The following is a 66051-nucleotide window of genomic DNA, read 5'->3' on the forward strand; positions in this document are numbered from 1 at the left end:
CACCGCTTTTAAATGAAGACTAAAACACATTTGTGTCAAAATTATTGTTATAAGCAGAAAAGTTATTTTTTAAAACTAGTTACTGTTTAATACACAGGGCGTCTGCAGAGGGGCGGCCTTCTGCCTCCCCCACCTCTGGGAGGGACAGAGGCTGCTGGATCCCAAGGCGCCCTGGCTGGAGGGGCCCTGTGTTGCAGATGCAGCATTGCGTGAGGAGGAAGCGCTGAGCCGGCCTTACAGCACCTGCACAATGCTGCCGATCCGTTTGGCTGGCGTCCTGTCCGGCCCTGCGCCTCCAGCCCTGGAGTCTAGGACCTGCCAGCCCTGCGCCTCCCATGCCTCTCCCCACAGCTCAGGCTGGGCAGGCAGCTGGCTCTACCCCCTGCCGAAGCAGTTGCCGGGGGGAGGGAGGGGGTTCCCCGCTCCATTCAGCGCTAGGTCAGCTCTGCCCTCCCCCCAGGGACCTGCTTTCCCTCTCGTTTCTGCACCCCCTCCCCACAAGCAGGGTCTGTCGGGCCCCCTGGCAGCAGGCAGGGGCCATTGGCAGGTCTCCCAAGGGCAGCCCCACAGGGGCCAATGGCCCGGGGCCATTTACAACCATTAAGAGCAAATGAAAGAAATTCCAAGGCAAAGAACTTGGGTCCAGCTCCTCAAAGGGACAGTGGAGTTTGATTTCAGTGGATGTTGGGAGCTGAAAGACCTTTGAGGAGCTGGGCACTTAGTCCTGGGGGGGCCAGGGGATTGGGGCCTTGGGGGGGAAGCAGAAACAGGACCCCATCCACACTGAAAAGGCAGAGGACTCAGGTTAAACTCAATCAACAACCAGTGGGAAAGGCTAGGAATGACCAGGCCAGGGTGCCTTAAGTGGACCCCCAGATTGGGCATGTAGTGTGCATCCTGGCCCACAGCAGGCTGCAGGAGATGTGCTGGGCAATTCACACAGCCACGGACCCTGCAGAGCCCCCCACCTTTGCGGGCAGGGCTGGCAGCCTTGCCTTAGTGATGGCAGGGGGAGGATTCATAGGCAGCACAGTCTCCCCATGCAGAACACTGAGGTGGAGCAAGGCAAGGCCAACTGGGCCTCACCCCTGTGCGGGGCCTGGAGCTCTCTTTCCCTGACATTAGCTCCTGGAGGTGACTTTGGCCTGGCTGTTTCCTGTCTTGGTGCCTCAGTTTCCCTTCTGTACCTGGGGCACTACTGCCACTACCCCTTGCTTACAGGAACGGTAATTAGCAGGGCAAGGAGCCGGCCGGCATGCGGATCCCTGCGGGAGGTGAGTTACTGCCGGGTATGCCAGTGGCAGGGGCAGATGTGCTGGCACAGGGGCCCAGCTGTGTCACCTCCCACACATGATTCTGTGGGATTATTAGGGTGTGGGGTTTTCAGAATCAGATCATGACTAATCCCAGCCAAGCTGATGGGTGGGAATCTGCCTGAGCCCCGGAGAGTCAACCTCTGGGGCAGGGTCCCATGGGGGACAGTGTGGGGGAGGAGAGTTCCTGGGGGGGCAGTGTGAGGGGAGGGGGGTTCCCAGGGCAGGGTCCGGGGGGTCAGTGTGAGGGGAGGGGGGTTCACAGGGGGGCAGTGTGAGGGAAGGGGGGTTCCTGGGGCAGGGTCCGGGGGGTCAGTATAAGGGGAGGGGGGTTCCCGGGGCAGGGTCCCAGGGGGGCAGTGTGAATGGAAGGGGGTTCCCAGGGGATGGTGGTGTGAGGGGAGGGGGGCTCCCAGGGCAGGGTCCCAGGGGGGCAGTGTGAAGGGCAGGGGGTTCCCAGGGCAGGGTCCAGGGGGGCAGTTTGAGGGGAGGGGGGTTTGCAGGGTCCCAGGGCAGTGGTGTGAGCGTGGTTCCCAGGGCAAGGTCCAGGGGGTCAGTGTGAGGGGAGGGAGGTTTCCAGGGGGGCAGCGTGAGGGAAGGGGAGGACCCAGGGCAGGGTCCAGGGGGGCATTGTGAGTGGAGGGGGTTCCTAGGACAGGGTCCTGGGGGTGGGCAGTGTGAGGGGAGTGGGGTTCACAGGGTCCCAGGGGTGGTGGTGTGAGGGTGGTTCCCAGGGAGCACTGGTCCCCAGGTTCCTGCGTGGCTGTGGCTGGTGTCAGTGAGGCGGCGTGGTGCAGCTGTGCCCAGCTCTCTGGGGTGCTCACAGTGCCCCCTGGCAATCACCCCCATCTCCGAGGCACTGCCCTGCTGTACACTTTGCACTCCGCTTTGTGTTTCCACAGAGGTGGGGAGCCGTCCCGCCCTCTCTGCTGTGCCCCAATTGGCTGCCACCCACCCACGAGCATTGCTGGAGTGAAGCACTGAGCAAACAACACTGCCAAGAGGGCTGAGTCGGAGGAAATCCCTGCGAGAAGCCAGCAAGATGCTGAGCTCCCACCTCAACAGCACCCAACCCCGGAGTGCATGGGCAGTGCCTCAGGTACACGTCCCTCGCTGAGCCACTCCAATGGGGTGTCCAGCCTGGAACAGGGCCTTTCCCTTCTAGGGGGTGCCTGCTCCAATCCAGTCCTAGAGAGGGCGGGCTTGCTCAGGTGTGTGTGGTGGGGATGGGACATGGGGTCTTTCCCCTCTAGGAGGTGCCAGCTCCTATTTGGTCCCAGGGTTGAGGGCAGGCTGGCTCAGGGGGTCAGAGAATAGGCAGGGGGCCTGAGAATAGGCAGGGGGCCTTTCCCCCCTAGGGAGTGCTGGCTCTGATCCAGGCCCAGGGCAGGAATGAGTTGGAGTCAGTGCTGTCCGATATCTCCTGGTGGCCCCATGTGGACAGCGTTGGGGTCTGTAGGCTGGGTCCAGCTCACTAGGTGGCTAATGCAGTAAGTGCAAATAGCACCTTGTGGGGAAGTGTCAGCATGGCTGGGCCCTGGGCGGCTTCCTGCCCCCTTGCCCCAGGAGGTTCCAGCCCTTCTGCTGTCTGGTGAGTGAGAGGAGCCTGGAGAGGCTTGTGGTAAGGCACTGGGCGCTGTGCCCAGCCCTGGGCTGGCGGCCTGAGGACCAGCTAAAGCCCTGTACCTGGGCTGGGCTGTGCCTCTTCACACATGTGGGCCAGGGCTATTATCCCTGATGTACTGATGGGAAGCAGTGCCCTGAGAGATCCAGGGCTGGCAGGGATCCCAGAAGGGAGCCCAGTTCTCCTGAGTCCCACCCCGTGCCTGAACAACAGGGCCAGCCCCTTCCTGGCTCTGTGCCTCAGCTTTCTCCATGGAAGGGGACAAAACTGCACTGCTCCTCCCACCAGGGTGGCAGAAAGGCTGGATCCACCAGGGATGCAAGGGCCAGAGCCCAGTGCAGGGATGCCCAAGGCACGGGGGGCAGAAATGGGCTCTGGGTGGGCCCTGTACAGACCCCTGGGGGACACCACTATTTACCTCTGTCCATTCTGAAAACTGACCATTTATTCCTACCCTTTGTTTCCAATCTTTTAACCAGTTACCAATCCATGAGAGGACCTTCCCTCTTAGCCCATGACTGCTTGTTTTGCTTAAGAGCCTTTGATGAGGGACCTTGTCAAAGGCTTTCTGAAAGTCCAAGTACACTATATCCACTGGATCCCCCTTGTCCACCTGCTTGTTGACCCCCTCAGAGAATTCTAGTAGATTGGTGAGGCATGATTTCCCTTTACTAAAACCATGTTGACTCTTCCCCAACACATCATGTTCATCCAGGAGTCTGATGATTCTGTTCTTCACTACAGTTTCAACCAATTTGCCTGGTACTGAAGTCAGGCTTACCTGCCTGTAATTGCCAGGATCACCTCTGAATCCCTTTTTAAAAATTGGCATCACATTAGCTATCCTCTGATCATCTGGTACAGCAGCTAATTTAAACGATAGGTTACATACTGCAATTCGGTTACATACTGCAGGGTGGGGGAAGCTTACCCCACTGCAAATCCCCTCAGACTCAGGACTGGGTCCCATGAGGACCAGCCCTGGGACAGGGGAGAGGAGCTGGCAGTCAGATGGCTGAGTTCCATGGGTCCCAGCTGCTCTCCTTGGGCCTGTTCTTCCTGCTGCCCGAGCTGTATGCAGAGATCTGAGCCAGTTGCCCAGGGGCTCCTAGACCCACACGTCTCCTCTCACTGCTCAGACCTGCCTGGGGTGGGTCGCACCCATTCCTTGGAGAAGCTGTTGGGCTCATCCCTTCCCTGGGCTGCCCCCAGGCAGAGAGGCTGCCTGGTGGCTCCGACAGGTTTGGCCAGTTACAAGTGCCTGGGAACGTGAGTGGGCGTGGGGCTGGGTGACAGACTCCTGCTCCCAGCCCTGGCATGTACCCAGGAAGGGGCTGGCGTTCACTGTGCATCCCAGACTAAGCTTTGGGGTCTCCGCTCCCCTCTGCTGGCCACACCGAGTCACAGGCTTAGGGCTCTGCTCCTGCGCCCTCCAGCCAGGGGCGTCGGCCCTGGCACTTGGGTAGTGGTGCCTCCCGCTTTCAGAGCCAGGGGCCATGGGTTCAAGCCTCTATTTACAATAGTTCCAATATGCTAATCCTGAGACCGAATCCTATCTCCCCGGGCTGCCACTGCTCTGTACCCCATAGGTACCCCTAAACACCCTACTGAACCTGGTGAGGGCCACAGGCCGAGTGGTGCTCTGTGCTCCTCCGTGCCCACCCCTGCCCTCCGCTGGGATAGGCTGCATCCCCCTTGGAGCTGGGCACTACTGAGTGCTGTGCCAGTGACCTCCTTCCTCACTGGCTGCAGGACTCCCAAGGCCCCGTACACCGCGCCCCTGAAGCCTAAATAACCCCATACTCCTGATCGATGTTGGAGCGACTGACAGAATCACTGCAGAAGCCAGGCGTCTGAAGGCAGCTGTTCTCCTGCTGGATGGCAAACACAGGAGAGAAGTTGTGGGGTACAGGGGGTGCCGGGTGGGGTGTGGCCTATCTTGGCTGCAGCCTGGGGCACCCTTCTCCCTGGGGTGGGATAGGAAGTGACCCCTTGAACAGCAGTTGGGGAAATCAGGATAGGCCTGACTCCCTGCAAAGCTTCTCGTAACCCAGTAGTTGCTCCTGGCTCCCAGGAGCCGGTGAGGCAGGGAAGCAGGGTTCCCAGCATTGGTAGGCCCACTCCAGGGCTGCGTCGTCACCCCTGAGCTGTGTACATGCAAGGAACCCATTTCTCCTCCTGGAGATAACCCCATTGCTCCAGCCCCTGGGACAGAGAGAGTCCCCACCTGTCCAGGTGGGTTGCATCAGGGTCTCTTGGTTAAGGGAACTCACAGCACGCATGGCCACCCTTAGCTCTGCCTGGTTGCTGTACCCATCGCGGGGGCTTTCCTCAGTCCATCCACAGTAAATCCTTCACATCCTCAGCTCCAGCAGGGCACCCACCCCGCCCCACCCCACACACACACGCCAGGTGCAGCATTTGTGGGGCATTTCCCTTTGCAGCTGAAAACATTATCGTCCCTTTGGCCCCAGCTAGGGTAACCAGATAGCAACTGTGAAAAACTGCGACTGGGGTGGGGGGTAATAGGCACCTATATAAAAAAAAAGGTCTCTAGAATGGGACTGTCCCTTTAAAAACGGGACATCTGGTCACCCTAGCCCCAGTGGTTCATTCAGGCCTTGCCAGGCTGTTTCCATTAGAAGCAGAAATGGGGGCTACGTGTCAGGGCTGTTCTTTGGTGCAATCCCATTTCTGCCCAAAGAACGCAGCCAGAGTCCGGTCCCCTGTGCCCAGCAAAGAAACAGGAGGCAGGTCCCTTGCTCAGAAATCCAAGGCTGCCCCTCCAGAGAGCTCCCTGCCTGAAGGCAGCCCAGTCTCTGCTTCCTCCAGGGCCCCACTCTCTGCTGCATCTCTTGCAGCCTGGCTGCTTTTTCACACACAACAAATCAGTATCCCCCCTTTGCCCACCCCCCACATTTGCAATCAATCCCAGGAAAGCTCCTTGGCTTGTGATTAGCTTTGCCATGAGGTTCATTGCCTTGGACAGTGGCTTCCTGGTGTTTCCAGCTACCACTACACAAAGGGACATTTAATGGCTCCATTCCTTTGGCCTGAATGACACGTGCTTAGCACAGCCATTGAGTTTAACCAGTTCTTTGACTTTCTATAGATCAAAGACACGTTTGTTGAAAGCCACCAACACCTTCCAGGCTAACAACATAGACACAAACAGAGACACCCCAGGGAAGGCGCCCACGGGTAGCGACACAGGCAAGACGGACTCCAAAGCTGCTGGGTGAGGGGCCGAGTGCCGAGAGACACCAAGCTCTGTGGGTCACCTCAGCTGTGGGGTGCAGAGCCGAGTGGGTGGGCTAGCAGGTTTACGACTTGGGGCAGCCAGACCCCCCCACCACCACACAAAGGGGGCCCAGGCCAAGCCCTGCTGACTGAAGCAGGGTTAGGGCCTAGGAGGGCAGTGGCAGCGCTGGGCTCTTGCGCTAATCCACCAGTCCCTGCCCCTCCGAGCATCTTACTGGGGAGAGCACCCAATAGCAGAGTCTCCTCCCAACCAAACCAACACCCAGCACAGGCCAGGCAGGCCCATCCTCACACTGACAGCAGGGAGCCACGGGCCACAGGCCAGTAGGGTCACACCTGTGCGGGACACTGATGGGAGGATAAATCCATGCTCTGAACAACTGCAGGACAGAGCTGGGATAGAACCCAGGAGTCCTGGCTCTCAGCTGCCCCCAGCCTCTAACCACGAGACCCCACTGCCCTCCCCAAGCCAGGAAAGGACACCAGAGCCCTAGCCCCCTGTCCTTGCCACCACTCTAACCACTAGACCCCACTCCCCAAGTGAGGCTACAACCCAGGAGTCCTGCCTCCCAGCCCCCAGCTCTAACCCAGCAGACCTGCCTGTCCCCTGCTCTTACCCCCACTCCCCTCCCAGAGCAGGGATAGAACCCAGGAGTCCTGGCTCCCAGCCCCCGCCAGCGCCGCTGGGCGCTGACGGCTCTAGGTCTCTGCCCTGCCCTGGGAGGCGGGGGATGGAGCCGTGGCCGCGTCACCCGGCAGGAAATCACAGCGAGTGAAGGGCCACAAGATCCCACCCCTGGTTCAGCCCCGCCCCAGCCCAGCCAATCACCTTCCTCCGCCGGAGGGCCGGTGCCCAATCGTCATCAGCATGGCGGGAAGGGGGCGGGGCTGTGCCAATCCCAACAGCCGCGATAGGTACGTGGTACGGGGGGGGTCCCGGAACCGGGGGCGGGGCCTGTTGCAGGGGCAGGGTGAACAGGTGCTGGGGGCGGGGCCTGCTGCGGGGGCGGGGTGAACAGGTGCTGGGGGCGGGGCCTGCTGCGGGGGCGAGGTGAACAGGTGCTGGGGGCGGGGTGAACAGGTGCTGTGGGCGGGGCCTGCTGCGGGGGCGAGGTGAACAGGTGCTGGGGGCGGGGCCTGCTGCGGGGGCAGGGTGATCAGGCGGTGAGGCCAGGGCTTGCTTCATGGGGCGGTAGGGGGCAGAAGAGGGTTGTGGGATTGTGTCCAAGTTGTGGCTGCCCCCCCCCCCCCCGCGTCCCTGATTTCACTGAAATTCCCAACCTTTGGGCCCCTCTGGGGTTGGACCACTCCACTCCCCATTTGCACCCCCCCCAGGGGGCAGACCCCCCCACTGCCTGTGCCCCCCCCGACAGGGGTCAGGGTTGGGGACTGTGGGGATGGGCATGGTCAGAGGCTCAGAGGCTGTGGGAATGGGCAGGGACTGCAGGGGGGAGCGGGTCTAGGGGCTCAGAGGCTGTGGGGATGGACAGGGGATGCAGAGGGAGGGGGTTAGGGGATCAGAGGCCTTGGGGATGGACAGGGAGTGGGGATTAGGGGATCAGAGAGTATGGGGATATGTAGCGGATGCAGAGAAAGGGGAGTTAGAGGCTCAGATGCCGTGGGAATGGGCAGGGGGAAGGATCAGTGGCCGTGAAGGTGGGTGGGGGTCAGCGGCTGTGTGGATGGAGAGTTGGGGATGGGGGGGGGACTCTGGGTCCTCCTAGGACAGGCTGACCTACCCCCTCCCAACCAGCATGAACCCCTATGTGGGTTTTGTGAGCAGCCTGCGTGCTGTGTGGCTCACGGGGAAGACACGCACCGCTGAGCACCGGGTCTCCCAGCTGGAGGCGCTGGGCCGCTTCCTGGATGACAAGAAGCAGCCTATCCTGGATGCCATGGCCTCGGACATGCGCAAGGTGAGCCGGGCGGGGCTGAGCCCAGCGCAGGGCAAGTGGGGGGCAGGTCTCCCTGTAGGGAAGGGTTGGAGGGGGAATGGGGGTCTCCCTGGGGATCCCCCACAGCGCAGTTAGCAGAGGGTGCACTGGGGACTCATCTGCCCAGGTTTCTGGCCCACCCTCCTACCCGCAGGAGCCGAGGGCTCTGGGTTGTGCATTACGCGAGGTGACTGCAGCATGTGGTCCCCTCTCTTCTCCCCTGGGGGCGGGACTGTGTGTGTGCAGGTGGGGGTGTTTTGGTAGGGTCTAGTTAAATGTCCTTGCTGCTCTGGGTTCTGTCAGTGAAGGCCACTGGGAGCAGCACCTGGCCCTTGGAGGGGAAGGCTGGGATGAACCGTAGTTCCCAGGACAGTTCATTCCCTGGGCTGTGACCGGCCCCGGAGGAGGCTCTGTCTCCTACACAAACCAGCTTTGCCTGGTGGCAGAGTCCCCCGGCCCAAGGAGTGGAACTGTCAACCCCGGTCCCCCTCCCTGGGCTTTAGGCTCTGTTAGATACGCCGGGCCCAGGCCATGGAGCGCTGAGACGCGCCTGACCCAGCCCTGGTCTCTCTTGTCCATGGGGTGCCAGTGCAGGGTGAGATTATGGGGTGAGGGCTCCTGTGGTGCTGAGGAGATGTGCTACGGTGACTTGCCCCAGCTGGCATTTCCTGCAGGTGGGACGGCTCTGTGCCCAGGCCTGTCGCGTTGCTTGGGGCCAGCTGGGAGGTGACAAAGGCAAGAAGATCTGAGGCCAGGGATCGCCTACCGGCATGGGTCAGCATCTCCTGGCTGCCCGGAGCTGGCAGAAGGCCTCATGCGCCCAGGTGGCTGTGTGAGAGTCTGGTGTTGGCGCAGAGTCCAGGCACCACTGGCCCGGGGACCGCACTGACCCATGAGGGGTCCTTTTGCCAGGGGAGATGGCACTGCATCTGCCCCCACCCCCGTGAGCTTCCCCCAGCTGGTCCTATCCCTGCCCCACACCGCCCCCAGGGTCTGTAGTGGTGGATGGGCAGAGCTGTGTATCGGGTGGGGGGGTCCCTGATGGGTAGGGGTTGAAGATAACGCTGCTGTATGCCCCCAGCCCCGCTTGGAAGCGGAGCTCTCTGAGGTCATGCTGGTCAAGAACGAGGTCAACTACGCGCTCAACAACCTGTCCAGCTGGATGAAGGACGAGTTTGTGGTGAAGAATCTGGTAATGGGGAGATGTGCCCCCGGGGCTGAGCTGCGGGGATAGGGGAGGAAACACACCCACAGGTCGAGGCCTGCGGCGGGTGGGAACAAGCATCCAGGGCTGAACTGGGACGTGCCCCCACGACCGTGCTAGGACTCCTATCCCCACGGGCAAGTTCAGTCCCCCCCTGGACCTGGGACCTGTTCCGCCCAGGTCCTGATGCTGAGGCCTCCCCTGAAGGTTACTCAGCTCGACACAGCCTTCATCCGGAAGGAGCCCCACGGAGTGGTGCTGATCATCGGGCCCTGGAACTACCCCTTGCACCTCATCCTGGTGCCCCTGGTTGGGGCCATCGCTGCTGGTGAGTCAGGGACCTAAAACTCCAAAGCCTGGAACCCTCCCCAGGCAAAGAGGTCCCACCCCCAGCATGGTCCCCAAGTGCTCCAAGGCAGGGCTCCTGACCCAGAGCCTTGCCCCAGCACCAAATGAGGCTCCTGGTGTTTTCTTGGGGGGCATATCCTTGCAGTGCTCCCTAGTGGTGGGTCGGGGTGCTGCGGCAAGGCCCTGGGGAGGGGAGGTGTCTGTGCTGCTTAGTGATGTCCCGCCTGCCCCACCAGGGAACTGTGTCATCATCAAACCCTCCGAAATCAGCAGCAGCACTGAGAAGCTCGTGGCTGAGGTGCTGCCCAGCTACCTGGACAAGGTAAGGAGCTGCCCCCTCCCCTGGCACCATGCCCATTTGTTCCCCAGGCGCTGAGCCACTTCTTCATGCCTAGCACCGTGCCCAGCCCCCTGCCCCCTGCCCCAGCCTCCCACACCCAGCTATCCTCTGTGCTCCACAATACCTCGACCACTGCATCCCCGCACCCACTGAGCTGCTCCCCAGTGCCCCCTTCCCCCCCAATGCCCCGTCAGTGCTGGTAGCCAGAGTGACAGGGACAGGGCCACAGGGAGCAGAGAGGGGAAACAGTACAGTAATGGGCAGAAGTGGGGCAGAGTAAAGGAGGCAGGATGAGGATCACCCCAAACACCCTCCCCTCTCCGATTGCAGGACTGCTTTGCTGTGGTGACTGGGGGCCCCGTGGAGACCACCCAGCTGCTGGAGAACAAGTTTGACTACATCTTCTTCACTGGTATGTCCTGAGTGGCCCAGCCCTTCCCATGGTTCCCTCCCCTTCCACACCAGAGGGCACTGTCCAGCCCCCCCCCTACACACGTCCTCTGCCTACCCTCTCCCAGGGAGCTCCCCCCAGAGCCCATTGCCAGGGCCCGCACTTGGGGCCTGGCCAGTGGCTCTGGGCCCCTCGGGGTTGTCCTGACTGGGCCAAGAGGAGGCTCTCCAGAGCTGGGATCCCAGCTGAGTGACTCTCCGAGCCCTGAGGCCCCTGAAGACTGGGCCTGGGAGTGACTGGAGCTCCCAGCCAGATGCAGGATCCTTCCCCCTCCTGGGCGAGGCCGAGGCTGCCTGCATCCTCGGGTGGAAGAGTGGCAGGTCTCTGCCCTGACGCATCTCCCCAACCCCCACAGGCAACCCCCAAGTGGGCAAGATCATGATGGCAGCTGCGGCCACGTACCTGACGCCGTTGACGCTGGAGCTGGGGGGCAAGAACCCCTGCTACGTGGCTGACGAGAGCGACATGCAGAATGTGGCCAACCGGCTGGTCTGGGGACGCTGCTTCAACGCGGGGCAGACCTGCGTCGCGCCCGACTACGTGCTGTGCAGTGCAGAGACGCAGGAGAAGCTGCTGCCCGCCCTGCGCCACGCCATCACCCAGTTCTTCGGCCCCGACCCCCGGGAGTCGCCCGACTTCGCCCGCATCATCAGTGACAAGCAGTTCCAGCGCATCCGGGCCCTGCTGGGCAGCGGGCGCGTGGCCATCGGGGGGCAGACGGACGAGAAGGAGCGCTACATCGGTGAGGGCCCTGGCCAGGGTACGGGGCTCTGGGGGACCCATTGCCAGGGAGCTGGGTTCTGGCCTGTGGATCCGGGGGAGCCCTGATGGTGGAAAAATGAGTGCTGGGAGCTCCGGTGCCAGGGCAGGGCTGGATGAGGGCAGACCCATGGCAAACGAGGGCTGCCATGTGCCCCTGTGCAGTGAGTGATGCCCCTCCCCACAGCCCCCACGGTGCTGGTGGACGTGCAGCCGTCGGAGCCTGCCATGCAGGAGGAGATCTTCGGGCCTGTCCTGCCCATCGTCACCGTGCCCAACGTGGACGAAGCCATCGCCTTCATCAACAGCCGGGAGCAGCCGCTGGTCGTGTACGTCTTCGCCGCTGACAGCAAGGTGCGGGGCAGGGATCTAGGGCTAGTTCTGCCTGAGGACTCATGCTGGAACCGGCCTTTCACCCATTTACTGCTGGGCCAGTGCAACCCCCCGCCCCGACCCTGGGGCCAGTCTCCACAGGAAAATGGCTCTGCTTTGCACCCCAGGTCAGCCGCCCCCCATGTGGACACTCTTGGCTGGGTTCGGGAGCAGATGCACTGGACTTAGCTCCAGTAGATTGGGAAGAGGCCAAAGCTGAATCCCTGTGAAGCGGAGTGAAAGCGTCCAGACAGGGGTGGCACTGTGAGACTGTACGACCGACATGAAACCAGCCCAGGTCTCTGTCAGCCGTGAGGACACAACTGGGGCCCTTCAGGGGTCCGCACAAGGCCCCAGCCGCAGAGTCACCCTCTGGGCATCATGAGCACAGTGCGTGGCACTGGCTGGCGGGTAGCAGAGGCTGCCCTGGTGCCTGTAGCCCCCTTGCTTCTGTGTCGGACGGTCTGACTGTCCTGGGCGAACACGTGGGGCACCACCCTGGTGGGAGAAGTGGGGAGGAGCGTGGCTGTTACAAGGCGAGGGCTGAACTGCACCTGCCTGGGCAGTGATGTAACCGCATGGCGAGGGCAAGGGGGCAGGAGAGGACGGGCTGGAGAACATGGCTGGGCTGGGTAGGAATTGGAGAGACGGCCCCAGTGTCCCAGACCCTGCCCCGGGCCTGGTTGCCCTTCCCAGAGGGAAGCAGCTGTGTGGGAGGGGCTCCTGGCCAGCCGATGGGGTGGCACCCACCCCCAGCTACTCCAGTATCAGGCAGGAATGGGGCTCCCTCACTCCCCATCTCTGCTTCCCCCCAGCTGGTGCACCGGGTGCTGGAGCAGACGAGCAGCGGTGGTTTTGGTGCCAACGACCCCATAATGCAAATGACGCTGCTCTCACTGCCCTTCGGTGGGATTGGTATGTCTGGGCCCCTGTTCCCTGCCCCCCAGCCTGGGGCCGAGCCTCTGGGGGGCTGCTAGATGCACAGCCTGGGGAAGGGGCCTGTCTGCCATGGGGCTCCTGGAACAGGCTGTGGCACGTGGGGGCCTGGCTCTAATCAGCTCCAGCCATCACAGCCCGGAGCCGTGCAGCCTCTCACTGCTGACCCAGCTGCCTCCAGATATCCGGGCTGGGAGCAGGGCCCAGCATCTCTGCCCAGGGCATGGTGCATACACTGGGCCTTGGCTGGGGCACTGGGACTGCACAGAGCGGCCCACGGACACGCTGCTTGGCTGCATCTCCTCCGATGTGACCAGGGCCTGCAGCTATGCCATGGCTGAGCTGCGCTGTATGGGCAGGGCCTTGTGGGGTGGGATCATACTGTGTGTGTGGTGGGGGCTCAGCCCCGTGACTGAGCCACGCTGTGTGGGCAGGGCCCCGTGGTCAGGGATCATACCGTGGGGGGTGTGTGTGTGTGGCTGGGCCCCGTGACCGTACCGTGGGTGGGGGATGTTTGTGGCTGGGCCCCCTGACTGAGCCACGCTGTGTAGGCAGGGCCCAGTGAGCAGGGATCATACTGTGGGGGGGAGGGTGTGTGTGGGCAGGGCCCAGTGGGCAGGAATCGTACCGTGGGGGTGGGCGCGGCTGGGCCCTGGCCTGTGCCTGTGTCCGAGCTCTGCTCTGTTTCTAGGGAACAGTGGGCTGGGCTCGTACCACGGCAAGTTCAGCTTTGACACCTTCTCTCACCACCGCGCCTGCCTCCTGCGCAGCATGGGCCTGGAGACCATGGACTCCCTGCGCTACCCACCCTACAGCGAGCGCAAAAGGGGGCTGCTATCTTCTGCCTCCGAGATCAAGCGCAAGGGTACCTGCGCCCTGCTGTGACGGGAGTGTCGGGCCCACCCAGCCCAGCCGCCCAGCACCGTACAACCCACAGGCTGCCTGACTGTCATGGGGGGAGAAGGCCTGGCTGACCTTAGGAGGGCCCCTCCAAAGGGGCTAAATAGTCTTCGTCTGACTCCTTCATCTTCCTGGGGAGAGGGGCACAGCTTCCTCCATCCCATCTCTGGGAGCTCCTGCCCCTCCTAGCCCAGCCTCTTGCTTCCCCATCTCCAGCTGCTTGGGTAGTAGGGAGAGAGCTTCCCCTGTGACTCCGAGCTGCCCCTACCCCACTGCCCCCATGGAGACAGATGCTGGGAGGGGGGAAATGCCAAGGGGGCTGCCTAGGAATGACCCCTCCAGGCCAGGTGTCTGCCCCACCAGGGAGACATGTAGGCCCTGTAATCCAAGTGGTGCCCTCCCACACTGGTGCCCCCCCAGGCTGCTGCTGTGTTGCCCAGGAAGGGCAGTGCCATCCTCTCAGTGCATGTTTGGGGAGGGTAGGTGTCCCGGAGCCGAAGGACCCTGCTCCAAGGGGGACGAGGGCCGCAAGGGCAGCTAGCAACCCAGCCTGCTCTCAGGGAATCACTCCTGCCTCAGACATGCCCGCTGTGCTGGCCTATCCTCATTCTCCCATCATTCTCTGTGCTCTCCGCCCATCGCTGCCTTTGCCCCCTGCTCTGTGCTTCGCCCTGTGTAGATTTTGGTTTAGTAAAGACTCAGCGTTGAACTCGCCTGCCTGGTCCTGCAGGTCCTTCGCCCTCCCTGGCTCTGGCTTGGCGGGCAGCGTAGGCGGGGCTGGGGTGAGGGCACCAGAGAGGGGACTAGGCACAGCAGCCAGCAGGGCCAGCGTCACCCCCTGGTCTTCTCCCTGCTGCCAAGGAGCAGCTTGTGGGAGAATGAAAGACAGGGAGCAACAGCCAGCATGGGGGAGCGGGGGGAGCCCTGCGGGTTGGGATTGAGGGGCACTAGCAGGCAGGGATGGTGCAGCAGAGGTCTGTGGGTCAGCATTGAGGGCACTGGCATAGCTGGGGGTAGGAGGAGCCTAGGGATGGGCCAGCAGGGAGCTGAGGGTCAGGATTGAGGGCTATTGGAAGAGCTGTAGGGGGAGCCCAAGGCTGGGATAAGAGGGGGCTGTGGGTGGCCCCCGTGGGCTAAATTTAAAGTGTGCATTAATTTTCAAGTGGCCCAAGGCAGCTCTTCTGTTCTTCCCCATGGCCACAGCTCAGTGCCTCTGGGGCCAGGCACTCGAGGGCGAAGCCCCTGAGAGCTGGCTGTGGGCTCTCTGGGCAGTGGGGGTGTGGAATTTCTTAGCAGGGCCAGCCGCAAACCAAGGTTCCTCATGGCAGAGCTGGGAGTAGCCCCCGGGTGCCCAGGGGGACAGACTGGGTGGCTGAGCCCTGCAGCGCAGACTGACTGTGCCACATCGCTGTCTGCGTACGCACAGACGTAGCCCCTCGGCCACACATACCTCCTCGGGCCTGAAACAAAACCCACGCCCATGAGCCCTGGCAAACAGCGAATCCCACGGGCCAAGGCTGGGTCCCCTCTGCTGTGGTTGACCCGCACAGCCTTTGTTCTCATAGCTGGGGCTGAGGGGCCCAGGTTCAAAGGCTGCTTAGGAGACCCCCTCCCGTTTTAGTGGACATGAAGGAGTTTGTGTTGTTCCAGTTTCCTTTTCAGCTCACCTGTGGAATTGGCCCAGTGAGAAGAAGAGGGACTGACCCGCCAGGAACTGCTCCTACAGCCGCTGGGCCAGGGTATTCCACTTCAGATGGGCATGTGTCCTCATGCACAGTGGTAGTGTCCAGTGGGGCCATGACCGTGCTCCATAGATGAGGACACAAAGTGCCTCACCCATCCCCCCGCCTAGCTAAAAACAGCTCCCATCACTCACCCATTCATAGGTGCCAACTCCTCGCACCAGTGGGTGCTCGACGCCCCTCTGCCCCCGGCCCCGCCCTGACTCCACCCCTGCCTCGACCCCATTCCAACCCCTTCCCCAAAGTCCCCGCCCCCTCCCTGCCCCTATTCCGACTCCTTCCTGAAATCCCCGGCCCAGTCCCACCTCCTCCCCTGAGCATGCCATGTTCCTGCTCCTCTCTGCTCTCTCCCGGAGCTTGCTACGCTGCCAAACAACTGTTTGGTGGCAGCAAGCGCTGGGAAATAGGCGGAGGAGCAGGGATGCGGCACACTCGGAGGATGGGGGGGGCGGGGAGGGGCTCTTGGCTGCCAGTGCATGCAGAGCACCCACTAATTTTTCCCTGTGGGTGCTCCAGCCCTGGAGCACCCACAGAGTCCGTGCCTATGCACCCATCCCCCTCCACCCAGGCTGACAACCCCCATTGCCTCACCCATCCTGCCTTGTCTAGCCACAACCACATCCCAGTCCTTGTCCCCCCTTAAAAACCATTCTGAATGAGATTTAGGAATTGTTTAAAAACATTTCATTAGATATCCAAAGAAGTCACAATCCAGAAGAAAGACCACACTGGCAAAAAAACCCAACCTAACTTAGAGGGAAGTGAAGTCAGTAATAGAAAATATATATATAAGAAATGGAAGACAAGGCAGTTTGATAGTAATGGATAGAAATCAGAAGCTAGGAATAGTAGAAAAATGATAAGGGAAGCAAGAGGACTCAAGGAAAAATCCATTGCCAGCAGAGTTAAGGACAATACATTTTAAAAATGTACTAGAAACAAAAAGAATCATAACATGGTATCAGTCTATTGCTAGTTAGAAATAGAATTGTCAATAATAATGCCAGAAAAAACAAAAAAGTGTTATATAAATATTTCAGTTCTGTATTTGGGAAAAAGCTGTATGATGTAGTTGTATCATATGATGACTCTTTTCATTCCACTAGTATCTCAGCAGGATTTTAAACAGCAGCTACCAAACTTAGACATTTTTAAATCAGCAGGCCTGGATAACTTCCATCCAAGAGTTTTACAAGAGCTGGCCGAGAGAACTGCTGGACCATTAATGATATTCAATACATCTCAGAAAATTGGGGATGTCCCAGAAGACTGGAAGAAAGTTAATGTTGTGCCAATAATTAAACTGAATAACCTGGGTAATTATAGGCCTGTCAGCCTTACAGCAATCCTGGACAAGATAATGAAGCAGCTGATATAGTAACCCATTAATAAAGAATAAAAAGAGGACAATGTAATAACTGCCCATCAACATGGGATTATGGAAAATAGATCCTGTCAAACCGCCTCCTATCTCTTTTATGAGATTACAGGTTTTGCTGATAAAGGTAATAGTATTGATGTAATAGACTTCTGTAAGGCATTTCACTTGGTATCACATTTTGATTAAAAACTAGCATAATACAAAATTAACTTGTCACACACTAAATGGATTAAAAACTGGCTAAATGCCATATCTCAAAATGTAATTATAAATGGGAAACTGTCATTGAACAAGTGTGTTTCGGGGGGGGGGGTGTGTCACCCAGGGTTCAGTTTTTGGCCCTATGCTATTTAACATTTTAATCAACAACCTGGAAGAAAACAAAATAATTGCTGATAAAGTTTGCAGATGATGCAAAGATTAGGGAAGTGGTAAATACTGGAGATTACAGGTCACTGATACAGGGTTCAAGCAAACCATATTCATTTGAATATGGCTAAACATAAATGTATACATCTAGGAACCAAGAATATTGGCCACACCTACAGGATGGGGAACTCTATCCTGGGAAGCAGTGACTCTGTGAAAGACTTGGGGGTTGTGATGGATAATCAGCTGAACATGAGCTCCCAGTGCAAGACTGCAGCCAAAAGGGCTAATGCGATCCTGGGATGCATAAACAGGGGAATCTGGAGTAGGGGAGAGGTGATTTTACCTGTATATTTGGCACTGGTGCAACTACTGCTGGAATCCTGTGTCCAGTTCTGCTGCCGTTATGGGGTTTGCCAGTCACCACTAGGGGCACCTCCTGCTGGCTGCTCTGGGGCTCAGCTCTTTCAGCCTGGTGCCCTCTTCTTACTGTTCCTTGGCCTGCTGTCTTGCTCTGGGGCCCCTCTCTTGCTCCTCAGAAGCTGCAGCGCCTCGTCTCCATGGCTTAGCCCTCCAGCCAAGTCACAATGGTCCTCCTCTTCCGAGGTTCTACAAAATCCTCCACAGCCTCCCAGGCACGCGCCCTCAGTGACTGGGATGAACAGTCCCAGATGGTCTTCACGATCACTGCCCGGATCGTGCCAGTCCTTCAGGGACTGTAGGGGAACCCAGGCCCACCCTCTATGCTGGGTTCTGGTCCAGGGGTCCTGTCTCCAGCAGCCAAGCTCTGTACTACCCCAAACCTTCCTGCCTCACCCCTAGAGTACTCCCTACCGTGCCTGTCCCAGGCTTGCATTGTCCACCCTAGCTAGACCCCTATGTCCTCCTGGTCTACTAGCCAAACCTTCCTCTTGGGGCCAATACCCCTTTCTCTCCTTATCCCAGGGACAGCGACTGCAGTTCTCCTCCCTGCAGCCTCTTTCTGCCACCAGCTGCCTGGTTTTATAGATGCCTCTCCTGTTCCACCACAGGTGAGCTTACCTTACTTAGGGCTCTCCTCTCAGCCTAAATGGTACAGTAAGGAGGGTCAGCTCCCAAGGCTCACACTCCCCCACTCTTCTCGCAGAGGTAATTGCTACCCCAAACACCCCTTTCATGGAAAGACGAAGGAAAGAGCAGGCAGCCATTGGTTCCAAGCGTGGACCCCTCGACCCTGATAACAGTAGATTTAAATTCCAAGGAAGGATTGAATCCGCCACCTAGGGAGATAGTCTGTCCAGACCCTTTAAGTACCCAACGGACATGCAATTGGAGAATCCCGAGTGACCTGCACTTGGTGGCTGGAAAGCAGAGATAGCTGCTAGTGAGCTCTGACAGAACTAACAGCCAGGCCTTGTTATTTCCAGCAGAACAAACAGTCCAGAACATGTTTTTATTCTGAGATCACGAGGAGAACTGCGTCCAATTTCACAGGTAAATTATCTAGGCAGAAGGCTTTCTGCTATTTAGGAGAATGTTTTGCATGTTCTCTGAACAGTCGGCCTCCTGCGGAGTCAACCATGGAGTGTCCATAGCGTGTGATGAAGAGCTGCTGGGTTGGGATGCAGCAGGCGACCATGCTCTTGTGAGGTCAGGTCTAGTTCTGGAGGCAGTGTCAAGGGAGGTCTGGCGGACAGGGTCAGCAGAGTAGAGAACTGAGGCCAAGTCAGTGCTATAAGGGATCATACAAGCACGATCCTTCTTGATTTTTGAGCAGCACCATAGGATAAACATACATCTGTTTGTCCTTCCAGGGTAAGAGGAAGGTGTCTGTGAGAGATCCCTGTTACCTGCTCTTGAACAGAAATGAGTCTTACACAATCCAGCCTGAGAGATCCTTTTAAAGCAGCAGGTATGATATATTACTGGTCCAGATTTTATTCTGTTTGCACATCACAGATGTGATCAAGTCATGATCACTTACATCTAAGCCCCATTCATTTTCAGTTCTGTTATCAGTTCCTCTTTATCTGTCAGGACGAGAGCTAATAAAGAATTTCCCCCATGTTGGCAGCAATGCTTTCTGAGTGAGGAACTTGTCATCTATAACGTTTTGCAATTCAAGGGTGTTTCAGTGCTGATAGCAGGGCACCTCCAGCATATGGCACTCAAATTAAAGTCCCCCATGAACACGCAGTGTTTTCCCGACACATTAAGATGTGTAAGGATCTGGTCATCCTACTCCCTAGTGCATGGGCAGTGCGTAATAGAGGCTAAACCTCCTCAAACCTTGTGCAGCCGGGGCCACGGGGGAGGGACGGAGTTCTCTGGCTCCCCCTCCAGCCCGGCTAGGCCATAGCGGGGCTGCAACCAGCAAGCGGGGCTGTAGCCTCAGCCAAAAGAGGCGGGGCAGGAGGGCTAGCCCTAGTGTGATTTGGTGGTTGTAGCAGACACCAACTAATACCCTGTGCTTTATCTGTTAGGACAGCAGGTCTCAAACATTAGCAACCTGAGGACCCCCATTTAGATTTAAATTTTTTTGCAGATCCCTTGCTCAGTCCTAGCCTCCACCCCCCCACTACACCCCTTCCCCCAAGGCCCCACCTCTTCCCGCCCCTGCCCCTCATCTTTCCTGCCTCTTTCCACCCCCTCCCCCGAGTGCACCCCATCCCCATTCCTCCCTGCTCCCTCCCAGCATTTCCTGCACCCCACTAAACAGCTGTGTCACGGGGATGCTCTGGAACTACTCCCCATGAAGCCAGTCAGGACTCTGGGGAAGTCTCCTTTCTGTGAGCAGCCTGTCTGCAGGACACAAAGCTCACACAGCTTCCACCTTCCTGGGTCCGACCTCGGAGCATTTAGCATCCTCTGCCCCTCCGTGCGCTTCCCACAGCGAGTCCGCCCAGGCAGGCTCCTGGAGAAGTCAGAGGGTCCTGCATCCCAACTTTGCAATCAGACATGACTCTCAGCTAGCCAGTAAAACAGAGGTTTATCAGACGACCGGAACATGGTCTAAAACAGAGCTTGTAGGTGCAGAGAACAAGACCCCTCAGCTGGGTCTTTTGGGGGGCAGTGAGCCAGACAACCACTTCTGCACTTCACTCCATGTCCCACCAAGCCCCAAACTGAAACTCCCTGCAGCCCCCCCTCCTCTGGGCTTTGTTCCTTTCCCAGGCCAGGAGGTCACCTGATTCCTTTGTTCTCCAACCCTTTAGCTCTCACCTTGCAGGGGGGAAGGGCCAGGCCATCAGTTGCCAGGAAACAGGGTGTCGGCCATTCTCTGTGTCCAGACCCCTGCACACACCTGCCCTCTAGGGCTCTGCAATGATCATACACCCTTACCCCACCACCTAGATACTTAAGAACTGCATAGAGGAAACTGAGGCACCCCCACACTATTCAGAGGAAACATTAAGAACAGTCCCACTTCGTCACAAGCTGTTCCCCGCTGTGCTGGAGGCACTGGGAGAGGAGTTGAGGGAGGAACAGGGAAGAGTTGATCAGCAGGGCCGGTGGACCCCCTGGGGTATCCTCACAGACCCCAGTTTGAAAAATGCTGTGTTAGGACATTGAGCCTTAAACATTCCAGATCATTTTCTTCCCTCGTCAGTAGGGGAAAGAGGAAGGCTGGAGAGTGTCTTTAACCCATGGAAGGTGGGGGTCAGATTTCCTAGGTCAGCTCGGGAGCTCAAGCCAGCTGCTCCTCCCCGGCATGGCAGTCAGGCAACACAGGAGTTGTGTGGTGCTGGGTGGCTGGGCCGGGCCACCCATCACAGCAGGGTGCAGGTGCCCGTATGCTTGATCCTGAAGGTGGAGAGGACCAGCCCCCTTTTGCGCTCGCTGTAGGGTGGGTAGCGCAGGGAGTTCATGGTCTCCAGGCCCATGCTGCGCAGGAGGCAGGCGCGGTGGTGAGAGAAGGTGTCAAAGCTGAACTTGCCGTGGTACGAGCCCAGCCCACTGTTCCCTAGAAACAGAGCAGAGCTCGGATACGGGCACAGGCCAGGGCCCAGCCGTGCTCACCCCCACGGTATGATCCCAGCCCACTGGGCCCTGCCCACACACACACACACACACCCAACGGTACGATCCCTGCCCACCCCCCCCGCCCCACGGTACGAGCCCAGCCCACTGAGCCCTGCCCACACAGCGTGGCTCAGTCACGGGACCCAGCCCCCCCAACCTCCAGCGTACGATCCCTGCCCGTAGAGCGCGGTTCAGTCACGGGGCCCAGCCCCAGGCTGGAGGGCAGGGAACAGGGGCAGGCTGGGGGCCCAGACGTACCAATCCCACCAAAGGGCAGCGAGATTAGCGTCATTTGCATCACGGAGTCGTTGGCACCAAAACCTCCGCTGCTCGTCCGCTCCAGCACCCGGCGCACCAGCTAGGGGGAAGCGAAGATGGGAAGTGAGGAAGCCCTCATTTGTGACGGATACCCACCCGCAGCTACCCCAGTGCTGCCACATCAGATGGCCTGGAGCCCCTCCCACACAGCTGCTTCCCTCCGGGAGGGGTGACCAGGCCCGGGCGGAGTGCGGGGAGTCAAGCAGAGCCATCCTCCTGTGGACAGTGGCCCCCAAGGTGGTGGGGTCATACTGCCCCAGCAGCGAATGGATGAAAGGCCGGTTCCAGCATGGAGCTGTGGGCCCAGACATGAGTCCTCAGCCAGAACTAACCCTAGATCCCTGCCCCGCACCTTGCTGTTGGCGGCGAAGACGTACACGACCAGCGGCCGCTCCCGGCTGTTGATGAAGGCGATGGCTTCGTCCACGTTGGGCACGGTGACGATGGGCAGGACAGGCCCGAAGATCTCCTCCTGCATGGCAGGCTCCGACGGCTGCACGTCCACCAGCACCGTGGGGGCTGTGGGAAGGGGGCATCACTCACTGCACAGGGGCACATGGCAGCCCTCATTTGCCACGGGTCTGCCCTCATCCAGCCCTGCCCTGGCACCGGAGCTCCCCACAGGCCCTGCCCTGCCACCAGAGCTCCCAGCGCTCATTTTTCCACCATCAGGGCTCCCCCGGATCCGCAGGCCAGAACCCAGCTCCCTGGCAATGGGTCCCCCAGAGCTCCGTACCCTGGCCAGGGCCCTCACCGATGTAGCGCTCCTTCTCGTCCGTCTGCCCCCCGATGGCCACGCGCCCGCTGCCCAGCAGGGCCCGGATGCGCTGGAACTGCTTGTCACTGATGATGCGGGCGAAGTCGGGCGACTCCCGGGGGTCGGGGCCGAAGAACTGGGTGATGGCGTGGCGCAGGGCGGGCAGCAGCTTCTCCTGCGTCTCTGCACTGCACAGCACGTAGTCGGGCGCGACGCAGGTCTGCCCCGCGTTGAAGCAGCGCCCCCAGACCAGCCGGTTGGCCACATTCTGCATGTTGCTCTCGTCAGCCACGTAGCAGGGGTTCTTGCCCCCCAGCTCCAGCGTCAGCGGCGTCAGGTGTGTGGCCGCAGCTGCCATCACGATCTTGCCCACTTGTGGGTTGCCTGTGGGGGTTGGGGAGATGCGTCAGGGCAGAGACCTGCCACTCTTCCACCCGAGGATGCAGGCAGCCTCGGCCTCGCCCAGGAGGGGGAAGGATCCTGCATCTGGCTGGGAGCTCCAGTCACTCCCAGGCCCAGTCTTCAGGGGCCTCAGGGCTCAGAGAGTCACTCAGCTGGGATCCCAGCCCTGGAGAGCCTTCTCTTGGCCCAGTCAGGAGAACCCCGAGGGGCCCAGAGCCACTGGCCAGGCCCCAAGTGTGTGTCCTGGCAATGGGCTCTGGGGGGAGCTCCCTGGGAGAGGGAAGGCAGAGGACATGTGTAGGGGGGGCTGGACGGTGCCCTCTGGTGTGGAAGGGGAGGGAACCATGGGGAGGACTGAGTCACTCGGGACATACCAGTGAAGAAGATGTAGTCAAACTTGTTCTCCAGCAGCTGGGTGGTCTCTGCGGGGCCCCCAGTCACCACAGCAAAGCAGTCCTGCAATCGGAGAGGGGAGGGTGTGTGGGGTGATCCTCATCCTGCCTCCTTTACTCTGCCCCACTCCTGCCCATTGCTGTACTGTTCCCCTCTCTGCTCCCTGTGGCCCTGTCCCCATCACTCTGACTACCGACACTGACAGGGCATTGGGGGGGAAGGGGGCACTGGGGAGCAGCTCAGTGGGTGCGGGGATGCAGTGGTCGAGGTATTGGGGAGCACAGAGGATAGCTGGGTGTGGGAGGCTGGGGCATGGGGGCCAGCTTAGCATGGGGCAGGGGGCTGAGCATTGTGCTAGGTGTGCAGAAGTGGCTCAGCATATGGGGAACAGGAGATGGTTGTGGAGCCAGGGGAGGGGGCAGCTCCTTACCTTGTCCAGGTAGCTGGGCAGCATCTCAGCCACGAGCTTCTCAGTGCTGCTGCTGATCTCGGAGGGTTTGATGATGACACAGTTTCCTGGTGGGGCAGGCGGGACGTCACTGAGCAGCACAGACACCTCCCCTCCCAAGGGCCTCGCCTCAGCACCCTGACCCGGCACCAGGGGCCACTGCAGGGAGGTGTCCCTAGGGAACACACCAGGAGCCTCATTTGCGGCTGGGGCAGGTTGTGGGTTAAGAGCTCTGGCCCAGAGGATGTGGGTGGGATACTTCACCCCATATTCTTCACAGTGATATTATTATGATATGATTATGGCATAATTATGATGCACTTTATGCAAGACGGGTCATGTAAGGTGTCATTGGGAAGGTTATGATTTGCTGAATATCATTATCCTAGTTGTATGCATGTATCATTTTTGTATCTGAAGTTATAAATACTGACACAGTATCTATACTCAAATGTAGTTACACCTGGATAATGCCCACTAGACAAGATGCTTTTAGTGTAGATAGATGGCTGCGAAGAGCCTATTCAGGGCAATGGGCCATTAGGAAAAACAACAGGCCTTAGGAGAAGCTTATCCCCCACCTGGTGAGCCTTCCTGAGAACGCTACAAACAGCCTGTAGATAATGGCTACTATTACTCTACAAGGACATGTGACCAGGCTACTCCATCTTGGGATGTCAGTATTTTCCCCACAAACTGGTCTGGGAAGCAACTGTGGGAACAAAGGCTTCCCGTCATATGCTAAAGCTATATAAGGCAGGGAGTGGGGTTCTTCACTCCCCACACAAGAAGACTCCTGGAAACACCAGGAACAAAGACTGAACCGGGAGAAGTGCTGGACCCAGGCTAAAGGGATTTCTAGCCTGTGTATGAAAGACCTGGGGATTCCACGCTGTAAAGCAAGTGCAGCTTGCCCCTTAAGAATCTACAGCCTGCTTGCATCATTTCTCAGGGTGAGAATCTGCTAATTCATATCCAATCTATTTAGTATATTAAGCTTAGTTTGTGTTTTTTATTTACTAGGTAATCTGCTTTGATCTGTTTGCCATCACTTATAATCACTTAAAATATATCTTTTGTAGTTAATAAACTTGTTTTTGTTTTAATCTAAACCCATGAACTTTGACTGGAGTGCTTGGGGAAAATCTCTACTTGGTTACCACAAGTATGCATTGCTCTCTTCATATTGAGGGTGAGGCGGACCTGGTATTAAACCCATATACTGGCGAGATTTGACGAGGGCAGGACAGTACTGCTCTGCAGTCCCAGGCTGGGAAGCTGGTGGTTAGAGAATCTGCGTGTAATTGCAGCTGGGTGTGTCCCTACCTGTGTGAATGCTGGTGAAAATGCAAGCTGGAGGGCTTTGTGGTTTGTCACAGCAGCACAGTGTGAGAGGGAGCCCAGGCTGGTGGGTCAGGGGACTCAGTGATATTCCAGTTCCAGGTGGCACCCCGGGGAGAACCCGTCACAGTAGGGACCATGCTGGGGGTGGGAGCTCTGCCTGGAGCAGGTTTCAGGCTGGGGGGGTAGGGACCATGTGGAGGGGGAAAGTGTCCCTACTCCCTGACTCACCAGCAGCGATGGCCCCGACCAGGGGCACCAGAATGAGCTGCAAGGGGTAGTTCCAGGGCCCGATGATCAGCACCACCCCATAGGGCTCCTTCCGGATGAAGGCCGTGTCCAGCTGAGTCACCTGAAGGCAAAGCCTTGGCATCAGGATCTAGGGGAGCAGGTCCCAGGTCCTGAGGGGTGGGGGAGTGAACTGGGCCATGGGGACAGGAGCCCTGGCTCTGCTGTGGGGGCAGGTCCCAGTTCAGCCTTGGGTGCTTGTTCCCGGCCGCCACAGGCCTAGGCCTGGGGGTGTGTTTCTCCCCCCATTTCACTTGCGGGAGGGGCACGTCTCCTCTCTCTCCCCACTCAGCCCAGAGGATGCGTCTCCTCCTTACCAGGTTCTTGTCCACGCCCTCGTCCTTCATCCAGGTGGACAGGTTGTTGAGTGCGTAGTTGACCTCATTCTTGACCAGGATAATCTCAGAGAGCTCCACCTCAAAGGGGGGCTGGGGGTACAGAACAGCGGTAGCTTCATCCCCCATCCTGGTCATGCCCATTCTGCCACTACTTCGAGCTGGATGCTGCGTGCCTCAGTGCATCCTACTGCCAGGCACTGGAGGTGCCTGAATCCCATAGCCAGCTGGCTGGAGAGCAGAATTGCTCCGGTGAACTGAATGGAGCCTGCCCCTGGGAACGGAGGCCCCGGAGGAGATTACGGATGCCCAGCCAGTGGGCCCTTAACCCTGACTGGCAGGAAGGCCAATGCAGGCTGGGCTCCTGAGGGTGACAGCAGGTCTAGAGCCAGGGAGGACAGTGTTAACAGACTGGGCTGGCAGCTGCTACTGGGAAACAGAAGCACAGATGAGGGGAGAGTGAGTGCAGCTGGAGCTCAGAGGATCAGGGCATGGCACAGGGGCTACAGGGTGAGGGGCTGGCTCTCTGGCTTCCACCAGTGTGAGCTCTGCCCTACACTCCACTCCCCGTTTATGCTTTGCTGCCTTGCCGACCCCGGATTCCAGGTGACACAGGCTACCTGGTTTGGAAAGGGCTGTCTGGCATGGCCGCAGATCCTGACAGACAGGCATTGATCCCCGAGGGGTAAAAGGCTCTGAGCAGGAGTCTGGCTCAGTGGGACATGCTGGGCAGAGCTCTCAGGGTAAAGCAGGAGGGCTGGAACCCAGAGGCTCCGGAGGCAGTGAGGCTGCGTGACCGGCCCTGGAGGAGGAATGGGACCTCTTGGGGGCCTGGTGCACAGAAGGGCTCCTCCGAGCAACTGTTTAAAGACTGGGGCATAGACCAGACCCTGTGAATCCATGACACCACCAAGGCCTGGGACACAAAGCTCTGCTTATCCACCACTACAGACCCTGGGGGCGGCGCGGGGCAGGGGTGGGACCAGCTGGGGGAAGCTCACTGGGGTGGGGGCAGATGCAAACAGTCCCTCCATGGGTCTGTGCGGTCCCCGGGCCAGGGGCACTTGGACTCCTCACCAACACCAGACTCTCACACAGCCGCCTAGGTGCATGCCAGCTCTGGACGGCCGAGAGATCAGACCCATCACGGTGGGCGATCTCTGGCCTCGGATCTCCTCACCTTTGTCACCTCCCAGCTGGCCCCAAGCAACGCAACAGGCCTGGGCACAGAGCCGTCCCGCCCACAGGAAATGCCAGTGGATGCAGGTCACCACAGCACGTCTCCTCAGTGCCACAGGCTGCCAGGAGCCCTTCACCCCATAATCTCGCCATGCACTGGCGCCCCATGGACAAGAGAGACCAAGGCTGGGTCGGGCGCGTCTCAGCACTCCATGGCCTGGGCCCGGCGTATCTAACAGAGCCTAAAGCCCGGGGAGGTGGACCAGGGTTGACAGCTCCACTCCTTGGGCCGGGGGACTCTCTGCCACCAGGCAAAGCTGGTCTGTGCAGGAGACAGAGCCTCCTCCGGGGCTGGTCACAGCCCAGGGAATGATGTCCTGGGAATTAAGGTTCGTCCCAGCCTTCCCCTCCAAGGGCTAGGTGCTGCTCCCAGTGGCCTTCACTGACAGAACCCAGAGCAACAAGGACATTTAACTAGACCCTACCAAAACACCCCCACCTGCACACACACAGTCCCGCCCCCAGGGGAGAAGAGAGGGGACCACATGCTGCAGTCACCTCACGTAATGCACAACCCAGAGCCCTCGGCTCCTGCAGGGAGCAGGGTGGGCCAGAAACCTGGGCAGATGAGACCTCAGTGCGCCCCCTGCTCTCTGTGCTGTGGGGATCCCCAGGGAGACCCCCATTCCCCCTCCAATCCTTCCCTACAGGGAGACCTGCCCCCCACTTGCCCTGCGCTGGGCTCTGGGCTCAGCCCCGCCCGGCTCACCTTGCGCATGTCCGAGGCCATGGCATCCAGGATAGGCTGCTTCTTGTCATCCAGGAAGCGGCCCAGCGCCTCCAGCTGGGAGACCCGGTGCTCAGCGGTGCGTGTCTTCCCCGTGAGCCACACAGCACGCAGGCTGCTCACCAAACCCACATAGGGGTTCATGCTGGTTGGGAGGGGGTAGGTCAGCCTGTCCTGGGAGGACCCAGAGTCCCCCCCCCATCCCCAACTCTCCATCCACACAGCCGCTGACCCCCACCCACCTTCACGGCCACTGATCCTTCCCCCTGCCCATTCCCATGGCATCTGAGCCTCTAACTCCCCTCCCTCTGCACCCGCTACATATCCCCATACTCTCTGATCCCCTAATCCCCACGCCCTGCACTCCTTGTCCATCCCCAAGGCCTCTGATCCCCTAAACCCTCTCCCCCTGCTGCCCCTGCCCATCCCCACAGCCTCTGAGCCCCTAACCTCCTCCCTCTGCATCCCCTGTCCATCCCCACAGCCTCTGAGCCCCTAGCCCCACTCCCCCTGCAGTCTCTGCCCATCCCCACGGCCTCTGAGCCTCTGACCATGCCCATCCCCACAGTCCCCAACCCTGACCCCTGTCGGGGGGACACAGGCAGTGGGGGGGGTCTGCCCCCTTAGGGGGGCTGCAGATGGGGAGTGGAGTGGTCCAACCCCAGAGGGGCCCAAAGGTTGGGAATTTCAGTGAAATCAGGGACGCGGGGGGGGGGGGGCAGCCACGACTTGGACACAATCCCACAACCCTCTTCTGCCCCCTACCGCCCCATGAAGCAAGCCCTGGCCTCACCGCCTGATCACCCTGCCCCCCAACAGGCCCCGCCCCCAGCACCTGTTCACCTCGCCCCCCGCACCTGTTCATCTCGCCCCCGCAGCAGGCCCCGCCCCCAGCACCTGTTCACCTCGCCCCCGCAGCAGGCCCCGCCCCCAGCACCTGTTCACCTCGCCCCCGCAGCAGGCCCCGCCCCCAGCACCTGTTCACCCCGCCCCCAGCACCTGTTCACCTCGCCCCTGCAACAGGCCCCCCCCCCCGGTTCCGGATCCCCCCCGTACCACGTACCTATCGCGGCTGTTGGGATTGGCACAGCCCCGCCCCCTTCCCGCCATGCTGATGACGATTGGGCACCGGCCCTCCGGCGGAGGAAGGTGATTGGCTGGGCTGGGGCGGGGCTGAACCAGGGGTGGGATCTTGTGGCCCTTCACTCGCTGTGATTTCCTGCCGGGTGACGCGGCCACGGCTCCACCCCCCGCCTCCCAGGGCAGGGCAGAGACCTAGAGCCGTCAGCGCCCAGCAGCGCTGGCGGGGGCTGGGAGCCAGGACTCCTGGGTTCTATCCCTGCTCTGGGAGGGGAGTGGGGGTAAGAGCAGGGGACAGGCAGGTCTGCTGGGTTAGAGCGGGGGGCTGGGAGGCAGGACTCCTGGGTTCTTTCCCTGCTCTGGGAGGGGAGTGGGGATAAGAGCAGGGGATGGGCAGGTCTGCTGGATTAGAGCAGGGGGCTGGGAGCCAGGACTCCTGGGTTCTATCCCTGCTCTGGGAGGGGAGTGGGGGTAAGAGCAGGGGACAGGCAGGTCTGCTGGGTTAGAGCGGGGGGCTGGGAGGCAGGACTCCTGGGTTCTTTCCCTGCTCTGGGAGGGGAGTGGGGATAAGAGCAGGGGATGGGCAGGTCTGCTGGATTAGAGCAGGGGGCTGGGAGCCAGGACTCCTGGGTTGTAGCCTCACTTGGGGAGTGGGGTCTAGTGGTTAGAGTGGTGGCAGGGACTGGGGGCTAGGGCTCTGGTGTCCTTTCCTGGCTTGGGGAGGGCAGTGGGGTCTCGTGGTTAGAGGCTGGGGGCAGCTAAGAGCCAGGACTCCTGGGTTCTATCCCAGCTCTGTCCTGCAGTTGTTCAGAGCACGGATTTATCCTCCTATCAGTGTCCCGCACAGGTGTGACCCTACTGGCCTGTGGCCCCCTGCTGTCAGTGTGAGGATGGGCCTGCCTGGTCTGTGCTGGGTGTTGGTTTGGTTGGGAGGAGATTCTGCTATTGGGTGCTCTCCCCAGTAAGATGCTCGGAGGGGCAGGGACTGGTGGCTTAGCGCAAGAGCCCAGTGCTGCCACTGCCCTCCTAGGCCCTAACCCTGCTACAGTCAGCAGGGCTTGGCCTGGGCCCCCTTTGTGTGGTGGTGGGGGGGTCTGGCTGCCCCAAGTCTTAAACCTGCTAGCCCACCCACTGGGCTCGGTGACCCACAGAGCTTGGTGTCTCTCGGCACTCGGCCCCTCACCCAGCAGCTTTGGAGTCCGTCTTGCCTGTGTCGCTACCCGTGGGCGCCTTCCCTGGGGTGTCTCTGTTTGTGTCCATGTTGTTACCCTGGAAGGTGTTGGTGGCTTTCAACAAACGTGTCTTTGATCTATAGAAAGTCATAGAACTGGTTAAACCCAATGGCTGTGCTAAGACCTGTCATTCAGGCCAAAGGAATAGAGCAATTAAATGTCCCTTTGTGTAGTGGTAGCTGGAAACAGCAGGAAATCACTGTCCAAGGCAATGAACCTCACTGCATTGAACCCTTTGTGGGGTGATAAGCTGGAAACAACAGGAAGGCAATGAGGCTCACAGCAAAGCTAATCACAAGCCAAGGGGTTTCCATTGGATTGATTGCAAATGTTGGGGAGCAAGAGGAAGAATGGATTGGTTGTGTGTGTGTGTGTGTGAGCAAAGAGAGCAGCCAGGCTGCAAGAGATGCAGCAGAGAGTGGGGCCCTGGAGGAAGCAGAGACCGGGCTGCCTTTGGGCAGGGAGCTCACTGGAGGGGCAGACTTGGATTTCTGAGCAGGGACTTGCCTCCTGTTTGTCTCTGCTGGGCGCAGGGGACCGGACTCTGCCTGCATTCTTTGGGCAGAAACAGGATTGCACCAAAGAACAGCCCTGATGCGTAGCCTCCATTTCTGCTTCTAATAGAAACAGCCTGGCAAGGCCTGAATGAACCGCTGGGGCCAAAGGGGAGATAGTGTTTTCAGCTGTAAAGGGAAGAGGAAATACCCCACAAATGTTACACCTGGCATGGTGTGTGTGGGGGGGCACCCTGCTGGGGCTGAGGGGGTGAAGGGTTAATGCATCCTGTGAACCTTTCATTTTCTCCAGCCTGCTGGATTGGGCCTAGGAGTTCGGTCCCGTTCATGCAGAGCAGAGGTGCTGTCCCAACACCATGTCTGTACTGCAATAAAACACCCACAGCTGACTTAGGCTCACAGGGCTCAGGCTATGGAGTTAAAAATAGCAGGGCAGATACCCAGGCTGGGGGTGGAGCCTGGGCTCCAGGACCATCCCCACCCCCACGCCCCAGCCCAAATGGCTACACCCCAATTGTACAGCCCCACGAGCCTGAGTCAGCTGAGCAGGGTGGTGCTGGCTAGTAGATGGGGGGGGGGGGGCACTGAGCAGGACCAGGCTTGCTGGGGGCCACTGAGCGGGGCTGGGCCGGCCAGGGGATGGGAGGGCACTGAGCAAGGCCGGGCTGGTCAGAGGATGGGGAGGAGGGCACTGAGGGGCCTGGCTGGCCAGCAGATGTGGAGGCACTGAAGGGGCTGGGCTTGCCAAGGTAGGGGCACTGAGGGTCCAGGCTGGACAGAGAATTGGGGGGCACTGAGGGGGCTGGACTGACCAGAGGAGGGCGGGGGGGGGGGGGGGGTACTGAGCAGGGATGGGCTGGCTGCAGGGGGCACTGAGCAGGGCTGGACTTGTCAGGGGATGGGGTGGAGGGGCACTGAGGGGGCCTGGAGTGCCCAGGGGACAGCACTGAGGGGGCCTGGGGTGGCCAGGACTTGAGAGATCCCACAGGGTTGCTCTGCTCCAGGTTCTCTGTCCATTCGAAGTCTTTCTCAGCAGAGGGCCTCTGCTACCCTGACTTGGACACCCCCAAGGGTGGGCTGGGCCCAGGGGCCTCACTTGAGTGTTGCAGGGGAAGGACTGGGCCCTTGGATAAATGACAGTGCCCCAGTGTCCCCCCCCGGCTGGCCTCAACAGGAAACCCCAGAGAACAGGGACCAAGGCACCCACTCTCCAGAGCTGCTGGGCACAGGGATGGGATGCCAGGGCCTGCCCAAGTCTCCCAGCACAGAGGCAAAGTCTGTTCCGGGCCTGCATTAGCAGGGGCAGTTGGTCAGTGCCAAGGTGTGCATGGGCCGGGCAGTCCCCTTGCCCTGCTGCCCTCCATGCACTGATGCCCCCATGTCTCTCTGTGGGTGCTCTCCTCAAGGATCTCCACAGTTGACAATGCCCCAACGGGGTTACCTTCCTCCACACTCACGCAGTGCTGACCCACCAGGCTCCTGAGTAAGAGGGGTACAGGAACCCCCAGCCTCGCTGGCGTTACCTCTTCTCTGCACAGCACCCAGCCTGCTCCCTGCCAGGGGTTTGCACAACTGCTGTGCTGACGGTGCCCAGCTGCCTGGCATTCCTGATGCATCACCCTGCCGTGATGAGCCTGATGCTGGTTCAAGGGTTAGTTTTATTTGTGTAGAGGTACCAAAGTCTACAGGGTTCAGCCCTGGCGCCTGGGGCAAGGTCCCCTGAGCTGGAATCCACGGGGATGGGAGAGGCCCCATCCAGTTCCTCTCCTGGGCCCAGAGCAGCACTCACCCACCGCCTATGCTGCCCCTAGCGGGAGCCTGGCATCCACACTGGCCAGCAGGCATGGTAAGCATCACTGCCCTGCCCGCCTGCCCGAGGATAACATGGCAGAGCCGGTACAGCTCTGTCCTGGGCAGCTCCATCCCACAGCTGCCTCCAGCCGCATGCTCTCTGCCAGCATGACTGCTCCCCAGCCAGCTAGGGAATCCCCTGCCCTGTGGCATGCTGCCCCCTGGCACTGGCTGTCCCAGATTGCTGTCCTATCCCACATTACCACAGCTCTTGTTACCTGCCCCCCCCGGGTGTGTGTGTATGTGTGTTCCCACGGCCGTGTGATGACCCCCCGGGTGTCCGCTGCATTGGAGCAGGTTCCCTCCTGCTCATGTTCTAGCCCCTGACCGTTGCTCTGTCCTCACAGCTCCTCCCAACTGAGTGCCCCCCCGACCCAGCAAGCAGTTAAATTGGATGGGCTCTCAGCCCACCCCATGTGGCACCCCCTGCGCCCCACCCCGCAGCTCCTCCCATGTTTGCCAACCAGTAGGGGAGCATTGACTACAGCTGTGTGGGACTGGCCTCAGGATGCCTGGGTTCTGCAGTGCCTCAGTCAGTCACTCCAGCATTGATCAGGAGTAGGGGGTTATCCAGGCTCGGGAGCCCTGCAATGGGTTGGGAAGGAGGCCACTGACAGGGGTCAGCAGAGCCTCATTTAAAAGGAAGCAGCGTTTGGGGGTGGCACAGAGCCTCCAGGAGGTTCAGGAAGCACCAATGCCCAGTGCCAGTGCCCGTGGTTGGAAGGCACAGGAGCAGAGCCCTAACCCTGTGACCCAGTGCAGCCAGCAGAGGGGGGCAGAGAGCTGCAGCAGGGGGTTTAGTGTGGGGCACACAGCAAACAGCCCCTTCCTGGAGAGGTCCAGGCATGGAGAGGTGGGTGCCCAGGCTGGGAGCATGGGCCATTCCCACTAGCAGTGAGTGCCTGTGTCCTGGTAATCACCAGGCTAGCAGCACCCCCATGTGGGGCCATCACGCAGCCACCTACCTGCCCACGTTCCCAGACACCTGGAGCTGGCCAAAGCTCTTTTGAGGCCAGAGTGACCCTAGAAATGTACACTGGCCTAGCAATGTGGGTTATGGGGGTCATTTCTTCACATTTCTATACCAGCTAGAGCCCTGGCACACACCCAGCTAGACCAGCAAAACCATCCAAATCCTTTTGCCACTATAGTTTATTTTGCTCATGGAACTGGCAAACAGAATTTCCCCTGGGGGTTGCCCACCTGGCTACAGTGGTGTTGTCATGATATTCCTATCAGGATAGCTATCCCAGCACATCCCTCCTAGTGTCTCTAGCACCCCTTAGGGACTGTAGCCGCTGCCTGCCAAGGACAGGGTACCCTGCTATCCCCTGGAGACAAGGGATGGCTCCTGGACTGCACAGACCCCTGGGAAGGGATGAGCTCCTTCACCCAAAAGCTTCCCCAAGGTTGAGGGGGTGCTACTCCCTCCCAGGGGGCTCCCAAAGGGGTGTGAGCAGCAACAGGGCACATGAGGGCCAAAGAGAAGGCAGGAGCCTTAGGGAAACTGGCCCTGATCTTCCCATCTGGCTCCTCCTGGGGCAGGCTGGAGGAGATCATTTGGGATACACAGCCATGTGGCCACCAGCTCCCCTCCCTGTCCTGGGCATGTCCCCTGTCCCAGGGCCGGTCCTTAGGGACCCAACTCAAATCAGAGGAGATTTGCACTGGGGTAAACAGCTGCACTTCCTATCTCAGGTCCTTATCCAGTCACTGCAGTATCTGGACACTTCACACTCCTTTGTGTGTTTATCCTCTCACCCCCAGTGCAGCAGGGCCAGGTTGTGACCCCACTGCAGCCCTGAATATTCACACACTTGCTCAGCCTCTCTCCTCTAATGCAAGTCTCACCCAGGCCAGCAGCTCATGTCTAGCCAGGAGGGGGCCAGGTAAGCGCTGCCTTATGGTTTTCGGCCACAGTGTCAGAGGCGAGGCTGGCACAGAGGGAAAATTGTGCCGTCTGAACCCTGCCGACTGACTGTGGTGTGTGGCACTAGCTGCTCACGCTGTGCTGAGCATGTCCTCTAGCCACAGCACAGAGCCCACTCACCCTCCACTCCGGGCACTTGACTCACCTGCCATGCCCAGCGTGCAGCACACCAATCTGGGCCACAATTAACGTGTTAGAAACCCTGGCCATTGCTGTCATGCCCAGGGGGCCTGCATTAGCAGCCCTGCTTCCCTGGCTTTTATTCCTCCCAGCCACACGCAGCAAAGCATCGCCTGGGGCACCTCTCCCATGAACTGCTGCACATCTGCGATGTATGGCAGTTTGCAGGCGCCCACAAAGAAATGATCCCAGTGCATTGGGGGACAGCCATGTGAGCACTGATTGTTCCACAAGAGCTAGATTGTGTAGGTGCTCACTGAGCCAAGGGCTCATTGTGTTAGTGCCTCAAAAAGTCCGCAAATTCAGGCAAGGCCAGGCCTTATTCAAGGGGTGTTGAGAACCTTCATCTCCCACTAAAGCCCGGGGGTTGGCATGGACACTCCCAGGAACAGCCCCTCTGGAAGTCACACTTCAGAGGGCTGCAAATGGCTCCCAGAAAGCCAAGCACCCAAAGGGGGAACCGTGTGCAAGCTCTATTCACGTTGCTAAAGCAACAGGAAGCAAACATGGCTCTAACGGACTCACTGGCCTGGACAAGGGCATGATCCCCAATACACTCATTGTCACGGTGAGTCCCACATCCAAAAGGAAAGGTCCCTCTGGCTGCAGGCTGATTATACCAATCACACAGGGCAGCCGCTGTTGCCACTGGGGGTCCAAGGGGTTCTCCCACCCTCAGCAAAAATCCCCCTTCCCCCCAGGATGGTGTCTCCCCCTCTTTCCGTGGTGCCTCTTGCTTGCGGCACTGCCTGGGCCCCTGTTGTCCAACCACCCCACAGAGTGGTCACTTTATATAAGCTATTACCAACGGGGGGGGGGGGGGGAGCGAAAACCTGGATTTGTGTTGGAAATGGCCCAACTTGATTATCATACACATTGTAAGGAGAGTGATCACTTTAGATAAGCTATTACCAGCAGGAGAATGGGGCGGGGGGAGGTATTTTTTCACGCTTTGTGAGTATAAAAATATCTTCTACACTTTCCACAGTATGCATCCGATGAAGTGAGCTGTAGCTCATGAAAGCTTATGCTCAAATAAATTGGTTAGTCTCTAAGGTGCCGCAAGTCCTCCTTTTCTTTTTGCGAATACAGACTAACCCGGCTGTTACTCTGACAGTCTCCAGTGCAGTACAGCCCTGTGGATCCCACCCCAGTGCTGCAGGTGGGGAACCAAGGCACAGGGGATGCAAGCCTTGTCTGCACAGAAAGATTAATCCGGATTAACTGCAGACGCACAATTAAAGTGGATCAGCAAAAAGACAGGCCCCACAGATTCACCCTCCCGAGACGCTGCTAAACCAAAGTGAGACCCGGTAGGCCCGTCCACACAGGGCCCTACGACTCTGAATTAACACCACCCATCCCACCAGCTCCAGGCCGCCTCAAACCCCACGTTGCGTCTACGCGTGCGCTAAAAGCCCCGCCCCGCCCCACCCCACTGCGTCATAGGGAGGACCCTATGTCCCTCCAGCAGCTCTCCACCAATCCGCGGATCCGTTATGTGTGTAAATCCGCCCCCATACCGCTCCGCCAATCCACTTGGCCGTTCTGGACGTGGCCACGCCTCCCTCCCCTCCACCAATTGGACTGGCCGTCCAAAGATGACCCCGCCCCATACCTTTCACAATCACCAATCAACCGAGGCCGTCACTAGTGATCCCGCCCTAAATCCCATCCCTCCGCCAATCATTTAACTGCAGAGATTCTTCGTCATATCCGCACGGCGGATTCAGAACTCGTGCCCCGCCTCCCGCCCGGCCCCGTAGCCAATGAGACACGAGCTGGACGTTGATTGGCCCCAGCGCTTGCCGGCCTAGGCTTGGGCCGCTCGCAGCAGACTCGGAGCCGAGCGGAGTAGGGGTGCCCGGTGCTGTCCCCACGGGGGTGAGTGTCGCCCCCGGCCCCGCCCCGGCCCATGCCCGGCAGCCTCCCCCCGGGGTCGGTCCTCCCGGTCTCGCTCGGGTCACTGGGACCTTCAGGGGCACAGGCGGCTGCGCATGCGCACGGCAGCTGAGCGGGGCAGGACGCCTGGGTTCCTTCAGCTCGCCGCTGTCTGCCAGACCCAGATGCCGCCAGGATGGGTCCTAGGTCACTCAGCCCCGTGAGGCGCCGTCCAGGATGCCTGGGTCCCTGTCCCGGAGCAGGGGAGTGTGGGAAAGTGCCCTGCACTACGGCCCCCGGACGCCTGGGTCCCATCCCGGGAGAGGGGAGCTGCAGGACCCCTGTGGGAAAGTGCCCTGTACTGCCATCCCCTAGTCCCGTCTGCAGGGTTCAGGGGCTGGTGGGCAGGGCTGGCCCGTATTGGGTAGGTGCAACGCTGAGTGTGTGAGCTGACACTGCCTTCTCCTCCCTGTGCTGCAGGATTGCCCTGGGCTCAGCATGGCGGCGCTGCGGATGGTATGCCGAGCTTCCTGCACAGGTAAGGCCTGCAGCAGCAGGGGAGACCCACCAGCTCCCCCACGCTGTAGGGCTGTGGGCTGAGCCTTCTTTCCCTCTGCTGCCCCATGGTGCTGGGGCTGGAAGCATTCTCTAACCTTTCTCCTTGGTTCCCCAGGGACACCACCCTGCCTGAGTCTCACCCGGCTGCTCAGTGTTACAGCCTCAAGGAAGTCCTACAGTAAGTACTGCTTCCAGCCCTCCCCAAGGCTGCCCCTAGAGCTCTCCTTGGGGGCACAGCATCCAGAGCCCATTCTGGAGGACATGGATGAGCCTGGTTTTCCTGTCCCCCAGGGGACTGCACCCAGAGTCCCTTCCTCCAAGGGATGTACGATCCAAGTTAGGTCTCTTCCATCCCCCAAGCTGCCATAGAGTCCCTTTCAGGTGCTGTCGGGGCACCCTATCCAGAGGATGGGTGCCTGTCCCAGCCCCTTCATGTTGGTCTGTGTAGGGGGGTGATGATTTATGTCTCCCCTATAGAGTATGTGAATGTACAGGAGCTGAAATCGGACATGAAATCCATCACCGACCGGGCTGCTCAAACCCTCTTGTGGACAGAGCTCATCCGAGGTGAGCCCTGGGCTCTGTTGGGGTGGGCTGTGATGGCAGGACCTGGAGTGGGATGGCTGTGGTGGGACCTGGTGTGGGGGTTGTCGGGATTGAGACTGGGGGGAGGTGGGCTGTGAGGGTCTGATAGGCATGGATGCCTCCCTGTGCCAGTGAGATGGCAGTGGGGGGGCCCCCACAGGGAGATGGTGTAGGGTCTGAGTGATGCTTTGTGTCTTCGCTGTTCCTCAGCTGGATTCTAACCTCCCCTCGCTCTTCCTCTAGGCCTGGGTATGACCCTGAGTTACCTCTTCCGGGAACCTGCCACCATCAACTACCCCTTTGAGAAGGGTCCCTTGAGCCCACGTTTCCGGGGGGAGCATGCTCTGCGCCGCTACCCGTCTGGAGAGGAGCGGTGCATTGCCTGCAAGCTCTGCGAGGCCATTTGCCCTGCCCAGGTGAGCCTCCCCTTCGCCCCAGGCGTTGCCCATGTGGGGTCGCACCTCCCAGCCCCAGTGCCCTTTCTGATGCTTGTCTCTGGCATGGTGCAGCCCAGGTAAGGCACTCTTGTGTGCTGAGGTCCCCTGGTCTCTGCTCCCCTCCCTAGGATCTCATCCCCAGGGGGCCTTGATTTGGTTCCCTCTGCGAGCCTGTTGCCCAGCTTGGATGCCCTGTGGTTGGGGCTGTGAGAGCTGCATTGACCCCAGGAGGGAGAGGTGCTGCACGGGTGCTGACACAGCTGGGTCCTGACTCTGTCTGGGCAGCGGCTCCAGCCCTTCCTCCAGGCCCATTGGCAAAAGCTCAGTGTGTGCCCCCCCCCACCACCACTTGCCCCATTCCAGGGCGGAGAGTCTCCAGCTCCCTGTGGTGCATGGTGTTGCCCTCAGCCAAGTAGGCAGCACAGCTGCTTTTCCCCAGTGTGTTTGGAGCGGGGGTGCTGGGGCAGGGAATGACCGTGTTCTCCCCTCCCCCGCCAGGCGATCACCATCGAGGCTGAGCCACGCGCTGATGGCAGCCGCCGAACCACCCGCTATGACATCGACATGACCAAGTGCATTTACTGCGGGTTCTGCCAGGAGGCCTGCCCTGTGGATGCCATTGTGGAGGTGAATGTGACCGGCTGCGTGTGGGGCTGGTGTCTGGGGGAGCCAGGCATGCAGTCTCTCCCCAGACCTGCCCTTGTACACCTTGGCCTCTGAGGGTCTCTGTAGGGAGGGAGGTCCGGGTGGGTCTCTGCACTGGGCAAGGGAGGAGTGGAGTCTGTCCGTCCATGAGTCTCTGTCTTGGGGGCGAGGCCCTGGTGGCAACTGTCTGCTCTCCTGGTCTCTGCAGGGCCCCAACTTCGAGTTCTCCACTGAGACACATGAGGAACTGCTGTACAACAAGGAGAAACTGCTCAACAATGGGGACAAGTGGGAGGCTGAGATCGCGGCCAATATCGAGGCTGACTACCTGTACCGGTGACAGCTGGGCCCCCCGAACTGCCCAGCCTGCTTCCTAGATCCACCCCTGCAATAAAGGGCCTACACCCACTGCCACAGCTCCTCTGCGCCTGCCTTGGGGGAGAATGGGGCTTCAGGGTGTGGGGTACAGGGGGGAGTGAGTGGGTGGTTAGGGGGCACCCAACCCAGGTTCTTAGACTCTCTCCCACCTAATAACCCCTCACTCAGGGGCTCTCATTCCTGTACGTTTGCATCGTGGTGGGTGGGTGGAACTGAGGCCCTGAGCAGGGGAGGGGACTCTGCTTAAGGAACTGGGATGTGGGGGACACATGACCCCTCCCTCCTGCTGTCCCAGTGCTACGCATCACAGTGGGTCTGTAATTGGCTGTGGCTCATTCCCAGCGCCCTTGAGAACGGTGGGTAATGCTGTCCACCCAGTGCTCAGGGGGGAAGAGCGGCTGTTGAGGGGAGCAATAGGATATTCACTCTAGTTAGCCCAGTGTTTGGTGGGCGTGGACACCCTTCCCCACAACTCCAGGGAAAGGAGCCAATGACAGAGCCAGGGTTGGCACCCAGTCCTGCTGTCCCAGTACTGCCCCTCCCTGCCCTGCTGTGTGAGAAATAGGCTTAGGCATGCTGGGGGAACTCTGCCAAACACTGAGCCAGGCAGTGGTCTGTCCCTGCCCCCTTTTGGCCCTGGTTCTGTCTTGTGCTGCTATCATCCCTTGCCCTGGCAGGGGGCTGCTTGCCCTGAGCACCATGGAGCTAGAGCAGGGCCCCCACTGACTGAGCTGGACTTGGTAGCAGAGAGGGGCAGCTCCCCACAGACCTGCTGACTCCTGCACTTGGGTGAGTGGTGGCCAGGAATATACTCCCCCTGGATGACTCTCGCTGCCCAGCAGAGATGAGGTCTAGTCTCCTCTGGTAGTGTCTGTCTTGCCTCATGAGTGCCCCCAGGAGCTTGGGATGTCAAGGTGTCCTGCAGAGGCTGAGCAGCATGAGTACCAACCTCAGGGCAGACTGTTACGAGGCAGGGCACAACCCCAAATGGGCTGGGAGTTCTGGATTTAGATTTCACCTATCAAGTGTGAACGTCTCAGGCATTGTAACAGCCTAGCGAGGGAGTCTCAGACCTTCCCCTTTGCTACACTGCTCTATCTTGCCACCTAGGCAAGGTTGCTTGTGTGATAGATGGTCCCTTACACCAAAGGTCACAACAACATTCAGCTTTCTTCCAGTCTGAAAGGATCAGTTACTTACTCCAGGGCAACTGCACCTTAGATCTCGCACCAAAGACAATGCTTGTATCCAACCCTTTTGAAAAAACGGTCTAAAGATTAACTAGGCAAAGGAAGTAGTTAAAGCAGGTAAACATACACACAAATGAGTTACAGCTTTAAGTTTCAAAAAGTAATAGAAGCTTCTTATAATAAGCAAGCTCTCTGTGTCCTTTAGGGCTAACCTAGGCCAAGCACTGGGGATCTTTGACTTACGCTTGGTAGTCTTTGCCATTCAGAAGCAAGTAGCATGAAACACAATTTCTCCTTGTTGAGGGCCTTTCATTCCTTCGCCCAACCCTTTCTGCTTCCAGCTGCAAATTCAGCTGGTGGGAGGAATTCAGCTGCAGTCTGCTTTTCAGGGAGGGTGCGGGGAAGCAATTCACAAAGCCTTTTGTCTTCTGATGTTCTACAGTGGTTTGTCTGGTGTCTCTGGGCCTTCTTTTGTTGGGCTGGAGATAACACCTGTAGCAAACTAGAACCTTGCAGTTGGTAATGCTTTTCACCTGTCCGGTGCTGTCCAGTTACAGAGCCAACACTGAAATATCACCACGTGGGATACAGGTGTAAATGAGATTACAGGATGCAGCAATCTACAAGCACTTTATACTCTCTAACGAAACACTTTTGTAACTCTAATACCTATTTTAACAGTACAACACACAGGTGAGCCAGAGTGGCTCCCTATGCCCCGTGGCTCTGTATTTGTCAGGGTTTAGCTGAGGCCTAGGGGTCTTGGCATGAGGTGGCACCTGGTCTGTCAGTATCAAAGGGGAGGTCAGCCAAGTCAAAGCAGCACCCCCATCCCCCCACCAATCATACCGAACAGGGTCAGACCTGAACAGCCCCAGTGCCCACTTCAGCTTGGTGGGATTGCAAACATTTAGCCAAGGTACCAGCTGCAGCACACCCACCTGGGTCCCTCACTGCCATCCTGAGCCTGCCAGAACCAATGGGAAGGGCGGGGGAATCCTTCCTGCTGGAAAGTGCCAGTTACAGGGGCCCAAGGGGGTTCTCTGTCCCTGCTCAGGAGACACCCCTCCCTTGGGGGAAGGAGAGGGGACTGCAGACCAGCCCCTCTCCCCTTCTCTAATCCTCCTCATTGGTGCCTAGGGTGGGGGACCCATGGCCAGCGAGAGGCTTCATCAGCCTGCTCCAGGATGCGGGCCCTGTGCTGCTCCAGGCCTGGCCTCCTTGTGGGCACACTCCTCCCCAAGCGTATCCTGCTATCAGATTGTTTCCCCCCTCCAAACCTGGCCCAGTATGCTGCACAGGGCCCAGGTGAGTCCCCTGCCCCCAGGTCTCACCTCACCCGGCCCCTCAGACTTGCTCTGTCCCTGGGATTTGCAGCTGCCCCCCTTTTAGTGCTAGCTGGGAATGAGATGTCCCCGTGGGTTGTAGTTTCCTTCCCTGATGTGACGTTCCCCTCTGGTATTGTCTGGACCAGTGATCTGCTAGGCCACTCCAATCCTTGACTCTGGGAGCCAGCCTTACCCTGCTCTGCTGTGAGAACCCCCACTCCTGGGCTGTTCACGCACAGCCTCTGATGTGTAAGCTGCTCCCCGCTACTTGCAAGGGAATGACGCTAGCCAATATCTCTGGTCCCAGAAACAACCCTAGGAACCTCTGTCTTGCAGTGTCCAGTTATGCCCACTGGACACTACAAGCTTACATGAGTTCGTCAGTTTAACAAAGGAATTGATATGTACCAGGCTTGTTCTCCCAAGGGGAGTCTCTGACACACTGTAAACCAAACACACTGCTTCAGGTAGGATAAACAAACAGATTTATTAATTATAAAGATTGATTTTATGTGATTATAAGTCAAAACACAACAAGTCAGGTTTGGTCAAACGAAATAAAAGCAAAACGCATTCGAAGCTGATTTTAACACTTTCAATGTCCTTAAAGAGATGCTTCTCATCACATGCTGGCTTTTCAGTCAGGCTTTCCCCTTTGATCAGCGTTTCGATCGTTTCGTGGTGGTGGTATCTGTAGATGGAGGTAGAAGAGAGCGAGCGTTGCAAAATGTCTCTCCCTTTTATCATGTCGTTTCTTTCCTCTTGGCTTTGTCCCCCACCCCTTCAGAGTCAGGTGAGCATTACCTCATCGCAGTCCCAAACTGCCCAAAGGAAGGGCGTGACTCCCTCAAGGGTCTAACAGATTCTTTTGTTGCTGCCTAAGCCACTGTCCATTGTTCCTGTGATGCTGGGCTGGGTTTGTCCCATCCATGCCCTGAGGAGGTGTGAACTGCCTCTCTGTTCTTGGAGAGTTTTGCATGGGCTTGCTTTAAGCCATGAGGATACATTATAACCTATAACCTTACTCTAACATTACTGTTACAATTACTATAACATCACTATAACAACCATGCTCAGTGCACTATGATCCTTCCGAAGACACCCGACATGACAAACTTTGCATTGGATAATACCACACAATCATTTTATAAGGATGAACATGGGGGTGTAGGGTGTTCCCCCGAGGTACAGAGTGTCACGCCTGGGCCATGACCAAACCCTGCAGCTGCCCCAGTATGCTCATCATGCAGAGGTGCTGGGATGCTTGGTTCAAATGCAGTGTCCTGGCAGGCCTAAGTTGGCTGGAGGGGAGGGGGGCCCTGGAGAAGTGCAGATGCTGTAGCCTCCTTGAGTTGGCTCTGAATCTCCTGCTGGCCCCCATCCCTGTGGGGCAGCATTCGCTGTACTCTGGGCAGCTACTTCAACCGCCAGCAGGGAGCATGCATTAATACACCAACCTTTTCCAAGCACGGCTTTGCTGGTGCTTTCCCTCGCTGCAGGGTGGGTGCTGCCATCCTCCTGGGAGTGTAACGGGCCCTGTGTGGAGCTCTGTCCCCTGACCATGGGTTTGGCCCCACGGGAGAGGCTGCTGAGCCTGCTCCAGTGGCTTCCAAGCCCAGGCAGTAATGGCTACTGTGGTTAGACCCTGGAGTCCCAGGTTTGATCCCTGCCCAGGAATGGGATGGAATAGGTGTGTGTGGGGGGGGTTGTTTCAGTAGCTGTGGTTTGTGCTGTGGAAAGGGGGAGGGGAGCTTGGTGCCAAGTGAGGCTCTATCTGCCCTCAAGAAAAGTCTGAAAAGCCAGCTTCCCCCCTTCTCCCACCCCATTCCCCAGCAGAGTCCAGATCCCATGAGCCCAGCATCCCCACCGAGCTCCAGCTCTCCTCCTTTGCTGGGAGGCCCCTCCATGCTCTCTGATGACCTCAGGCAGGAGCCCAGATCCAGCTTGTTTCCTGTCCAGAGGCAGGGCTGTAAAGCTCAGCGTTTCCCCTCTCTGGGTGCTGCCTGCGAGTCACTGCACCTGCCCAAGGCCCTCTTCCCCAAGGGACCCCAGAGGCTGAGGGAACTCGGATTGTTTAGTCTGCGGAAGAGAAGAATGAGGGGGGATTTGATAGCTGCTTTCAACTACCTGAAAGGGGGTTCCAAAGAGGATGGATCTAGACTGTTCTCAGTGGTAGCAGATGACAGAACAAGGAGTAATGGTCTCAAGTTGCAGTGGGGGAAGTTTAGGTTGGATATTAGGAAAAACTTTTTCACGAGGAGGGTGGTGAAGCACTGGAATGCGTTACCTAGGGAGGTGATGGAATCTCCATCCTTAGAAGTTTTTAAGGTCAGGCTTGACAAAGCCCTGGCTGGGATGATTTAGTTGGGGATTGGTCCTGCTTTGAGCAGGGGGTTGGACTAGATGGCCTCCTTAGGTCCCTTCCAACCCTGAGATTCTATGATTCCTCTAGGGCCCCCCGACACAGAATTAGGGGGTGGGGCTGCAGTGCTTACAACACAGTACTATTTGCACCAAGAGAGAAGGGGCTTCTGGCCAAGCTGAGCAGTGGGTAGAGATGTCCGGGAAGCCACCACAACGGGGCCTGGTGCCGTGCTATTACAACTGGGATCTCTGTCTGCATGGGCACTGCCCTGCATGAGCCTGGCACGCCGGCTCAGGGTGGGGTGTTTTCTCTGGCCTGCCAGGAGAAATGGGGAGGGGGGATGGATGCCAAGGCCTCACAGACAGGCTGGGGACACAGGAGATTAGTAGTGGCACATTTCTCAAGGGGAAGGGCAGCAGGGGTCACCTTGCAGATAGAAAAAGCCCCAGAAATACCCACTGGAGCAAGCAGATGAGGCAGGGAAGAGAGGGCCCGAGTCAGGCAGGGCATGGAAACAGCGATGCCAGCCCCTTGGCTAGGATCATGGGATCTGGCTTCTGCCACTGCGAATGTTGACTAAGTGTCCTGGGGAAATCGGCCGTCACATGTTATGTCGAAGCAGCTATTTCCATACATACTATGGAAACACCGTCACATGGATCTAGCTGGAGCTCGAGGCAGTGGAGATGCCAACACCCTGGGGCAGGAATCCCACCATGCTGGGGGGGTGGTCACACGAACCTCAGGGCACAGACCCTGCTGGGAGTGTGAGTCCTGGCACTAGTGCCCGGGGCCTGGATCCTGCTTCAAGGGGGTGAGAGAGAGCTGGGAGTGAATCCAAGCTGAGCCCATAGGCAGTGAGATCCAGGAAGCCACCGCAACAGGGCCTGGTGCCCTGCTGTTACATCTGGGATCTCTGTCTGCATGGGCTCTGCCCTGCATGTAACTGGTGTGATGGCTCAGGGGCTCGGTGCAGGGGCCTTGGTGTGTGCGTGGGTGTCCAGTTGCACAGGGGCTTGTGCTCTAGGCCATGTATGTTGCCACACCAGGGTCAGCAGTGATTGAGAGGGGAGAGCACCCCCTATAGAGCACCCCCATCCCACTCCACAACATGGTGTGCAGGGTGTATGTTTTGGCCTGGAAGGCTGGTATCCAGGTGCAAAGGGTTCAGTGTTGGGGGTGGGGATTCAGCTGTGGGGTGATTTGGCTGCTGGGGAGGGGGGGATGCACGGTGGTTCTGATGGGACATGGGAGTGATCCAGGTTTAGAGGTGTGGCAGGGTTTGATGTGGAGGGATCCAGGTGTGGGGCAGGCAGGCTCAGCCTGGCAGGATCCAAGTGTGGAGGGGCTTGGTGTGGGACAATCTGGGCACAGGCAGAATGGGACCGGAGGGGAGGAGTGTCCAGGTGAAAGTGGTTGGGGCTCAGCAGGGGTTCCACGTGTGGGGGGTATGGGGCTCAGTAGGGGGGTCTTGGTGCAGGGGGCTCACTGAGTGGGTGCAGGTGCTGAGGGAGTGGGGGTCTGAATGCGGGGGGCAGGGGCTCAGCTGGGTGGTCCAGGTGCAGCTGGTTGGGGCTCAGTGGGGTGGGGTTCACCGGGGTGGCCCAGGTGCAGGTGGATCAGTGCGTGATCTGGGTGCGAGGGGGTCCGAATGCAGGGGGAGGGGGCTTGGCTGGCAGGGTCTGGGTGGGGGTCCCGTGGGGCCGAGGCTCGGCAGGAGGGGGGGTCTGGATGCAGGGGAGGTGGGGCTAGGCGGGGGGGGAGGGGAGGCTCGCCGGAGGGGGAGGAAGTCCAGGTGCAGAGGGAGTGAGGCTCGGCGGGTTGAGTGGGGGGCAGCTCCCCGTACAGTGCCCCCTGCCCCGCGGCTGGGGCGCGCTTGGGGCAGGCAGCGCGGGACGGGTGCGGAGCTTCCTGCAGCTGGCGGTGGGGGAGGTCCCGGGGGTGGGTCTGACCCGGCCCGGGAGCAGCCCGCCCAGGGAAGGAGGAAGTCCCGGCCTCCCGTCTCCCTCCAGCCCAGCCGGGACTAGCAGCTGGAGCCCAGCGCAGGTAGGAGCCGGGGCGCCCCCAGCTCTGCCCCTCTGCCGGCGGCGCTGGGACCCCGGCGGGTTCGGGGCCGGGTCCCACCGCGCGGGTGGAGGGTGTGATGGGACAGCCTGGCGGGGCCTGGCCCCACGTGCTGCTGCCGCCACTTCCGGCTCCCCCTCACCCCGTCCCGGCTCGGGGGGGAGGTCTCTTGTCCCTCAGCTGAGCCCCCTGGAGTGGGGTGACCCACTGCCCCCCCTTCCGAAGCTGCGGGGCTGGGGCACAGCTTGGCTCCAGGCAGGGGGTCCCCCCGCCCCCGGTGCTTGTGGGGCTCGCTGGGCATTGGGGTAGCAGAGCTTGGCTAAGGGGGGGGGGAGATCGTCCTCCCCCCATCCCTAAAACCGAGGGGCTGGGAGTCAGGCCCCCTCCCAGGGCTTCTGCTAGAGCTGCCCTGGGTCAGAGACTCCGGAGCAATTTGTATAGTGGGGGTGCTGAGAGCCACTGAACCACGTTGTAACCCCTGTATATAATGGGAACCACTTCAAACCAGGGGATGCAGCAGCCCCCCTAGTTCCAGCACTTATGCCCTGGGCCCATCCCAGCGGGAGCGGGGAGTCTGGCCTAACCTGGGGCCCTCGGTAGCCACAGCTGGTGGTTGGTCAGAGCTGTGATGCCCCTGCCCCTCCTGGGCGGCTGGGGCCCCTTGAGCTTGGGGCACTGGGGACAACACAAGGAGAACCTCTGCGGTGGGGCAACCTAACTTTGTAGCATAGACCAGGCCTTAGTCTCTTAGCCTGTCCTGAGAGCAAACAGTCCTTCCCCTGCCCTCTGGGTAACAACATGAAATATGGGGGAACTGAGGCATGCATGGGCTTAATTAAAAATATTACAGAAAATTCCCACTTTGTCCCATACCCTGCAGATGGAGGGGTGATTCCTAGGTTGGGTAGAGGTTCCTGCACTAGTGTGTACAGCTACTTATGAATTGCATCTCCAGTGGCAGTGTAGACAGGCCCCCAGAGAGCTCCACTTATGGGCCGCTCTAATTGTATCCTTGGGGCTAGCACTAGGTTCTGTGGGTTCCCGAATCCAGCTATGCCTGGTTCTGGAGGGGGATGGACGTTGGCTTGGACACACTAACGTCTTCCATGTACAGTGTTACCCCTGGGCTAGCATGCTGGGAGCGTGGGCTGCTCCATGGGGTAATGGTCCTCTTGCCAGCCTTGGGCCAGTGTCATTGGGAGGTGATGGAAGGAGGCAGCTTGGAAGGAACAGTCGGTGGCGCTGTCTACCTGTCTGTGAGGCTGGGGGAGCTGGCTGCGGCTGGGCTGGCTGCAGCGCTGGTGCCCCATAGAGACAGAAGAAGAGAGGAGAGGGCGGCATGGACTAGCCCTGGGGCCAAGTCCTGCATGGCAGGGAGAGCCAGCCCAAACGCCTCCGCTTCAGAAACGTGGGCCTTTCTGCCCCCAGGGCAGCCACTGGAGTCCTGTTCGCAGTGGGCAGTAGCCAGTGATGCCTCAAGGTGGGCCGGGTATGGTTCAACGCCAGGGGGCTGCTTGACCCCACTCCTGGCACGGCCGGGACCCTGTGCAGGCAGTGGGACTCCCTCCCCAAGGCCGCTTGTGTTTCCCTGCTTTTAGCTGGAGTGTTGGCATGGCCCTGTTGCAGTGAGCTGGGCCCAGCCTGAGGCCTGGATCCCCTCCTCCCCCTGCCCCAAGAGCTGCTGCTGGGCCCTGGCTGTCCTCCAATTGCAATGGGGCGTGGAGGGTGCTCCGGATCCCTTAGCGAGCCCATTTGACCCTCTTCTCCCGAAATCGCTTACCTAGCAGCAAGGGCCTTATGTGCCCTCCCCTGCCCCTTGTTGGGCCATGGGGGTCTGGCTGTGTCAGTCCCAAAGGTGAGCGGCACGGCCAGCCCTGACTCAGGCGCAGCTGAGGCTGAGCTGGTCTGGGATGGAGGGGGATGGTGCTACTGGAAACTATTTTGCAACCTCCGAGGACAAAAAGGTCCAGGGTGACTCAGCCGAGCTGCTGCCGGGTGTCTCGTGGGCAGAGCTGCGGATCCTTGTTCCCTGGGTGGGTCCCTTACGCCGCGTGCCCCCCGCAGCTGCAAGGCCATCCCTGAGGTGAGCGACTGGCTGGGATGGCTGCTGAGGTGCCAGCGGGATAGATGGCTGGAGCTTGGTGTGACTGTCTGGGGGCCAGGCTGGGTTGTCGGGGAGCTGGAGTCTGAGCCACGATTGCCCCTCCCAGCTGGAGCGGGGGCTCCCAGCCATGCCCAGAGCTGCTGGGAGTGCTGTGGCCCTGCCGCCCATCTCTGCCAGCTCCAGCTCCTGCCGGTGGCACAGACCGCTTCCTCTCCTCCCTGCCAGGCGAGGAGTCCGTCCCCACGCCAGGGCTGCCTGCTACGGCATGGCTTCCGCTGCCCCTCGCACCAGTCCCCTTCCCCATGGCTGCAGGGGTCTCTTTCCTGCGGGGCTGGGTCTCTGTGCCCCCTGCCCTCGCTGCCAGGTGCCTGACTCTCCCCTTCCCCCGGCAGCGCCATGGGCTCCATGTTCCGCAGCGAGGAGGTCTGCCTGGCCCAGCTCTTCCTGCAATCGGCCTCGGCCTACGCCTGCGTCAGCGAGCTGGGCGAGAGGGGGCTTGTGGAGTTCAGAGACGTATGTGCAGGGCGGGACATGGGGAGCAGAGGGGAGGGTCACTGGCTGGGGTGGGGTGGGGGGAGGTGGCTGTCGGGGGGTGGTTGGGAGAAGTCGGGGTCCTGGAGCAGGGGAGGAAGGGGGCATGGGGAAGCCAGGGTATCTGGTGCCTATGGGGGACAGTGGGAATTGGGGTTTGTCACTGGGGCGCTGTTGAGGGGGTAGGGGAAGTTGGGGTCCCTGACTGGGGAGGTGTCTGGGCAGCTGGTCCCAATGGGGCAGGAGTTGGGGGTCCCTGACTGAGGGGTCAGGGCTGTTGGGGTGGCTGGTCCCTGCCTAGCCGCCCGGAGTCAGGGCCCTATGCAGGGTGGGCTGCAGCTGGGCTCTGATGTGCTGTCTCTGCTCCCCCAGCTCAACCCCAATGTCAACGCCTTCCAGCGGCGCTTCGTGGGTGAGGTGCGGCGTTGCGAGGACATGGAGAAAACCTTCAGTGAGTGCCCAGCCACCCTGGGGGCGGGGTCTCCTTCTGGGGGACAGGGAGACTTGGGGGAATATCTAGGACATTGGGGACACCATGGGGTGAGGGGAAGGGAAGGTAGGCTCTGGGGTGGTGGTGAGCATGTGTGTGGAGGGAAGGGAGGGTGGGCTCTAGGCAGGTGGGAACCCTGTGGGGAGAAGGTCTCTCTGGGGTGGCAGGGGCTGCACGTGAGGATGGGAGCCTGGAGTGGTGGGATGGAGGGGGTCTGTGGTGGCAGATGCCCAGTGGTGCGGGGTTAAGTTAGTTAAGTCCAAAGCAGACTGTGGAGAGTTACAAAGGGATCTCACAAAACTGGATGACTGGGCAACAAAATGGCAGATGAAATTCATTGTTGATAACTATACATATACAATGATGGGATGTAAATTAGCTGTTACCACCCAAGAAAGAGATCTTGGTATCATTGTGGATAGTTGTCTGAAAACATCCACTCAGAGTGTAGCAGCAGTCAAAAAGCAAACAGAATGTTGGGAATCATTAGGAAAGGGATAGATAATAAGACAGAAAAGATTATATTCCTTCTATATAAATCCATGGTACGCCCACATCTTGAATACTGCCTGCAGGTGTGGTCGCCCTATTTCAAAAAAGATATATTGAACTGGAAAAGGTACAGAAAAGGGCAACAAAAATGATTAGGGGTATGGAATGGCTTCTGTATGTGGTGAGATTAATAAGATGGGGACTTTTCAGCTTGGAAAAGAGACAACTAAGGGGGGATATAATAGAGGTCTATAAAATCGTGAATTGTGTGGAGAAGGTAAATAAGGAAGTGTTATTTGCTCCTTCACATCTCACAAGAACCAAGGGTCACCCAAGGAAATTAACAGGCAGAAGGTTTAAAACAAACAAAAGGAAGTATTTCTTCACCCAATGCATAGTCAACCTGTGGAACTCATTGCTGGTGGATGTTGTGAAGGCCAAAAATATAACTGGATTAAAAAAAGAACTAGATAAGTTCATGGAGGATAGGCCCATCAATGGCTATTAGCCCAAATGGTCAGGGACACAACCCCGTGCTCTGGGTGTCCCAAAGGCTGTAACTGCCAGAAACTGGGGCGAGGGGTGTCTCCAGATGGGTCCCCTTTGGGGGCAGGCTGTGCATGGGTAGTGTTGATGGGCGCTGTGTCCTGCTGCGCAGCGTTCCTGCACCAGGAGCTGCGGAAGGCAGGGCTGGCACTGGGGCCCTGCCCTGAAAGCCCCCCGGCCCCTCTGCCCCGTGATGCCCTGCACATCCAGGAGCAGTCCGAGCAGCTGGCCCAGGAGCTACGCGAAGTGAGCCGCAACTGGGAGTCGCTGGGCCGGCGCCTGCGGGAGCTGCAGGAGTATGCGCATGTCCTGCGTGAGGGGCAGCGCTTCACCGGCCAGCTGGTGAGTCCTCGTGCGGGGCCAGAGCAGTGGCCTTGGGGGTGAGGAGGGGGCTGGAGGGCACAGAGGAGGGGCAGAGTAGAGAGGCCTGGGGGGCAGGGAGGGGATAGTTGGAGTAAGGGGTCTTGGGGTTGGGGGGGCTGGGAGGGTGTGATGGTGCCCTGGGGTGTAACCTGGACTGGGGGGCTGCTGAGCCCTGTTCCACCAACCTGGGTTGCCTCTCACACGGTGATGCTGATGTCAAACTACAAAACTTGGATAGGCACTGCACTTACACAGACATCCACAGGCAGAGACACGCCCAGCTGAGTTACTTGAATGATCTCCCAGCCACTCATGAACCATCAATAGAGAGGTTCCAGCCAATTCCCCCCAGCTCCAGCCCTACATCCCAGGACTGTACCCGTGTTACACTGTTCAAGGCCCCCTTGGGCAGTGCAAGTTCATTAAGTAGTTTGTCACTCCCTCTATGTGGAGTGGACACGCTAGTCTTTTTAAACTGAGCTGAGATTTCCCAAGCACTTCAACTAAAGCACACTGTTTTAGGTAAAATATAAAACAGATTTATTAAATACAGAAAGATCGATTTTAAGTGAATATAAGTAGCAGGCACAGAGATCAAAGTTGATTACTTAAGAAATAAAAATAAAATAAATTTGCAGTCTTAAGTTCTACAAACTAAACAGGATTTGAATCAAGCAGTGTCTCACCCAGACCGATGGTACAAGCCGGTTACAGATCCTCAGTGCACAGGCTGGGACTCTTTTCCAGCCTGGGACCACCCTCCTCAGTTCAAAGTCTCTGGGATGGCCCTTGGGAGAGTGGATTCCCTTTAATGGACCATCAGCACAACTGGCTGGTCCTTTGTTGCAACTGAAAGGTTGGCTGGGGACATCTCACAACGTATTTCAGTAACACATGTAGCAATGCTTCATAACTTCACACACAATGGTAGCACATACAATCCAACTGTATTCATATTCGGCAGATCAAGATTTTTAAAATGATACCTCACAAGACATACTATGTACAAAACTTATCATAATTATATGACAGTAGAGAATATGGTAGTTCCAGGGTGCTACTTTGAGGTATAGAGGGGCAGAATGGAAGGGAATCTGGGAGGCAGAGAGGGGATGGTTGGAGTGGGGGTGTCCTAGAGGTTGGGGATTAGGGAGGGGTGAAGTGCGTCACCCCCAGGGCTGGGCACTGGTGTGTGTGGGGGGGCCTTTGGTGGATTCCTGGGGGAGAACGGAGAGGTTGCCAGGCAAGGAGGGGGGCACTGTGGTGCCGGCTCCCTGGGGGAGGGGGAAAGAGGGGGCCCCGTTGGGCTGGGCAGCTCCCCTGATGGTCTCTCTCCTGTGTGGCAGGCATCACTGGGCTCCCCTGCCCGGCCCCGCGCCCTCTCGGACCAGGAGCCCCTGCTCAACCCGTCCATGGCACCGCGTCTCGATGTCAAAATCAAGTGAGTCGGTTCCAGAGCGGGCGGGATGAGTTACAGATGGGGCAGCAGCTGTGGGGCAGGCCCCGTCTGGGACAACGTGGGGATGGGGGGCAGAGCGGGGCTGTGCCTGGGACACGGCAGGTTCTGTGGTATTGTCATGGATGCTGTGGTGCCCTTGGGCGCTGTGGGGCTGTTCTGCCCTCGGATGCCAGCGCCCCTCCTCCCCCTTGGCTCTCTCTTCTCTCCCCTCCCCCAGCTTTGTGGCGGGCGTGATCCACCCATGGCGGGTGACCTCCTTTGAGCGGCTGCTGTGGCGCGCCTGCCGCGGGTACCTCATCGCCAACTTTGTGGAGATGGCGGAGCCCATGGAGGACCCAGCCACAGTGAGTGTGGGGCGGGAAGTGGGGATGCAGCAAGGGTGGTCGGAGCAGGTCTGGGTGTCTGTGAGGGGGGCAGGCCTGGAGGGGACGTGGGTGGATCTGAGTGGGGTGGGGATGTGGGGGTTTCTCTGGAGCCTGGGAGCATGGGGGGGTTGGTTTGTAGGTGACCCTGTGCTGTGCTGAGGCTCATGGGTGATGTGCTCCCCTCACAGGGTGAGAGCATCACCTGGGTTATCTTCCTCATTTCCTACTGGGGGGAGCAGATCGGACAGAAAATCCGCAAGATCTCGGACTGGTGAGTGCTGCCCCCCCCCGCCTGCCCCGTCACCCCCCAACCACTCCTGCCCCAAGCTCCGGTGCTCTATAAGCCTGCTGCTGCCGTGTGTGGGGTCCTGGTGCCATATCGCAGCTGCTCTTGTTCCTGTCTGGGGAGCTAGGTGTCTGGGGGGTGTCTTGGGGGCAGCCCCTCCCCTACCTCCTGGTGTGGCTGCTCCCTGGGGGGAGTGGGAGCAGAATGCTGGGGCTCCCTTCAGCCGGCCGGCATGACTCCACTTGGCCATAGGACACGCAGGATTGATGGCAGTTATTTGTGCCTCCAACTCAACCCAACCCAATCCCTCCCTTCCCGCCCCCCCCCCCGGCTGTCCCGTTTCTCCATCAGATAACTCAGCCCCCCTCTCCCCCAACATACCCCCCACTCACCTGTGTGTGTCTCTCCCAGCTTCCACTGCCACATGTATCCCTACGCTGACAGGGAGGCCGACCGGCTGGAGGTGCTGAGTGGGCTGCTCACCCAGATCAATGACCTCACCACGGTGAGATGGGGGGAACTGTAGGGCGGGGGGGGTTTCCAGGGACACTCCCCAATCAATGACCTCACCTCAGTGAGATGGGGGGCTCCGGGGATGCTCCCCGCTCAACAAGCTCACCGTAGTGACATGGGGGAGCTGCGGGGGTGGGTGTGTGTCCTGAGGACGCTCCCTGCTCAACGACCTCACCGCGGTGAGATGGATGGGCTTGCGGGGGGGCCCCGGGGACACTCTCCACTCAACGACCTCCAGCGTTAAGGGTCCCAGGCTGCAAGGGAGGTGGGCAGCAGTTGAGGACCCTACCAGGGCGGAGGGGAAATATTGGGGTGGGGGCCCCAGCTGTGTTGGGATAATGGGGGATTGGTGTCTGCCCCTGTGACCCTCCCTCCCCCCGGTAGGTGCTGGGGGAGACGGAGCAGTACCTGTCCCAGGTGCTGCAGAAGGTGGTGCTGATGCTGCCAGCCTGGCGCGTGAAGGTGCAGAAGATGAAGGCCATCTACCTCATCCTCAACCAGTGCAGCTTCAACGTCATCGAGAAGTGCCTCATCGCCGAGGTGTGGTGCCCCGTGCGTGACCTGCCACAGGTGCAGGAGGCCTTGCGCCACGGATCGGTACGTGCCTCCGCCTCCCCTTCCCCCATGCCGTGGACTGGCCCGTATCCTCCCCCACGCACTTTCCCACGGATTGGTACATGCCCCATCCCCCCCGGATCGGTATGTGCCTCCGCCCGCCCTCCCCCACGCCATGGACTGGTACATGTCCGTCCCGTCCCCCCTCCCTCCCCACGGAGTGGTATGTGCCTCCACCCGCACCCCCAAACCACGGATCGCTTCATGCCTCCACCCCCCCGACCCCCCGTGCCAGTCCATGTTCTCCCCCCGTGGATTGGTTGGTGTCTCTCCTGCCCACCCCTTCCACGTCGGTGTGTCCCTAGCCTCTCCCCACCCCCTCCTACTATGCCACACTTCCCTCCATGCCTTGACCTGTCCTGCCCTCCTCCGGCTGTGCCCTAGTCCCAGCCAGCCCCTGCCTGCTCCCCAGGGGGCAGTGGGGGGTGGGAGGGGGGGGTGGGATTGGTGATGCCTCGAGGCTCCCTGGTCTCAGGCCTGCCTTCCCTTGTAGCACAAGAGCGGCTCAGGGGTGGAGTCGTTCGTGCACCGGATCCCCAGTTCTGAGAGCCCTCCCACCCTCATCCGCACCAACAAGTTCACCACTGGCTTCCAGAGCATCGTTGACGCCTATGGGGTCGCCAGTTACCAGGAGGTGAACCCGGGTAAGGGACCCCCGGGGCCACCTCCCCATCCTCGGGTTCACCATCCAGCGCCCTCTACAGGGGAAAAGCTCCATGGCCCATTCCCCGCCCCCTGAGCCAGCCAGTCCCCTGCCCTCGGGCCAGATCAGAGCCAGTGCCTCCCAGAGGGGAAAGGTCCTGTGTCACATCCCCAGCCCCCCTGAGTCAGCCAGTGCCCCACCCTGGGGCCAGATCGGAGCCAGCGCCCCCCAGAGGGGAAAGGTCCTGTGTCTGGGGTGTGGCAGGGTGGTCTGGGGAGGGGGAGTCCATGTGGGGTGGGAGGGCCTCTCTCTGATGTGCTCCCTGCACCCACAGCGCCCTACACCATCATCACATTCCCCTTCCTGTTTGCTGTCATGTTCGGGGACGTGGGCCACGGGCTGCTGATGTTCCTTTTTGCCCTCTGGATGGTGCTGGCTGAGAGCAGCCCCCGCCTGAGGGAGGCGCGCAACGAGGTGAGCAAGGAGGGGACTGCTAGGGTGGGAGAGGGCTGGGCTGTTATGGAGCTGTGCCTCCATCTGTCTGTCTGTCCCCAGATCTGGCGGACGTTCTTTGAGGGGCGCTACCTGATTCTGCTCATGGGGGCCTTCTCCGTCTACACCGGCTTCATCTACAATGAGTGCTTCAGCAAGGCAACCGCCATCTTCCCCTCCGCCTGGAGTGTGGCCACCATGGTCAAACACTCCAACTGGAGGTGGGCCCTGCTCTCTCCTCCCCCCCGGGACCCCCACCTGGTACCCTGTTCCCCCCCATGGGATCCCGGCTTGCACCCCTGCCTGGTACCCTGCTCCCCCCACAGGACCCTCAGCTGGTACCTGGCCTGGTACCCTGCCGGACCCCCGCCTGGTACTCTGCTCCCCTCGCAGGATCTCTGCCTGCTCCCCCTGCAGGATCCCTGCCTGCTCCCACCCCATGGGATCACCACCTGGTACCCTGCCCCCATCAGCTATCCCCCACTGGGTCCCTCTTCTCACACCCCCTGCCTGCTCCCCCACCTGGTACCCTGTCGTCCCTGCGCCAGGACCCCTGCCTGCTCTCCTGCCTGGTACCCTGCTCACTACCCCCCATGGGACCCCTGCCTGCTTCCCCACCAGGCTGCTGCTCACCCCCCAGGACCCTGTCTGCTACCCCACGCCTCTTCTCACACCCCAGCCTGCTCCCCTGCCCCCATACCCGTTACCCACCTGTGGGATCCCCATCCCTTCCGTCCCATTCCTGGCTTCCCACACCTATGTGCCCCGTCCCTGCCACCTGCCCTGCATACTCCCCTGCATCAGCGCTGCCTCCCCACGTACTGCCCCACCTGCAGATCCGTATGTGCCCTCCACTCTCCCCAGCACTGACACCCCCCGTGTCCCCACAGCTCCGACTACTTAGCCAGCCACGCCTTCCTCACCCTGGACCCCAACGTCACTGGAGTCTTCAAGGGGCCCTACCCCTTCGGGATCGACCCGGTGAGTAGGGAGGGATGGGGGGACGTGCTGGCCAACTGCCCCCCCCCCCGCCCTCCTCCCCTCACTGGGAGCTGCGTGCCCACCCTGGCTCAGACGCCTCCTCTCACCTGGCTGCAGGTCTGGAGCCTGGCCAACAACCACCTGAACTTCCTGAACTCCTTCAAGATGAAGATGTCAGTGATTCTGGGCATCATCCACATGAGCTTTGGGGTGCTGCTCGGTGTCTTCAACCACCTGTGAGTCGCCGCTGCCCAGGGGGCTGCCAACACCCACCCATGCTGCCCACCTGTGCCCCCTCGCTTCGGCCCGGCAGGCCATGTGCCCTTGAGGAAAGGGCTACAGAGCCTGGTGCATCCCCCACTCTGGCCCCACCCTTTCCTTATGCTCGGGGATCTGCATCTGCGGGAAATCCTGGCCCTGCTTGTGGGGGAAGGATTGGCACCTGAGCCTGGGGCCCTGCCTGCTGGCAGCCCTGCACTGGGACAGAGACCCCTCCCCCTCAAGCCTTCCCTGCCCTGGGGAGTGGTCCCAACCCCAGTCCCTCGGGCAGACGGTGGCACTCCTCTGAGCTGGCCTTCCACCAGTGCCACTCGTCTCTCTGTGCAGGAGCGGCCCCCTGGGGCTGGCATTGGGGCTTGTGCCCAGTGCAGAGGGGGCTTGTTCTAGCCCCTTGGGGCTTTGTGAGGTATGAGCTGGCCGTGCTGCCAGGCTGGGGAGGAAGCCTGCCAGGGCAGCTCTGGGGCTCCTGCTGCCAGGAAGGGGTGTGTCCGCAACTCTGCTGCGCTATCTGACTCCCCTGCCCAGTCCCCCAGGGCACACCCTGAACCCCTGGCAGCTGGGATCCTGCCTGTCAGGATTGCTGCTCTCGGCTCCAACCAGGGCAGCAGTGCAGGGCACTGGGCCACCTCCCAAGGGTTGTTGCTCCCACCATGGGGGCAGGCAGCCTGACTATGCAGGGCCTGGGCCGACTCCCCTCTCGCTGGCACACAGGCACTTCAGGCAGCGGTACCAGGTGGCACTGGTCTTCCTGCCCGAGGCGCTCTTCCTGCTGGCGCTCTTTGGCTACCTCGTCTTCATGATCTTCTACAAGTGGATCACGTTCAGTGCTGTCAACTCCCTGCTGGCACCCAGCATCCTCATCCACTTCATCGACATGTTCCTGTTCACTGAGAACCCTGACAACTACCCGCTGTATCCGGGACAGGTAACCCCAACCACAGACGCTGTGCCCGGCACTGGTAACCCTCACAGGGAACCCCAATAACCCCCCTACAGTGCCCAGGACGGGTAACCCCGACAACCGCCCACTGTATCTGAGTCAGGTAACCCCGACAACCACCCACTGCACCCAGAACAGGGAACCCTGCCAGCTGGCCCCCACTGCCCCCGGGATGGGTAAGCCGAACAACCACCTGCTGCGCCCGGGACAGGGAACCCCAACGGCCAGCCCCCACTGTGCCCAGAACGGGAACCCCTGATGGCCGCTCCCTGCTCTGACCAGGACGGGGAACCCCCACACCAGGCCAGCATCTGCAGCTGCTTACCACTGCCCCTACCCAGTCCGGTTCCCACCTGCCCCCCAGATCAGACCAATAGGCCTATCACACCTGGCCAGACCCAAGGCTGGTGTGGTGGGACCCAACCTCCGGATCTCATGTGCTGCTCACCCCCTGGGGCTGGGCAGAGCGGGGTCGCTGTCCTAGCTCTGGGTCTCTTGGTCCCACACCCAGGGGGACCCCACGTCTGCCACCCTTCCTGGGCACACAGGCAGCACAGCCCGGATGGCTGGGCCCTGGAACCAGCTCCTCAGTTAGCCCCTTTGGGGCAGGCTGGGGCTGAGCCATGTGCTGAACTGGCCATTTGACTCTGACCAAAGCAGGAGAGCTACAGAGCTTTGCAACACAGAAACCATCCTGCCTGTGGCCCCGGGTCTCATCTCCCCCCATGGGCCCTGGGGCTGGGCAGCCCCTCCACAGCCAGGGCTCCCTGCCCGTGCTGGTGTCGGCCCCCAGCACAGAGTAGCAGCCACTGTAAAAGTCCGTCTTTTATACCCTCTCCCCACTGCAGGTGACGGTGCAGAATGTCCTGGTCGTCCTGGCTCTGGCCTCTGTGCCTGTCCTGCTCCTGGGCACGCCCCTGTACCTGTGGTGCGATCACCGCCGCAGGGGGCGCCCTCGTCTTGGGGTAAGGGGCTGGGCGGGGGCCCTGGGGGCCCCTGGAGGGCTGGGCTGGCGGCAGGGTTGTGGGGCTCTGCGGGACCTCTCCAAAGGGAGCTGCAGGTGCCGTGGGGCAGGGCGGGGGCTGTGGTCAGTGGAGTGTGTCCCCCACCCCCCATGTTTGATGTGTGGCTCTGGGCTCTGCACAGCAGGGCCCACCTGGGGACGCTGGGGAGCGTCAGCCGCTGCTGAGCTCGCAGGAGCCGGGGAACTCGGTGAACCTTACGGAGGCCGACGTGGAGCGTGGCGGGCATGGCCCTGAGCCTGAGGTGAGATCCCTGTGGCTCTGTGGTGGCTGGGGAGGGGGATGGGTTTAACACCACTGGGTGCCGGGACAGTGAGTGTCCCTGCTGTCCTGCCAGTCCAACTCAGCATGGGGGAGCCCCACAGCAACTCTGGCCCCGGCCACCTTCCGATCTGTGGGACTGAAATGTACCTGCACTGGGTGGGGGCAGGGCCATTCAAAGGGGTGGGGCTTGACCAGCTGCTGCCCATCCCCCCAGCATGGCACAGAGTGGCCCCGGAGTGGAAGGACAGGGCCCTGGGGTGGGTAAGAGACCCTGAAGCTATGAGCATCAGGGACGGGATTAGTCCCCCCTCCCCATCCCAGTCTTCTCTCGCTGCACAGGGGGTGGAAAAGGGCACTGCTGGTTGGCTGGGCTCCCATGTAGCCTGCGGGCTGTCCCCCCGACAGCCAGCTGAGTGAGCTCCAGATGGTATGTGTCTGCCCGAGCCCACGGCAAGGGGCAGAGAGAGCTTATGGATGGGCCCGGGGTTAGCTCACTGTGCCAAAGCTGGAGGAGAGTGGTTGGACGTGGTGCCCCGCTCCCCCTGTGTGGTGCTGCCCTAAGCCCTGCGGCTGGGCATGGTGCCATGGCTGGGTGCTGCCCTTCACCCTGTCCCACTGCTTTGGTGTCTCCCGCAGTTTGAATTGTCTGAAGTCTTCATGCACCAGGCCATCCACACCATCGAGTACTGCCTGGGCTGCATCTCCAACACGGCCTCCTACCTGCGCCTGTGGGCGCTCAGCCTGGCCCATGCACGTGAGTCGGGGGCGGGGGGGGGTTCTCACAGCCTCCTGCCTGTGCTGAACTTGGCCCACAAATGCTTTGTGGTCCCTCATGCAGACCCCTGGAGGAAGGAGGTGGGAGGGAGGCCTGTGAGGGGCAGGGTGGGGGGGCTGCAGGGGAGGGAGGTGAGGTGGGGTGGCAGGTGTCAGTGAAGGGGGGCATGCCCAGCTCTGACCCCCCCAGTGCCCCTGCAGAGCTGTCGGAGGTGCTGTGGACCATGGTGATGCGGAACGGCTTCCTGATGCATGTCTACGTGGGCGGGGTGCTGCTTGTGCCCGTCTTCGCCTTCTTCGCCGTGCTGACGGTGGCCATCCTGCTGGTGATGGAGGGGCTGTCTGCTTTCCTGCACGCCCTGCGCCTGCACTGGTGAGCCCCCCATCCCCATACTCCCGGAGGGGGGGAGCGGCTTTGGACTCTGGGTTGTGGTGGACGGGCGGGTCTGTGGTGGGTCAGCCCCTGGGTATGCCCAGTGTTCGTACCCAGCACCTCCCTTGGGATGGGGGAGGCCCGTGGTCAGTTGTGGGGGGTGATGTCTGCGCTGACTCCCCCGCCCCTCCTGTGTTGTTTGCAGGGTGGAATTCCAGAACAAGTTCTACGTGGGCACCGGGTACAAGCTGAGCCCCTTCGCCTTCCCCGCCGACAGCTGGGAGTAGGGCCAGCCCGGCCCTCGGCACCACGTGCCCCCCCGCCACCCCCACCTCAAAGGGATGGTGCCCCCTCCCACCCTGTCCCAGGGCAGGGGCCTCTCTTTGGGTTTGCATCTTCTACACTGGCCACTGCTCCCCTAAGCCTGGTGCTGTTTCCCCTCCCCCGCCCTGCCCCTCCCCTCCCCTCTGGTCTGGTGCTGTCATCCGCTGTCTGCGGAGCCTGGTGCTCCCTGCCTTGGCACCGATTACTTTTGTCCTGTCTTTTGTACGATTAAAGAGTGAAACAGCCCCGTCCCTGTCAGTGTGTAACTGTAAACCACTGGGCCTCTGGTGGCGCTCACGGGGCCTGGCCAGCTGAGCTCCCGGCTCTGGAGCGTGAACCTGCCCTGCCCTCGGTCTGGGCAGCTCTCCCAGCAGATCTCACGCGAGCAGCACCTTGCACAGCCCTCGCTGCAGTTACCCTACACTGGCACCAGCTGGCGCTGACTCCCCTCGCTAAACTGGTCCAGCACCCCTGGGTGTGAATCGTGTCAGACCAGCTGGGGCCAAGGCTCTGTTGGTTGCCCCCTGGTCAGCACTGGCTGGGAGGGAGGGGAGGAGGGAGCTGAAGGCAGCTCCTGCCTGAGCGGGCGGGGGGCAGGATCTGACCAGCTATGTGCTCTGGGCACCGCCCTGCCCTGTGTCTTGGGCATGAGCTGTGGCTCCCACTCCTGGGGCAGGGCTCCCCCTGACACCAAAGGCTTGTGCAGGGATGTTTAATGGCCACAAGCTGGGGAGACTTGGGTGGCAGCTCATGGCCCGGGGGGCCAGCCCTGCAGCAGCGGAGAGGGAGGGGAGCCCCGCAGCGCTGCCTCGAGCAGCTGGCTAGGATATGGGGAGGCCAGCCTGGCCAGGGATACTGTGAGTGGGGAAGCAGGGGGGCTCCTAGCGAGGCTCTCAGGCTGGAGCCTGCCTGTGTCACGCTGCAGCTGGGTCTCACCATGGGGCAGCCATCTGAGTACTGGGGAGTGGGGGTGAGTCAGAGTGGGTCCTATGAGCCCCGCTACCTATCACTGCTGCCCGTAGGTGAGGGCAGGGGGGCTGGCACTGTAGACGTTGAATGGGTGGAGGCTGGCAGGCAGTGGGGCCCTGGCAGGCACCCGTGGCTTGGCCCCGACGTACATGCTGTGGTAGGAGAGGGGCTTGTACAGGGGGGCCCCCAGCTCTGGCGGGAGAGGGCACCGCATAGCTGAGCTGTCCTGGAAGCCACGGGCTCCGGTGAGTGGCACGAGTGAGGGGTTCTGGAGCTGGGTGGCCTCTCGCAGGAGGGTGGCAGGGAGCTGCCCCCTGACACGGCGCCGGCCCGGCAGCCCTGGGGAGAGAGCAGAGAACGAGGGCAGGTCACAGCCACTGCAGGGCTGCTGTGCCAAGATCCCCAAGCCCTGCCTCTGCCAAAGCCCCACCCTCTCCGTCAGCTCTGCCCCTGCCCCCTACCTCAGCCAGTGCTAGAAGCTGAGCCCAAGAGCCCCAGCACCCGTCTGTGGCTCCCTGAGCCCTGCCCTGCCCGCATGGCCTGCACAGCTGCACGTGGTGAAGAGGCCCTGGGTGGGGCTCCTCCAGCACCCACAGCCCAGCACCTCCAGCCCCGGTGTGTGCCCAGCCAGCTGTATGTAACAGCCCTGCCCCCGCATGCTCTCCAGCTGGGCTAGGGGTGGGGGGAGCACCCTGGTGTCAGAGCTGGTAGCCCTGTGGGTGGGGGTTACCTTTCTGCATGTCCTTAAGCTGGGAGGAGGGGCCCGTCCCCTGAGTGCGGGCCAAGGTTCCCAGCAGAGGTCCTGATGCCCCAGGCCTGCACATGAGAAGGGGGAGGGTGAGAAATGGGGAGGGGGCTCAGCTGGGGTCAGACATTTGGGGGGGGGGGCAGGAGGATGGGCAGAGGTGCTCCTCCCCCACCAGAACACAGCTCCCCTGGGAGACTGCATGCAAACTATTTAATGAACTAATTTGCACATGTGCAAACCATCCTACACTGATTCAGGGGGTGGCAGGTGGGGGCTGGGTGGGAGTGGGCACTGGGATATGTAGTGGGGTGGGGGCAGCTGCTGGGGAGGTGACTGGGGCTGATTATGGACTTCTCCCCCTTGGGCTGCGGCCATCACTTGCCCCTCCTGCCTCCTCTTCTTTTGGGATGGGCTGCAGGGGTGGGCACTGCAGCTGGGTGTGTGACATGCTGCCAAGTGGATGAGCCCTGGGATGGGAGGGAGACTGCCCCCCCCCCCAGCAGTTAGAATAGTGGGACCCTATGCAGGGAGGGGAGGCATCAGTGCTCCCATCTCCCGCTGGGTGGGGAGGGTGCTGGAGGGGCAGTTACCAGTCGTCTGGCTCGCAGTCCCGGAAACCCTTGGCAAAGGGGTTACTGGCGATTTTCAGCTGTGTGATCTGCAGAGAGAGAGGGGGTGGGGTGAGGGAAGCAGCCCTCCAAAACCAGTGCCAGAGACCCCCACTACCCCAGGGGGCTGGCAGCAGCTCAGAGACACCCACCCAGATCAGCAGCTCCCTAGGCACAGTGGGACAGGAATCCTGCAGAGAGGTGCTGCACCCCCTGCATGAAATCAGAAACAGCCATGTGGCCACCACCCAGCAGGGGGTGCTGTGACACCAGTGACGGGGAGGAGTCTGCACCACTCAGCCCCACCCTCCCCAGCAGGGGGCACTGTCTAGCTCTGCCCTCCCCAGCAGAGGGCACTGTGGCATGGAGATGGTGTTGGGGGAGGGACTCCTGCATGCAGGGATCACAGGGAGGGGACTATAATGTCCAGCCCTGGGGCCCAGGGCGGGGTGGCTCAGTGCCCTGAAGGGTGGGGCCAGTTTCTGGGCTGCACACACACCCGATGGTTCTGGTAGGCCGTCACCGCCATGAACTGGGTCTCTGTGAAAGTGAAGGATTTGAAGTTCTCGTGGGCAAAGCGCTCGCTGTCCCGGCGTGGGTCCACGTACACCACATGGAAGCGGGGCTGGTACCGGTGCATGGAGTTCAGGATGATCTGTGTGTGCCAGAGAAGAGCCATGCTTGAGATGGGCACTGGGACAGCCATCGCCCATAGCAACATATCCCACCCCCTCCTTCACCCTACGGCATAGCTCTGCAATGCCTTACCCCACCCCCAGTCCAACAGCCCACCTTTCCCCGACCCTCACAGCCCATGGCATCCTGTCCCGCCCCCCATCCTCCACTCTGTAGGGCCGTGTCCCATGCATGGTATCTCAGCAGCCTCCTGCCCCTGCCAACGGTGCCATATCCCTGCCCCCCCTGAGCCAGGCAGCCCCACCACCCGCCCTGGGGCTGGATTGGATCCGGCAGCGGCGCCCCTAGAGGGGAATGGCCCTGTGCCCATTTCCCACCCCGTGAGCCAACCAGTCCCCTATCGTGGCCTTGGATCAGAGGCCGCGCCCGCTGCCCAGGTCTGGCACGGTGGCTCACGTGGCCGTTGTCGTCCAGCAGGTTGTTGGTGAGTTTGAGCTTGTCGAAGGAGACGATCTGCCTCATCCACTGGCCGCCCTTGGCGGGCGAGTCGGGGTGGAAGTGGACGCGGCCGGGCGCGGCCGGATCTGCTCTGCCAGCCACCAGCCACGAGGAGCTGTGGAAGGCGTATCTGCAGGGAGAGGCAGGGCCTGAGCACCGGGGTCCCTCCGCTCAGATGGAGGCCTCATTGCATGGAGGAGGGCAGTCTGGGCCCCAGAGCTTCCTCCCGCCCCCTACAGAGCCCTCTAGCCATGGGGAGCCAGTTCCTGTTCTGGGCTCTAGTACATTTCCGTGGGGGCTGGGATCCTGCCCTGTGGGGCCGGGAGAGACAGTGGTGAGTGGAGGCACCTGACTGAGCAGTGGGGGGAGGCGGGGGGAGGCCGATGCAGGCCATGGCTGGGGCAGCCGGAGTGCAGGAGGCAGGTGGGGGGTGGGCAGAGCTGCCAGATCTACGGGCACCACACCCAGCACAGGGCTGCCCCCCGCCCCCCACGCAGGCTGCTCTGCTCCAGGCTCTGGTGGTGGTGGGCTGGGCAGGACCTGTCCCCCCCCATCTGTATACCCCCCACCTGTATCGCTTGTCGTCCAGGGGCATGAAGTCCATGAGCAGCACGTAGTCGGCCAGCGGGTCCAGCCCTGAGAGCTTCACCTGGAAGGTGGGGAACATCCTCCTGTGGCAGAGGAGAGGGGAGGGCAAGGGGTCGCCCTTGTTGTACGGGGGTGGAGCACTAGGGTCTCCCCATTGCACAGGGCCTGGTGTCATTGGTCACGGGGGAAAGGCTGGGGTTATAGGTCACAGAGTGAGGGGCGCTGGGGTCCCTGGTCACACAGAGGGTTGGGGGTCAACCTGTTGAAAGTGGGGGGGGCTGGGGGTGTTGGTCACATGGGGCACTGGGGTTGCCCTGTCTCAAGCCTCTTCCCCACTCAAGGGGCCCAGCAGGGTGACACACAGGGGCTGTGAGAAAGGGGCCAGGCTGCCCAGCCCAGCGGATGTGTGCAGATCCCCACGGACTGGGGCGTGTAGGTGGGAGTGAACGTGAGTGTGGGGCAACATGAACCCAAGCATGAGCAGGAGAATGAGCGAGAGTGGGGGGGCTGAGGCAGGGCCAGTGGGGAGAGTCAGGGGGAAGTAGGAGGCAGTGGGTGGGTACTGGGGGGCAGGTGCATTTGAAGCACTCAATGGGAGGGGGCAGCACTGCCGGTGCCCCCCTCTGTGCCCAGCCCCCTAGTGCCCAGCCAAACCAGGCAGGGAGTGCTGGCTCCTGGCGCCATTCAGGCTCCTGGCAGTCCTTGTTCCACCCACCTCCCCCCATATTTCCAAGGATTGTGGGGCTGGACCCTGCAATGGGGCCCTGGGCAGCCGTGATGTGTGGCACCAGCCGCCAGCCCTTAGCACCGGGGGGGCGGCTTTTCTGGCAGGGAATGAGCCACATTGCCTGGTGCTACAAGGGACCAGATCAGACCCCCAGGAGGGTGGGGATGGCACCGGATCCCCTTGCATGGAGCCAGGACGGGGTCTCACAGAACACCAGGCTGGGGCATGGGGGCACAGCTCCTGCCATGGGGTAGTGTTGGTGGTGGCATGGCCCCTGCCAGGGGCTGTAAAGTAGCAGGGTACAAGGGGGTCCCTGCGCTGCCGTGCCTGGGCAATGCCCACCTACCTCCCCGCTTTGGTGACAATCATCTCGGTGCCCAGGCTGTTGAATTCCTCCCACAGGCTCCGCATCTCCAGCTGCACTGACACGTTGGACACATGCTGGTTCTTCCTGGCTGGTTGGACACTGTCCCCGAGCCCCGCGGCCCCCTCCCCAGCAGGGACACCGAACCTGCCACAGGCCGGCAGGGGCCCCAGCAGGCAGGGAGCCCCCATGGGACTGCTCCACTCGGGGCCAGAGGCGAAGGGGCTCCCGTCTGACGTCAGGACACTCAGACTGGCTGTGAGGAATGCTGCAAAGGAGGGGAGAGGATCAGTGCCAATCCCCTGTGGCTATGGGCATCAGGGGGCTGGGACATGGACTCAGAAACCAGCTGAGGCATCTTCTGGTGAGCCCCAAAGCACCTGTGAACTGGGGAAATGGCAGTGCCCCTTGATACCCCCCATGCTGCCCCTCAATCCCGCCCCACAGCCCCCTGCTATTCTGGCCCTGAGCTCCCCCCAGTCCCAACCTGCAGTCCCCTGCTATCCCAGCCCTAAGCTCCCCCCACCCCCGACCCGCAGCCCCCTGCTATCCCAGCCCTGGGCTCCCCTGAGTCCTGCCTGGCAGCCCCCTGCTATCCCAGCCTGAAGCTCCCCCCATCCCTGACCCACACCCCCCTGCTATCCCTTGGCTCCCCCTAATCCTGCCCCGCAGCCTCCTGCTATCCCGGCCCTGAGCTCCCCTCAGTCCCGACCCGCAGCCCCCTGCTATCCTGGTCCTGAGCTCCCCTCAGTCCCAACCCGCAGCCCCCTGCTATCCTGGTCCGGAGCTCCCCTCAGTCCCAACCCGCAGCCCCCTGCTATCCTGGTCCGGAGCTCCCCTCAGTCCCAACCCGCAGCCCCCTGCTATCCTGGCCCTGAGCTCCTCCTAGTCCCGCCCTGCAGCCCCCTGCTATCCCAGCCCTGGGCTTCCACCACCACCCCCGGCAGCTCTGCCAGTGCCCCTCAGTACAAATCTGTAGCCCTCCACAAGCCCAGCCCTGGGCTCCTTCCATAAAGCTCTGCTGATCCAAGGCCCCAATCCAGCTGGATTTGCAAAGTGCCTCATGTACAGGAGTGGGCCCCACTGTGCTCCCTGACCATCAGCATCATCTCCGGCATCATTGCTGGTCCAAGGGCTTGAGCACCTCTCATCACCCCGATTCCCCTTTCAGGGAGCCCCAGCCCCTGACCCTCCCACTCTCTTGCACCAAGCCCCTCTCTGTAGCAAAATTCCCTTTCCCAGGGATGCTTGCTCCTTCCTGAGACCCCATCCCCTTCTGCTCTCCCCAGGCAGTCAGTAACCGGCCACTGAGCTCCAGCTCCTGGAGCTGGGCGACCCCCGCTCTGCTGGTGTTTGGACTTTAACATCACAGAGAGGCATTAGCCAGGGCTGCTCCCCGCAGGCTCCAAGCCAGGATGCTGGGATTCCGCCCCATCAGCCTGCTACCCTGGCAGCTTGGCCTCCTGCTCACACCCAGCTGGTATTTTAGCCAGCCCTATACACTGGCCCCAGCCAGGCCAGAGACTGCCAGTTCCCTTAGCCTGTTGGCCCCTTCATCAGGGGAATAGAACCCAGGAGTCCTGGCTCGCAGCCCCCCCCCTCCGTTCTCACCCACCAGTTCCCTCTGCTCCCCCCTCACACGAACATGCTTTGT

At 60.4% G+C, this 66051-nt stretch overlaps 5 protein-coding genes across 8 annotated transcripts in view; 3 read left to right on the plus strand and 2 right to left on the minus strand.

The window, feature by feature from the left end:
• Positions 1-7066: 7066 nt before the first annotated feature.
• On the plus strand, positions 7067-13427 carry LOC144266352 (aldehyde dehydrogenase family 3 member B1-like). The gene is made up of 10 exons (XM_077819807.1): positions 7067-7113; positions 7952-8114; positions 9214-9324; positions 9544-9664; positions 9921-10006; positions 10355-10436; positions 10831-11217; positions 11422-11588; positions 12422-12521; positions 13234-13427. Exons 1-10 carry the CDS (start codon positions 7067-7069, stop codon positions 13425-13427), a joined length of 1458 nt encoding a protein of 485 aa, XP_077675933.1.
• A 6219-nt stretch (positions 13428-19646) lies between these two features.
• On the minus strand, positions 19647-28294 carry LOC144266353 (aldehyde dehydrogenase family 3 member B1-like). The gene is made up of 10 exons (XM_077819808.1): positions 28248-28294; positions 27167-27329; positions 25201-25311; positions 24827-24947; positions 23237-23322; positions 22788-22869; positions 22009-22395; positions 21607-21773; positions 21195-21294; positions 19647-20877 (listed from the first exon to the last, which is right to left on the minus strand). The coding sequence occupies exons 1-10, from the start codon at positions 28292-28294 to the stop codon at positions 20684-20686; spliced, it is 1458 nt and encodes a 485-aa protein (XP_077675934.1). The 3' UTR covers positions 19647-20683.
• Positions 28295-35727: 7433 nt separating this feature from the next.
• On the plus strand, positions 35728-38487 carry NDUFS8 (NADH:ubiquinone oxidoreductase core subunit S8). Of its 2 annotated transcripts, none has more exons than XM_077819811.1 (7): positions 35728-35856; positions 36334-36391; positions 36527-36589; positions 36889-36978; positions 37240-37412; positions 37932-38060; positions 38287-38487. In XM_077819811.1, the coding sequence occupies exons 2-7, from the start codon at positions 36352-36354 to the stop codon at positions 38416-38418; spliced, it is 627 nt and encodes a 208-aa protein (XP_077675937.1). In that variant the 5' UTR covers positions 35728-35856; positions 36334-36351; the 3' UTR covers positions 38419-38487. The 2 variants fall into 2 exon arrangements, with proteins under 2 accessions (XP_077675937.1, XP_077675936.1); XM_077819810.1 differs by lacking the exon at positions 35728-35856 and adding an exon at positions 36016-36073.
• A 6717-nt stretch (positions 38488-45204) lies between these two features.
• Positions 45205-59504, plus strand: TCIRG1 (T cell immune regulator 1, ATPase H+ transporting V0 subunit a3). 3 transcript variants are annotated; one of them, XM_077820767.1, is made up of 20 exons: positions 45213-45385; positions 47900-48020; positions 48411-48489; positions 49679-49908; positions 51276-51370; positions 51606-51732; positions 51942-52024; positions 52451-52544; positions 52937-53149; positions 53661-53811; positions 54145-54284; positions 54366-54523; positions 55193-55283; positions 55401-55519; positions 56274-56487; positions 57351-57467; positions 57649-57768; positions 58425-58542; positions 58764-58935; positions 59141-59504. In XM_077820767.1, the coding sequence occupies exons 2-20, from the start codon at positions 47904-47906 to the stop codon at positions 59220-59222; spliced, it is 2520 nt and encodes an 839-aa protein (XP_077676893.1). In that variant the 5' UTR covers positions 45213-45385; positions 47900-47903; the 3' UTR covers positions 59223-59504. The 3 variants fall into 3 exon arrangements, with proteins under 3 accessions (XP_077676896.1, XP_077676893.1, XP_077676894.1); XM_077820768.1 differs by having other exon boundaries at positions 45214-45385; positions 57652-57768; XM_077820770.1 differs by lacking the exon at positions 59141-59504 and having other exon boundaries at positions 45205-45385; positions 58753-58929.
• Positions 59505-61562: 2058 nt separating this feature from the next.
• TBX10 (T-box transcription factor 10) overlaps positions 61563-66051 on the minus strand; it is a 5333-nt gene continuing 844 nt past the window's right edge. Inside the window, exons 2-6 of the mRNA XM_077819227.1 lie at positions 64380-64665; positions 63288-63389; positions 62677-62848; positions 62084-62239; positions 61563-61634 (exon numbers count right to left, since the gene is read on the minus strand). Coding sequence (XP_077675353.1) covers positions 61563-61634; positions 62084-62239; positions 62677-62848; positions 63288-63389; positions 64380-64665 — 788 coding nt within the window. The remainder of the gene's footprint in view (positions 61635-62083; positions 62240-62676; positions 62849-63287; positions 63390-64379; positions 64666-66051) is intronic.

The sequence above is a fragment of the Eretmochelys imbricata genome, chromosome 6 (assembly GCF_965152235.1).
Source record: "Eretmochelys imbricata isolate rEreImb1 chromosome 6, rEreImb1.hap1, whole genome shotgun sequence".
Lineage (NCBI taxonomy): Eukaryota > Metazoa > Chordata > Testudines > Cheloniidae > Eretmochelys > Eretmochelys imbricata.

What these genes read in the sequence shown, in the direction of transcription:
- LOC144266352 (XM_077819807.1), top strand. Translation starts at nt 7,067, where the DNA reads ATGGCGGGAAGGGGGCGGGGCTGTGCCAATCCCAACAGCCGCGATAG. An exon ending in TGCCCAGCTACCTGGACAAG is followed by an intron (nt 10,007 to 10,354) that starts GTAAGGAGCTGC and finishes CTCCGATTGCAG; the next exon opens with GACTGCTTTGCTGTGGTGAC. An exon ending in ACTGCCCTTCGGTGGGATTG is followed by an intron (nt 12,522 to 13,233) that starts GTATGTCTGGGC and finishes CTCTGTTTCTAG; the next exon opens with GGAACAGTGGGCTGGGCTCG.
- LOC144266353 (XM_077819808.1), bottom strand. Translation starts at nt 28,294, where the DNA reads ATGGCGGGAAGGGGGCGGGGCTGTGCCAATCCCAACAGCCGCGATAG. An exon ending in GGTCGGGGCCATCGCTGCTG is followed by an intron (nt 23,323 to 24,826) that starts GTGAGTCAGGGA and finishes CTGCCCCACCAG; the next exon opens with GAAACTGTGTCATCATCAAA. An exon ending in GCTGCCCTTTGGTGGGATTG is followed by an intron (nt 20,878 to 21,194) that starts GTACGTCTGGGC and finishes CTCTGTTTCTAG; the next exon opens with GGAACAGTGGGCTGGGCTCG.
- NDUFS8 (XM_077819810.1), top strand. Translation starts at nt 36,050, where the DNA reads ATGGGTCCTAGGTCACTCAGCCCC. An exon ending in GTCCTAGGTCACTCAGCCCC is followed by an intron (nt 36,074 to 36,333) that starts GTGAGGCGCCGT and finishes CCTGTGCTGCAG; the next exon opens with GATTGCCCTGGGCTCAGCAT. An exon ending in ATGCCGAGCTTCCTGCACAG is followed by an intron (nt 36,392 to 36,526) that starts GTAAGGCCTGCA and finishes TTGGTTCCCCAG; the next exon opens with GGACACCACCCTGCCTGAGT.
- TCIRG1 (XM_077820767.1), top strand. Translation starts at nt 47,904, where the DNA reads ATGGGCTCCATGTTCCGCAGCGAGGAGGTCTGCCTGGCCCAGCTCTTC. An exon ending in GGCTTGTGGAGTTCAGAGAC is followed by an intron (nt 48,021 to 48,410) that starts GTATGTGCAGGG and finishes CTGCTCCCCCAG; the next exon opens with CTCAACCCCAATGTCAACGC. An exon ending in CGTCTCGATGTCAAAATCAA is followed by an intron (nt 51,371 to 51,605) that starts GTGAGTCGGTTC and finishes CCCCTCCCCCAG; the next exon opens with CTTTGTGGCGGGCGTGATCC.